The 72,089-nt window shown below is 43.9% G+C and overlaps 1 protein-coding gene across 2 annotated transcripts; it reads right to left on the bottom strand.

The window, feature by feature from the left end:
* Positions 1–38,704: 38,704 nt before the first annotated feature.
* COX7A2L (cytochrome c oxidase subunit 7A2 like) lies at positions 38,705–50,164 on the bottom strand. Of its 2 annotated transcripts, XM_083433158.1 has the most exons (4): positions 49,974–50,099; positions 44,011–44,143; positions 42,554–42,688; positions 38,705–39,638 (listed from the first exon to the last, which is right to left on the bottom strand). In XM_083433158.1, exons 2-4 carry the CDS (start codon positions 44,038–44,040, stop codon positions 39,495–39,497), a joined length of 309 nt encoding a protein of 102 aa, XP_083289284.1. In that variant the 5' UTR covers positions 44,041–44,143; positions 49,974–50,099; the 3' UTR covers positions 38,705–39,494. The 2 variants fall into 2 exon arrangements, with proteins under 2 accessions (XP_083289284.1, XP_083289283.1); XM_083433157.1 differs by lacking the exon at positions 44,011–44,143 and having other exon boundaries at positions 49,974–50,164.
* Positions 50,165–72,089: the final 21,925 nt, after the last annotated feature.

Here is a 72,089-nt window from a genome sequence, read left to right as displayed (position 1 = left end):
GATCCAGACTTTGCCATCCATGAGCAGAGGGGCTGCTTCTGTCAACAGAAGGCTTTTGATCCAACAGAAAGGTTCCACTGGTGGATTGGGGAAGGAGGCTTTTACTGATTCCTTTTGCCTTTGTGGCCCCCACTTCCACCTCCTGTACTGTTCCACAGGGTTCCCCAACCCTCTGGAGTAAAAGAGGATACAAGAGCCTATAGGGGATGGGAGAATGGCAAAAGTCACCCCCACCACCTTGCTGGTTGGACCAATAACTAGCTCTAACCTACTAATAATTTATTCCTTACTGTTATCATTAGTATTGTTTTTATTAAATTGCATTTATATCCTACCTTTCTTCCACCATGAAAAGCAAGGCAATGTCCCTTAGGATTTACAGACAGTCTCTCCTCAAGGCATCATCAACCCGATCCAAATCTGCTTAGTTTCACCAAGTTTGATGTATCCCATGGAGGCCAACATGCTGTCCTCCAGATGTTGTTTAGACTACAATTCCCATCATCCTGTACAACATTGGTCATGTTATTACTGTTATGATCTGCTTTGAACAGTGATAAGGACAAATAGAACCTATTCCAGAGGCAGGGTGGACTAGAGTAGAGATCATTGTTTAGTCATTTAGTCGTGTCCGACTCTTTGTGACCCCATGGACCAGAGCACGCCAGGCACTCCTGTTTTCCACTGCCTCCCGCAGTTTGGTCAAACCCATGCTAGTAGCTTCAAGAACACTGTCCAACCATCTCGTCCTCTGTCGTCCCCTTCTCCTTGTGCCCTCAATCTTTCCCAACACCAGGACTTTTCCAGGGAGTCTTCTCTTCTCATGAGGTGGCCAAAGTACTGGAGCCTCAGCTTCAGGAGCTGTCCTTCCAGTGAGCACTCAGGGCTGTTTTCCTTAAGAATGGAGAGGTTTGATCTTCTTGCAGTCCATGGGAGTCTCCTCCAGCACCATAATTCAAAAGCATCAATTATTCGGTGATCAGCCTTCTTTATGGTCCAGCTCTCACTTCCATACATCACTACTGTATGGAGATAGTAGATATGGAGTAGTAGATATGGAGTAGATATGGAGTGTATGGATAGTAGATATGGAGTAGAGATAGAGGAACTCTTTTTTATCAGTATACAATGTAATGGGCAAAATTGTGTATTGGATCATAATGCTGGTACATGAGTGCTGCCATCTGCATGCCACTTATTGAATTGCCCTCTTAGCACTGCAGTTCCCAACACCAGGCATAGCAGAGAGCTCTTTAGACATTGCCCACCGCCAATGGAAACAGACAGAAACAAAAGAGGTCTGAAGCTGTGGACAGGGGACAACAACCACATGCAATTTTTGCAAGAAGAGATGGAGGGAATTGATCCAAAAAGGAAAAAAAGTTAAGTACCAAACCAAAACCTTTCTTGGGCAGCCTGGTCACACCATCAGAGGTCAACAAGAGTTTCATGAGGAGAAAGCGGGTAACATTAAATACATTCTGTGCATGCTCCTACTAAGCAGCTAACTCAGTACTTGATGTAGCTTAACAGTGATCAATGAGAGTGATTGAGAGAGATGGGTTAATATGGAAGAATTTTTATGCATGCATCTGAAAGAGCAGCTTGATCAGCTGTTTTGGTTTCTGAAGCTCTAAAAGCAATCTGGAGATTGGAGATGTTTCCAGTAGATGAGATCTATTAATTATACTGCTCACACACGTAAATGGTCATTAGTCAGGAGAAAATGTTTCCGTCCCTGTAATTTACAGAGAATGGCCATCAAACAATGTGTCATCTGTTCATCCAAGGCCATGCTGGCAAGACAGAGCTGAGCTTGCAACCAACTAGGACTATATATTCCCCCCATGGAACCAGAGATTCCACAACCACTGGGGCAATGCATAAACCTATTTATTTATTTACCATATTTGTTTATTTAAAAGCATTTCGTATCCCAACCTGCCACACCTCAGAAAGCTGGCCAATAAAATCCGTGCAGCCGTGGTCACATACGCACATAAAAAGTCTTTTTCTGCTTCCTTGGGATTTCAATACCTAGAAAAGAGGATTCCAACTTTTAAACTAGGGTCCAGTTTTATGGGTCAGGAAAAGCTTGGGCAAAAGGATAAGTCTTCACAAGACATCTGAAGCAACTGTTGGTTGCTGCTCTACAGAATAGCAGCAGCAGCAACAACAACAGCAACAACTCAATGGGAGAGTATCTTCTTTCTTTGCAGAAGGTCCACAGCATCCTCAGGTAGGGTTGGGAATGCCACTTCCTGAAAGCCTGGAGACCCTGCAGCTAGTTGACAACACTGAGCCAGTTGGATCAATGGTCTGACTCAGTGTGCAGCAGCTTTCTGTGTTCCAGTGATGATGATAATGATGATGATGATGATGATGATGATGATTACCAAGCCTTGTGAAGAAAAGAAACCAAGCCTTATGAGGAACAGTTGAAGGAGCTGGCTATGTTTAGCCTGGAAAAAAAGGAGACTGAAAGGAGATATGATAACCATCTTCAAATATCTAAGCAGCTAAAGAACTCATAACCCACCTACTTTCAGAAGCCAGAAACACCATAACCAGGCACTGGAGAGACCTGTCAGGAGTAAGCATGGACCAATGGTACCAAATAATATGGGAAACAGCCTTACTAGAAAAATTAACCAATAAACTGAAACTGACACGGGGACAAACAGAAGAAGACACCTTTATGGCTCCCCTATATCACACACACAGCCCAACAAGACAATGACAAAAATCCACCAGCAGCATACAAATCAATATGGCTAACCTGATCCAAAACACCCACCCACCTCACTCACACATGAAAACAAAGACCACCACAGCCAATCACCAACAAACAATCACACCCTAGGCCAACCCTAACCTCTCTCACCACCAAAGGAACACAAGTGAATAGCAGAGAACCTGCACAAGCAACGCTGACACCAAACCACACACATAGTAAGTAAAATAGAAACATCGCCACCCGGCCCCACCCCCACTCATCTCTCCCTCTTCCACCTCTTTCCCCCTTTTCTTCTTAATTTCTCAACAAATGAAACTGATCTGTAAAAAATGTTACTTGGGAAAAGAGAGAGAGAGAGAGAGAGAGAGAGAGAGATTGCACATTCTTTTGTAAACCAAGAAAATCTTTAATAAAAATACATTTTATACACACACACAGTGGTACCTTGGGTTACATACACTTCAGGTTACAGAGGCTTCAGGTTACAGACTCCGCTAACCCAGAAATAGTACCTTGGGTTAAGACCTTTGCTTCAAGATGAGAACAGAAATCGTGCAGCGGCAGTGCGGTGGCAGCGGGAGGCCCCATTAGCTAAAGTAGTGCTTCAGGTTAAGGACAGTTTCAGGTTAAGAACGGACCTCCAGAATGAATTAAGTACTTAACCCGAGGTACCACTGTGTGTGTGTGTATGTATGTATGTATATGTATGTATATATATATATATATATATATATATATATGCAGCTGTCACGTGTAAGATGGAGCAAGCTTGTTTTATCCTGCTCTGAAAGGTAGGTCCTAAACCACTCACTGACTTCAACTTACAAGAAAGGAGATTCCAACTAAACATCAGGAAGAACTTTCTGACATTAAGAGCTGTTTGACAGTGGTGGTGGTGGGCTCTCCTTCCTTGGAGGTTCTTAAGCAGAGGTTGGAAGGCCATCTGTCACGGATGTTTTAGCTGAGATTCTTGCATTGCAGGGGGTTTGACTAGATGACCCTTGGGGTTCCTTTCGACTCTACAATTCTATGATTTTATGATGGTGATGGTGGTGATGATTAGATATGCGGTAACAAGAAAATTTAAAAAAGAGCAACCCAATAATTGCCATTTCTGGACAAAAGTGAGAAACGAGAGATGCTGTGAAGAGGCCAGAAAAGGTCTGCAGCTCTTGTCGTCTCCCACAGATCTGCCTACATCAGCTGCTATTTACTGTTCTGTCATTATCTTCTGTAATGGTTATGATGAAGCCATAGCAGCATATTCATAGCTCTTTGAAATAATCACCGGGCTCTTCGTCTTATGCAGCATGTGAGAAACATCAAGGTGGAATCCTGCAGAGTGACTGCAGGAGGGAACATTACAACAGGGATAAGAGAGAGCAAATCAGCTCAGCTTGCTTCAGGCTCAATGCACCCGAGGACAGGCTGGCATTGTTATGGGATTAAGTAAAATAGCACATCAGTTAGGGAATCTGACGGTTGCCAGGAATTGAGAAGCAGAAAGGCAATGCCAGATCTCCCTTGTTCACAGGGGACTGGGCACTAGACCACATTTAGAGAAGGCTGCTCTGAAATTTCGTGAAATTCAATTACATGTACAATTATAGTACATAAGAGCATAAGACGTGCCCTGCTGGATCTGGCCCATGTAGTCCAGGATCTTTTTCTCAAAGTGGCCAGCCTGGCGCCCACTGGAAGTCCAAAAGCAGGACCTGAGTGAAACAGCAAACTCTCCAGTTGTCATTCCAAGGAAATTATATTCACAGGCATATTGCCTCCAATGGTAGAGGCAGAAGATGACTAGTGGTCCGCAGTAGTGCAAAAGAAAAAACTAACCCCATTTAAACTGACCATTGTGGTAGTAAATTTAAATGTCCATTTCCCCCTTTCAAAATAAAGAAGAAGAGGAGGAGGAGGAGGAGGAGGAGGAGGAGGAGGAGGAGGAGGAGGAAGAAGAAGAAGAAGTAGAAGTTTGATTTGGTAGATTCGCCCTCCTTCCCTCTTTTTTCATCTCTGATGCTCCAGGTTCTTCCATCAGTGACTTAGTACCACTGACATGTGATATTATGTAGCCAATAAGGTTTCACCCTAGATATATTGTGACATTGCATGATGATGTAGAGCACCACTGATTTTCCTTCTGGATCTCATGCACATAATTTCAAATGAATGGAGACCTACAGAATAATTCTAAATATAGGAAGCTAGTGGAATTTATTAAATTAAGCCAGCATAGATTATCCCTACTTCAAATGCCATTCAGGAATGGGGCTACTGTAGACTGAGTACACCACCCTTTTTTGCGGGCGTATATTCTGCTGCTTAACATGGTTGAGCTAAGAGTCAGAATAAGGATCCTGCCTGATCCTATTCCTGTCAACCCCCTGGAATGCCTATTTTTCAGGGCCTACAGCAGTGTAAGATCTGCCGGTCTCAGTTCAGCCAGCTGAGTTGAGATGAGGGAATTATGCTGCCATATCGCCAGCTTGAGCCAGGATGTGGGGCTCACACTTGTGTAGTCTGGCTGCAATGGGAATCAGCTGACTGAGCCAGAGATTTGCTCGGTCCTAGCACACTTGACTTGGTGGGTCTTGGGTTTGGATGACTTCCTAAGGCCAGAGGAGAATAAGAAGAGCTATCTAACACAGCATTCTGTTCTCACAGTGGCCAACCAGAAGCCTGTGGAAAGCCCATAAGCAGGGCATGAGCACTAGAGCACTACCTCTGATACTGGAGACAATATATCACCATCATTACTTGTAGACAGCTTTATGAACTGAAAGCTTTATGAATTTGTCTAAACTCCTTTTAAAGTTGGTGGCCATCAGCCCATCAATGCACCTTGTAGGAGCCGATTCTGTGGTTTAACTATATGCTGTGTAAAAAGTCCTTTTTACTTGTCCTGAGAACCTCTAGGTTCACTGGAAAGTCCTTGCATCAACAGTAGTCTCCTGCACACATGGAGCTCCTGTAGCTTCAAGGAGCCTCTGCACTAGGCTGAATCCAAATAAGCAAATTCAATTGGAAGGGAAGTTTTATTTGGAAAACATTTTCATATGCATGCAAATCTTTTTGCATAGCTCAGAATCCAATTAGTGTAATAGGTACCACCAATATATTGAATTTTGGGTTGGGGGAGTGAAATAAGCATAAGATAAATGATAAAACTTCTTGCATGAAAGGCAGTGAGCATGAAAGGCAGTGTGGATGAGAGAGGTGAGGAGCAGGAAACTAATTTTCCATTGGCAAGCTGTTTTAGGAATCAGATCACACATTCCCATCATTTCCTAAGAAGAGTTGAATGAGCACCAGAATTGAAAAACAATACTTGAATAGAGATGAGATGAGATGGGGAAACCCTTCTTATAATTCCAAGCTCTTAATTACTGCAGTTTGACAATAATAGAGTTACAGTCCTGTAATCAATCACAGCCTGCAGCAGGAGATAAGAACTCTTCACTTAGTGAGATTGGAAAAGGGCACTATTAATTGGTGGAGCTTTCATTAGGAAAATGAACAGCCAGGCAAGGGGAGAGGAGCAAAAAGGATGCCAGGACCAATTTCTTTGATAACCAGCAATTGCATTAAATGTTCCCTTCTCTGAATGGCGTCAAGGCCAAGTGGACTGCCTGGTGTGTGGGCACTGAACAAAAGACACAACTCTTCTTCCCCCACTGAATTCTGTCAAATGAAATCATTTAGAGAACTTAAACTGCAATACAATAGGAACACACTGATACCCTTGAACACTCTTTACAGAAACAACATTCCAAAATAGTATTATGAGTTTGTGGGTGCCAGGGTTCGTGGCTGCAAGAACCCCATAATTCCTGGCTTTAGTAAGTGTTAGAATTTAATCAATGCTTGGAGAGTTAAACTGGAAGTCATGCTCTAAGTAGCTGGCCTCAGCTCCCTGTGCTCAAAGATTGCCTGAAAGATGAGCCATTAAGAGAGAACAAAGACAAGGAGGTGAGCCATCAACAAAGAAAAGAAACTGCCTGGGACCCCTGGGATCTCACACCACTTGGAGACTGGGGTGGCATGTAACACTGGGCTTACTATCAGGTGTGTGTGTGCGCTTAAAACTGCAGTTCTAACAGTTCTGGAACAACAAATCTATGATGTGACCACAGTTGGTCATCTCAACTGAAAAAGGAGTTGCAAGGCTTCAGCAAAGGACAACCAAGATAATCAAGGGGGTGGAGTGACTCTACTATGAGGAAAGGTTGCGAGGTTTGGGACTTTTTAGTTAGAGAAAAGATAAGTAAGAGGTGGCATAATGGAAATTTATAAAATTATGCATGGCATAGAGAAAGTGGAACCAAAATAAAAAAAATTCCATCCAGTAGCACCTTAGAGACCAACTAAGTTTGTTCTTGGTATGAGCTTTTGTGTGCATGCACACTTCTTCAGATACACTGAAACAGAAGTCACCAGACCCTCATATATAGTGAGAGGGTGGGGAGGGGTATTACTCAGAAGGGTGATGGGAATGGAGAGACCTGGTCTGAATAGAGACATTGGATTCTTATCTACCGCCATTATACATGATAAAGCTATTTTTGGCCATCTCATCCCTTGCTTTTTCCTGTAAGACCAACTGAAGTCATTAACAGTCGTCAACTGGTTTACCACACCTATCAGCCAATCACCTATTCCCACCACCCTTCTGAGTAATACCCCTCCCCACTGTTTCAGTGTATCTGAAGAAGTGTGCATGCACACGAAAGCTCATACCAATAACAAACTTAGTTGGTCTCTAAGGGGCTAAGGGACACGGGTGGCACTGTGGTCTAAACCACTGAGCCTCTAGGATTTGCTGATCAGAAGGTCGGCGGTTCGAATCCCTGCGACGGGGTGAGCTCCCATTGCTCGGTCCCTGCTCCTGCCAGCCTAACAGTTTGAAAGTGCACCAGTGCAAGTAGATAAATAGGTACCGCTCTGGCGGGAAGGTAAACAGCATTTCCGTGCGCTGGTCTGGTTCGCCAGAAGCGACTTAGTCATGCTGGCCACATAACCCGAAAGCTGTACGCCGGTTCCCTCAGCCAATAAAGTGAGATGAGTGCCGCAACCCCAGAGTTGGCCATGACTTGACCTAATGGTCATGGGTCCCTTTATCTTTACCTTTAAGGTGCTACTGGAAGGCATTTTTTTATTTTGGTTCGACAATGGCAGACCAACACTACTACCTACCTATATATAGAGAAAGTGGATAGAGAAAAGTTTGGTCCTTCCCTCATAACACTAGAACTTGTGGACATCCAATGAAACTGAATCCTGGAAGATTCAGGACAGATAAAGGCATGTACTTATTCATGTACCACATAGTTAAACTTTGGAGCTCAGGAGGCAGTGATGACCACCAACTTGGATGGCTTTAAAAGAGGAGGAGACAAATTCATGGATGGTAAGGCTATTGATGGCTACTGGTCATGATGGCTAAGCTCTGTCTCCATGGTTGGAGGCAGTAATGCTTCTGATTTCCACTTACATATAAAAATAAATATAAAAATACAGTGGTACCTTGGGTTAAGTACTTAATTCATTCCGGAGGTCCGTTCTTAACCTGAAACTGTTCTTAACCTGAAGCACCACTTTAGCTAATGGGGCCTCCCGCTGCCGCCACCGCATGAATTCTGTTCTCATCCTGAAGCAAAGTTCTTAACCTGAGGTACTATTTCTGGGTTAGCGGAGTCTGTAACCTGAAGCATATGTAACCTGAAGTGTATACAACCCGAGGTACCACTGTATGTCTTTTAAGAGAACCCCACTAAAATGTTCCTGAATGTTGTGAACTGCTCTGAGATCTACAGGTATAAGGCGGTATACAAATTTAATAATTAATAAATAAACATGCTGGTGGATTTTCATGATGCCTTGTTTTTTTAAAAAAAGTTGCAAACTGCTGTGGAAATGTGGAGAATTTAAGATCAGAAAAATGGGAAACTGAGAGAATCCATCCGTAGCCTTTCTGATATGATTGTTGAAAAGATTCTTGAGAAATATCTTTGGAGCATTTTTAGCACCTAGAAACTGCTTGAGATAATTGCTAAGTATCTATGATTTGTAGGCAGGCACATCATCAGCTTTGGATATCTTAAATTTATGCTGTTCTTCTTTGGTAAACCAATGTAGAGTTCCTGTCTGGAATGAAGAATATGTTTAATTACAGGAGTGCCTGGAAACATCAACACAACTGGAACTGCCCCGAAATAACCACTATAATCTCCATTTTTAAAGATGTTTATAGCTTATTTCTCTGCATGAAATACTTTAGAGTCTCTACTAAGAAAAAATGTTTGGAGTCTTAATATCTCTTGTGCCTCCCACCCCCATGCTCATCAAATATACCCCCGATATTACAGATTTGATGAGTCTAATTAAATTTAGTGCCTGAGAATATACAGAGAAATTGAGAAGGCTCTTAGGTAAAGATAGCAGCCAGGGATAGAGCAAGAAAGTATTGGTAATTCTGTTTTGTCATCTAAGCCAGAGGTGGGAAACCTATGGCCACCAACTTAAATTTATGTGGTCCCCATTACCCCCTGAATCATTACCCCCTCAATCTCATCAGCTCCTTCACTTCCTGTACATAGGAACATAGGAAGCTGCCCTATACTGAGTCAGATTATTGGTCCATCTTGCTCATTATTATCTGCTACACTGACTGGCAGTGACTTTCCAATGTTTCAGACAGGAGTCTCTTCCAGTCCTACCTGGAGATGGCAGTGATTGAACCTGAGACCTTCTGCATGCAAGGCAGATGATTTAACCACTAAGCTACAACCAAGACCTAGTACAGAAACCAAGGGCTTCCCAAGCCAAAGACTTCCAAACCACAGCTAGAACTAACTTCGGTGGGGTTTATGAGTAAAATTGCTTGTACTCCTTAGCTGCCTATGCTTTGTGATCGCAGCAGCAGGTGGCTCCTGGGTGGCAGTTACCATTTTCTTTTCCCAGAATTCCACTTTGGGGCAATATATTTGAGCAATGGGGGAGAAAACAGTGACAGACTAAAGAAGGACCTCTCACCAAGAGGTAAGCCCCCCTTGGAGAATCTCTAAATCACACCCCGATTTCACTGTCCATCCATGAGAAAGCCAAAATGCTGAATTTCAGCTAAGCATTCTGAGAGATGCCAAAACCAGAACTCTCAGAGATAGCAGTTCCCAAGTCATATATCATCAAGGGCACTATCCTCAGGCCTAGGCTTTATGCTTGGGAAGGGATAGCAAAGAGGCAACAGAGTTCTGGGCTGTCAATTCCTCAGCAAGAGCTTGCTGGAAGAGGGAGACAGCAAAGACAAAGAAAGTTAACACCAAGCCTCTATATGAGCAACTCCTCTGTTTCCTGGGATCTGTCCAGGGTCCTGAAGGGCATGTCTCTGAGCAGCCTCGTTTCTCAGTTCAGAAAAGTTCTTCTTTGGCGATTACTCGTAGCTGAGTAAGATTGTCTTCCATGAACACTTAACAGTGAGTCCGTAAGTGACTGTGGAGGCCAATTCTGGATCCACGCATCCTTCCACAGTTGGGACATAGGTTTCCGGGTAGGAGTTTATCATGGTGAGGGTTTGCCGAATGTCCCTTCCTCTTAGCATGTTTCTTCCTTTTGTCCTGAGTTCTTCAAAGTCTTCAAAGTCCATGACACCTTTGGTAAAGGAATGAATACCCAATCACAGCAATCTAATGCAGAACACTATCCAGCACTGCTTCTTCCTCCCTACTCCCCATAAGATGGCAGCTTAGGCAGCCTAGTCTTTACTACTAGGAACTGAGTATGGTGTGAGTGATCTGTCCTCATGCACTGAGTACATGCGCTGAGGATATGAAAGAAGGATTTATATCTAGATGTTAGGATAGAGATGATAAAGAAAACAAGAAAACAGGAAGACACAATGAGAGATAAAGGAGGTGCTGTGGGATTGGTGGAAGTCAATGTCTTGTTGTTGTTGTTTTAGTGTTTATAATATTAACTTGTAAGATATGGATTTGTTTTTTGTTTTTGTTGTTGTTGTTGTTGTTGCTTTCTTTAGTTTTCGAATGTTGATTTTTATGTGTTGTGTATTGTTATTTTTTGATATCTTTCGTGTTGGTGTTGTTGTTTGGAAAATGCTAATAATTTTTTTTTTAAAGAGTACATGCACTGAGTACATGGAAACTTGTTAGCCCACCCTTTGAAGACCCTGTACTTTACACACTGTTTGCCATTTCCAGAAATTTCTATAGTTAACATCAACTTGCCATAATGGCCAATGCAGTCTACATATCAGGATTCATGATTCCAATGCATAGAGAATCTTTATCCCTGTTGCTGAACTACAACAATGCTTCATCCCTGTCCATTGGCTATGCTTGCTAGGGCAGATGAGAGTTCAGCAATATTCCCCACTCCTCTTTGGTCCATTTCCAGTACTTCAGTCTTGTGCTACACTGACAATATAGAAATCAGCCTGACTTTTTGGTTGCTGTGGGGAAGCATGTTTAAAAAGAAGAAGCTAACTGGTTTTTATGTGCATTTTGGGAAGATCATTTTCATGTGGAATACACATATGTGAGTAATTCAATACCTCGCAGCACCTGCAAACTCCCCTGGCTGTGTAAACGTGGGGATTAAAATAACTGCATTTATTTGAAGGGAAGCTTGTGCATATCCTGCTGGAGCTGCCAAGTTAAACAAACCGAGATTTGGACTGATTTGGCTTCCTCCTAGAGCCATTAAAGGCACAGGTGGGAACCCTAGTGAGAAGCGAAGAAGGGAGTCCTGTTCTCCGGTCTGACTTTTGCTCATGATTTGCCAACATATGGAAATCCAAACAGTGCAAGGAGAAACAAATTTGTGAAGGGCTCACAGTCAAAGCCCTCTTAAAGAAATGGGACCTTGATTCCATAGATTTGCAGAGCTGATTATAGTAAGACAGGGTTGGACTCCCAAAACTATAGCAATATATACATACACAGAAGGACACGGTGGCTGGTTCTGCTCCTTGTCAGTGCACACTGCTCAGTCCCAAGGATTTCATATTGGGAAAAGCAATCGGCAATCTGTGCTGAGTTACTTACATAAGAACATAAAAATGGCTTCAGGATCAAGCCAAAATCTCATCCTGCTTCCTGTAACCAACCCAATGCCTATGAGATGCGCAGAAGCAGGAACTGAGGGCAGCAGCCCTCTCCCCACTGGAGCTTCCTGGCAACTGGTACTCAGAAGCAAACCGACAAAGGAGGGAGAACATGGCTATAATAGTTAGTAAGCAATGGTAGCCATCCAGATTGGTGACCATAATCTGATGAACCAGGTTCACGTCTCCACTCCTCCACATGCAGCTTGGGCTAGTCACACTTCTTTGAAGTTTCTCAGCCCCACTCACCTCACAGAATGTTTGTTGTGGGGGAGGAAGGGAAGGGAGAATGTCAGCCGCTTTGAGACTCCTTAGGGTAGTGATAAAGTGGGATATCAAATCCAAATGTCTTCTTCTTCTTCTTCCAACATTCAACGTCATCAGACAGCTGCTGGGTTCTGGTCTTAGGAAAGAAGTTGATCTGGCTGCTCTTCCTATTTAACCCAGAAAGTACACAATATACTTTTAGAACAATGGTGGCCCACCTTTTTGACATGCTTGTCACAAACCCCAAGTAGGGAATTGTGCAGCTCAAGCGGACATTGCAGTACACGTAGCCGTTACATTACAATGAACTAAAGGTAAATTTGCCAGGCTCCTGGATTACATTTTCAGTAGTATAGGTAAAAACATTTTTAGGTATACACACACTTTAGGAATATAAGTACAGTGGTACCCCGCAAGACGAATGCCTCGCAAGACGGAAAACCCGCTAGACGAAAGGGTTTTCCGTTTTTCGATGCGCTTCGCAGGACGAATTTCCCTATGGGCTTGCTTTGCAAGACGAAAATGTCTTGCGAGTCTTGAGATTTTTTTCCGCTCCCCACCCCCTTTTTCTAAGCCGCTAAACCGCTAATAGCCTTTTAGCAGCTAATCCGCTAATCCCATAAGCCTTTAATAGCCGCTAATAGCCGCTAAACCGCTAATAGCGCTAATCCGCTAAGCCGCTAATAGGGTTGCTTCGCAAGACGAAAAAACCGCTAGACGAAGAGACTCGCAGAACGAATTAATTTCGTCTTGCGAGGCACCACTGTACAAAAGTAAGATTCTGACTCCAGCTGTAGTTTCTTGAATAGATTTCCACAAGGGATTTGGGAGTGGTGCAGAGGGCAAAAGTCACAGGTTCATAGCGCCTGACTAGTCTTAGACATCTGGAAAATCTAGCTGTGTACAGGAGTGGTTTAACAATCAATCTCTCTTACCTGGGAACTCGGGGAACTGCAGCACTGTGAATGGAAAAGGGGTCTCCTAACAACTTTCAGCACTACAGGTCCCAGGATCCTTTGGTGAAAGACATGCCTATTTAAAGTGGTATGGTTATGCTTTAAATGTATGATGTTTTGACAGGACTGTAGCAGGAGGAAGAGAATGCAGGGATGGCCCAGAATGGCTTTTAAAAGGGTTAGACAAATCCATGGAGGAGAGGGCTATTGACAACTACTAGCCATGATGAACTATCTTGCTGGAAAGCCCAGGAGGGAAGAGTATTCTTATGCTTGGGTCCTGCTAGTAGGCTTCCCACAGGCATCTGGTTCATAGCTGTCAACTTTTCCCTTTTCTTGCAAGGAATCCTATTTGGAATAAGGGAATTTCCCTTTAAAAAAGGGAAACGTTGACAGCTATGATCTGGTTGGCCACTATGATGCTGGACTAGATGGCACCTGATCCAACAAGCTCAGATTTTTAACACACAGTTGCTTTCCCCCTTTTTACACACATGCCTTTTATGCTCCTATAATTGATCATTAGTTTCAATCACATCTCAGGCCTTTCAAATTAAGAATCTCAGGCCATGACCACAGAATGCCTCCTTTTGCAGAGAACAGAAGTGCCCTGGTCTGTTTGACTTGAAGCTCTGTTTAAAGACCTCTTCACTACAAACCTTTTCAACACTAGCTTTGCCCTCCCATGAAGAAATCTGCCATTTGATGTAAATGACCTTTCTGTTCTTACAAAAAAAAAGATAGAAGAGGCAACTGCACCCACCTAATCCCTTAGCTGACTGGCTACAGCCTGCTGTTATACAGTGACATGTTTGCGGTTTCGTTATACTTTCAATGAAATGATAGGCGACGCAGGGAGTCCATTAGCCTGTTACATTCCAGCTGAAGTTAATTACACTTTCTCAGCTTCAGAGGAAGATACACCAGGTCGGAGCCTTCTAATCTACCACTCACATCTCTGGCATAAAATACCCATTAGCTGTACTACATTTTTCCTCGTCTTCTGTTCCTTCCTGTACTCAATCACTGGCAGCTCTGCAGCCAAAATCCCTATCGGGCTTCTTTAGAGCACTGTTCTGCTCTCTAGTTGGTGCCTAAGCTGGCACTTAAAAGTGAATAGAAATTGTTCAGTGATACGTGCTTAACACCTTTATGCAACAGGAAATGGAGGCACGAAAAGGCATTAAGAATTTACAGTTGCTTGTGGGTACTGAGAGGCAGAAAGAATTTGAGTTTATTTTTTATTTTTTGAATAATATTTTATTAAGATTTTCACATAGAAAAAAGAAAAAGAAAAATACAAAAAGAAAAAGAAAACAAGTACAAACAATTCCATTTTCATATTACTTACATTCGCTTGTTTCCCAGACTTCCCCACACCTCCCCTCTCTGTATTCCAATTTGAATATTTAATCAGCAAATCCCTTCCCTCTGTCTTATCCTTGTCTTTATCTTAGTGTATTATATCTTAAATTCTTCATCTTTTTAACCTTCGAATTTTCCATACTCCTTCACCACATTATTACTAATAACCCTTTAACCTCCATCCAACATCATTCTAACATTCATTAATTTTATGATATTTCTGTAAATAGTCTTTAAATTTCTTCCAATCTTCCTCCACTGTCTCTTCTGAAAGAATTTGAGTTTAGAGCAGGGGTCAGCAAACTTTTTCAGCAGGGGGCCGGTCCACTGTCCCTCAGACCTTGTGGGGGGCTGGACTATATATGCTGAGTCCCGGACCATCCGCAATCTGGATTTAATAATAATAATAATAATAATAATTAATTTATATCCCACCCGCCCCAGCTGAAGCCGGGCTCAGAGCGGCTAACAACAGTAAAATGATACAATATTCTAAAATCATTTCATTATAAAATCAGTTCAAATCAAATTAATGGCAACCATTGGGCTAGAGTTCTGTGAGGATTGCCAAAGGAGGGGGTCAGGCTGTGCCATGGCCAAAGGCCTGGTGGAACAGCTCCGTCTTGCAGGCCCTGCGGAAAGATGTCAAGTCCCGCAGGGCCCTAGTCTCTTGTGACAGAGTGTTCCACCAGATCGGAGCCACAGCCAAAAAAGCCCTGGCTCTAGTTGAGGCCAGCCTAACCTGTCTGTGGCCTGGGACCTTCAAGATGTTTTTGTTTGCAGACCGTAAGTTCCTCTGTGGGACATACCAGGAGAGGTGGTACCGTAAGTATGAGGGTCCTAGGCCGTATAGGGCTTTAAAGGTTTAAACCAGCACCTTAAACCTGATCCTGTACTCCACCGGGAGCCAGTGCAGCTGGTATAGCACTGGGTGAATGTGATCCTGCAGCGAAGACCCAGTAAGGAGTCTCACCGCGGCATTCTGCACCCGCTGGAGTTTCTGGATCAGTCTCAAGGGCAGCCCCACATAGAGTGAGTTACAATAATCCAGTCTGGAGGTGACCGTCGCATGAATCACAGTGGCTAGGTCAGGGCGAGAGAGATAAGGAGCCAACTGCTTAGCTTGGCGGAGATGAAAAAATGCCGCCTTTGTTATAGCTGCAATCTGTACCTCCATGGAAAGGGAGGTGTCAAAGATTACACCCAAGCTCTTAACGGACGGTGCTGGCATTAATTGCGCCCCCGCAAGAGATGGGAGTTGGGAAGTTTAGAAGGTGATTGGGCCAGATCCGGCCCCTGGGCCTTAGTTTGCCTACGCATGGATTAGCAGGGGTGCCCAAACTTTTTTCAAAGAGGGCCAGATTTGATGAAGCGCACATGCGTGAGGGCCAACCAAAGTTATTTAGCTTTTTTTTAAGGATTGAAGTTGCTGAGCTTTTTTTAGGATTTTACCCCAGGAAATATACTGCCACAGGGGCCAGATTAAATCGGCGGGCAGGCCAGATTAGGCCCCCAAAATGGACTTTGGACATGCCTGGTTTAGAGGATCCCAGGAGCTCCTGAGTAGGGATTTGAACCCTGGGCTCCCAGGTCCTACTTCAACAGTCTAACTACTACGCCACATTGGCTCTCTATGAAGTTATCTGGGCACATGCATAATCTATCCTGCATAAACTGAAAAGGGGGTGGGTAGGTGGGTACAGACTGCAGGGGCAGGACACAGCTGGATGTATAGCCTCAAGTGTTGTAAGTATTCTGCTGGGTGGATGTCCTGAGAACCTAAGGTAAAGGTAAAGGTACCCCTGCCCGTACGGGCCAGTCTTGACAGACTCTAGGGTTGTGCGCCCATCTCACTTAAGAGGCCGGGGGCCAGCGCTGTCCGGAGACACTTCCAGGTCACGTGGCCAGCGTGACATCGCTGCTCTGGCGAGCCAGAGCCGCACACGGAAACGCCGTTTACCTTCCCGCTAGTAAGCGGTCCCTATTTATCTACTTGCACCCGAGAGTGCTTTCGAACTGCTAGGTTGGCAGGCGCTGGGACCGAACAACGGGAGCACACCCCGCCACGGGGATTCGAACCGCCGACCTCTTGATCGGCAAGCCCTAGGCGCTGAGGCTGTAACCCACGTCCCGTCGTCCTGAGAACCTACTAAGACTACTTAGTCCTGAGAACCTACTAAGACAAAAAATGACATTCTAATTAAAACTACGGTCTCTATGGGAAACAGAGAACTTTACAATTGGTCGCAGCCTGTGAACGTTCCATACAAATGCTGAGTGAGTGCTGATTCCAGAAGCTACTTTGTATTGGAAAAGGTTATTTAGCCATTTCCTAATTTTCTGCTGTGAGTCGGGGTTTTTGTTTTTGTTTTACTTCTCCTTTATCCCAATACAGAAGAACCGCCCTCTAGTGGAGAAGAAGACATTTGCATGGCTGGGTTTGCACAATTTCATTCCAAAGGTAATCCAAAGTCATGTGCACAATATTCTGTATTTATTTTATTTTAGAATATTCCTGCCCTGCCTCCCCCTTCCAAATTTACAACATTATGTATGTACAGGTCCTATTGAATGTGCAGCTCCAAGCAGTCACCCTATCAAAGGGTTTCGCCCTATTTTAGCTGCCCCTTTGCAAATGCCTTTTGTTTTGTCATCTACAGAGTATTTATTATTGCCCCTAAATGCCTCTTTGAAATAAAAAGCGCCCATACCTTATAGGAGGCCAAACCCTGTAGCTACTCCAAGCAAATCTAGAGGAGGAGTGAAAACATCTTGTCAACTATCCCTTTGTTATGGTGGCTTTGTGGCTCTTAGATTGAAGACTGATGCGTTAGCCTCTGTCTTAGTGAAGGCTGCAGGCATGATGAAGATTTGATCGCAAATCTGTACTTGATGACTTTGCCAGACATGTAGAAGTCACTCTTTCAGCCCTCCCCTTTGTCTTTCTAAAAGTATATTATATATGTTCCATAACTTTAAGTGAAATGAACCCATCTGTGCAAGTAGGCTATACTTCCCCCTGTCTGCTGTGCAAATTGCATTATTCCCTCCACCTCAGAGCTAGTTTTCAATCTTTAAGTGGTTCTGATCATTGCATATTTATACACTGATGCTTCAGGGCATATTAAACCAGTGTAGCTCAAGGAATTTACATTTGACATCTGCTAACTATTTGGTAAATAGCAGATGAGTCAACAACACATTTAAGCTTGAGAAGACTCTTGTTCATACATTATTAGCCGCGTCGTACACAGTGCTGCTCAGGAATTCCAAGAAACCATCAAATCAGTAGAGTTTGAAATTGGTGCTTAAAAATCCGTGGTTTTCCAAGGCACGGTCTGCCATCTTGATTCAAAATGGCATCCAATTGTACCCAAACATAGACAAAAACCTGCTCCTTGATCTTAGGAACTGCCATGTCAAATTTGCTTACAATATCTTAAAAGGGTGCATAGAGAACAGACAAAGGGACAAAGACAAATAACTTTCCAAAACATTTAGTAGGCTCTGAGCATCTACTTCCCCCAAAAATGGCAAATGTCCACAATCTAGAATATCACTAGATCCAGGACTCCTTTACATTGCAATGTGCAAAAGGGAAAGAACTGGGAGCGCCTGGACCAGTTTTCCATCCCATCAGTCATCCAGAGATGGGCAACCTGTAGCCCTACAAGATGCTGTTGGGCTCCAACTCCCATCAGTCCCAGTCAGGATGGCCTGTAGTCTAACAACACCTGGGAACCACAGTTTCCCCATCTCTGGGTGCTTCCACATTGTCACTATTTGGAAGTAGGATTCAATCCCCTACAGACAAACTCATCAATTATAGTTGATTGGAAGGACTTGTTCAACCTTTTTGAATTAAGGAAAGTGATGGCAAAATGCACTGATAGGAAGATGAAGGGTCTTTCTGAAAGCAACTAGTGACATAGCGAGGGTATAGATGTGGTCTGCCTTTCTTGCACCCAAACCTACACAGAAGGGAGGGTTTGCATCAATGCTGCTTCTGCTTCAGTTGGACTATCTGAGTTCATTTGGGGCCTGATCCTGCAAGCAAATTGTTCTAGTTTCCTCAAGACCCCACTAATTCTGGCAGCGGCAGCAAAAAGGAGGAAAAAGTTAAGTATACCCAGCACTGGGGTGGGCAGAGCCCTGCAGCCTGAAGGGATGCAAATTGCCCCCTCCTTCATCCTCAGTTCCTCATCTGATCTGCAAGGATCGCTCATTTGTGTTACCTGTGTGCATGTGTGTGCTCACATGCATGAGAATGTTGGGGTGGCCACATTCACCGTTGGCACGTGTTTCCTGGAAGATTAGCCAAAGGCAAATGTGGCCCTCAGGGTGCAAAGGTTTAAAGTTTAATGCAAATAATGGATCTACCACATTTTACGACTATTGGGAGCTGCTTTGAGAGGGTGCCATTGAAAGCCAAATGCAAAATTTCCCAAGCAACTAAAACGTCCTACTGATTTCAGTGGCACATCCATGCAAGTCTGTTTAGAGCTGCAGCCACCATGCCTAGCTGCAAAAACATTTCTGAGCATAAGAATATATTGCTTTAACCAGGTCTATGGGCTTACATTTTTGAACAAACCCTCAACCCTTCCGTTTTTGTTTTTTAAAAAATATCTCCATAGAACATCAGAAAGATTTAGGTTTAATATAGTGCTCTGCCTGTGTGATTGTTCACTACATGAAGAGCATATTTTAAAAGTTTACTGCCATTTTGCTAATGTTTAGTACAGGACTTTTTTTTTTAATGTAGGGCTGATTCAAAAATATTTACCTGTTGCCTGATGTCATACAATTTATTTTTCTGCCACTTCAGCCATATTTGCTTATTTTGTTTACAGGATGGAACAGCTGAAATCTACCATATTTTAAAAATCATGACTGGTGCGAAAGCAGTTAGTTATGGAGAACTGGGAACTTCGTGCACCTGGCAGATATGAGAGGCTGGGCATCTTTCGTTCAGCGCATACTGGGTCCCTAACCAATAGCTTTAAATGGATTCCCAAACAGGCGTGTCTGCAAGTCACCCGTAGGGAGAGAGAGCAAATTTGCCTTGATTGACAGAACCCCTGGAATGTGGCTTCTAAAATTAACCTTGAGCTGCTCCCGGTGCTGCACTTCACCCAAATCAGATTTTCCAAGGGCTGTTATCTTATCTGTGACTTAGGAAAAAGCCACATCTGTTGTGCCTGGAAGCAGAACACTGATGGTACTTCAAAATCTGAAATTGCCTGTGCATTTCTATGGATAAAAGGCTCTTGCTTAGAGTGCGAGGAAAACATCTGGTCAGTTTATTTTTAGCTCTGAGTCTCAAATCTTTGGGTAAAGCCAGCCAGAGAGCTGCCTACCTGGAGAACCATTTAATTATTTTGTTTCCAGGGGCATGTTGGACCTTTTTAGCACATTAGCATGGTGCCCCTGGAGGTGGACTCGAGAACAACTAAGCTTTTGGCACACATGTTGGTTTCTTTTTATAATAATCTGACCATTGCAGACAGTATTCACATGCTCCTATCTTCATTATCCATGAAGGTGAAAACTGCAGGGGGCAGTTCATTGCCATCCCCAAATGCCAGTGGGAAAATGCATACTACTTCTAATGACCGGACTTGCATTTTCCCCTCCCTTCCAAGACTTTAATTGCAAAACTTTCTTCCAAAACTCTGGCTTTAGGAAACTTCTGGAATGCTGGCTGTAATCCATGATGTATGTGGATTTGGAATCTTTCCCCTCTGCAAGTGCTTTAAGAATCAAATAACTCAGTTATTGCAAGGACGCACTCTTAAATATTCACGCAGTGAATGTTACTGGTGGTGGCTGTTGCCCATGGGAACTGCTAGGGTGAAAAGCAGGGAGCCAACAGCAGGGGGAGCTAGAGCCAATGACTGGCAGAGCCAACTAATTCCGGTTTTGTCTCCATCTTCCCACCTGACAGATTCTACAAGAGCAACACGGAGACTGTCTGCACATTCAGAGTACATTTGTCCCCTCCAAGAATTCTGGGCACTGTAGTTTGTGACAGGTTGCTGGGAATTATAACCCTGTGAGAAGTGAACTACAGTGCCTAAAATTAACTGAGGGGAAGAATGTGATTCCACTGTGGTTCATACTATGCACACAGGAAGAAGCTCAGAGGCAGTGACACCACCAGGGCTGGTTGTAATGAAGAAAGAAGGAAGGTGGAGCTGGCAGAAGGCAGACTGAGGTAGGCAGAGCAATGCCCCACTTGCCTTAATGGATTGGCCTCCACTGAACATAACACAGTGTGAAACTGGAGAGAAGTATGGTTTTGTCTCCATGGTTTTTACAAGAGAAATCTCAGAAGTTACATTTCTTGGGTGTGGAAGATCAGGAAAAGGTGAACTACGGACATTAAATCCAGAGCCGACCCTATCGTTAGGCAGAGTGAGGCTGCTGCTTCAGGTGGCATATAATGAGGGTGAGAGAAGCCACTTCTCCATTCCCAGTGTTGAGATTCAAGTGCTCGACATATTCACTTCTGTACATAGAATTACAGGGAGGTCACAATCTTGTTTGCCTCAGGCAGCAAAAAGTCTTGAGCTGGCCCTGATTAAACCAGTCTACACTTCTAAGGTAGAGAGCTCTGAAAGAGGCACTCACATGACAATCACCATCCATTTGCAGTGTTAGTGGATCAAAGGTGCTTTGGAAGCCTTGCTGACAATGAGCAGCCACCTGTTATAAAGTCTGTCCATATTTTTCATGATAGCAGCGCTGCACCTCTTAATGGATTTCAGACAGACCACCACATGCCTAAGGTTCAAGGTTCAATCCTTGACATTTCCCAATAATGTGGGAAACACTCTGGTCTGAAAAACTGGCAAGCTGCTGGCAGCCAATGTAGAAAACATTGAGCAAAATGGTCTGATCCCAATGGCTACTCATTTTGTGTCTGAATACTTTTTGCACTCATCCCTATGATGCCGGCTAAATAATGCCTTTTTTTTTAACCATAACACCAACACTAGATATCACTAAGTACCACAGTACTTATAGTAAGCTCTTTCTGTTACTTTTCAATCCTCTTATTAGGTGATGACCCTCAATATTTTTGATCTGACATGGAGAAAAGTAATCCTCCAATCTGTCCTGTATTTAAAATTAAACTGAGTCGCAAATGTTCAAAATGAACTCATGTAAATCTTGGGAGATAAAAGTCCTTTTGCAGAGCTTTACACAAGAAGATGGTTTTTGTCAGCTCCGGAGCTTTTCCTTTCTTGACTGGAGGGATCTTGCGCATCTTCAATAATACTATAATCTACTTGAATATCATAAGACTGAAAACAGTTCAGAGAAAGTACAAAGGGAGGGGTGTTTGCCTGCTGCTTGACTTCCCCCACTGCATCAGAAGTGACAGGTGTCTCTCAAGCACAACCGATGAGGTTTGAAGCCGGCAGCCTCTGCACAGGCATGAATATTTATAGTGGTGCCAGAAACATATAGCAATTCTACGCCTGGCATGGAATGAGGTGGTAGACTGTGTTGATAGAATTCTGGTGTGGTGGGCATCATGTTTTCTCTGGGTGGGAAAACTCCTGAATGTAATAAACAAGCATATCAGGAAGAAAGGTCCATTCTTCTTCCACTTGCATCCTGCCCATCATTAACTAGAGGTGTTTCTCTGCCATTAAAAACGTAAGCGCTCTGCTGAATCAGACCAAAGACCTCTCTAGTTCAGCCATTTCTCTCACGGTGGGCAAACAGATGGACATAGGAAACCCTCCAACATTGGAGATGGTCAACGCATTCTCACTCAGATTCTCAGATAGCAAACTTGTTCTCAAGAGATTGGATATTCATATAATCAGTGAACAAGAGGAGAGTATCAGCAGGCTTCGAGGAACTCCAAGGTTTCCAAAACTGCAAAAAAACAAAACAAAAAAACACCCTTTAGGAAAAACATTAAATGGTGGGTGTAGGGCTCAAACTGCCCACAGAGGACTGAGTATGTACAGTGGGTCCAGGAAGCTGGCTGACTGGCAGGGAGGAGGAATGGAATGGAATGTTTGGAAAGAAGGCATGGCTGGCTGGCTGGCTGGCTGGCTGTTTGAAATACTGAACAGGAAGAATCCACACTGCAACGTTTTGTTGCAGCCCCCCCTTTTTTTACTAGCATAGCCATCAAACAGAGAATAGCTTGGCAAAGTGGTCAGCCATCCCAATTTTCCTCCTCCCTGTAAATGCCCCACTTTGCAGGACAGCTGCCACTGCTGTTTTTTTTGGGGGGGGGGGTTGAGGGGGGGGAGAGACATTAAAATTTTCATGAGCAAACCAAGATATTGTACATCTTACAGCTCATAACACTGGCTTGCAAGGAGAAGAATCTTTAAAGGAAAATTCCCTTTGGATTTCTTTTTTAATTAACCAAGTACTTCTAATGATAATGAATTTGTTTTCCAAAAACAGAACAAAAACAAACCCTAACGCCTCAACCAACAAATGTTTGCCTTCTCCAAACTGAGCAACGGAGTCCCCAGAGTTTCACAAATCAATGAGCATTAATGTTACATAACCCCAAGAGAAGGCACCTCTCAGCTAAGACAGCGCACAGCTGCTTCTGTTTAATTAAAACATATAGGTCTGGGATGAGTTGCTTTGATTTTCTACTTCAGCATTTTTTCCTCCAGCTTTAAAACCATGTATCTATCAAAGTGTGAGAAAGAATGGAATGTTTGTCTTAATAAAAGGCATTTACCGGAGATGTTTCCGCAGCTTGTGGAGGAGAAGACAAATTGGGAACAGACTGTTGGTGATAGGTTTCTATCTTAGCTTTAGAAAACATTTGTAGAGGCTGCCAGTTATTTGCTTCCACACTGAGCCCTGTAGCTTAAGTGACATAAATGTCATGCCATGCCAAGTGTTTTGAATGTTACACACCTCCCAATTTCTTGAGGCCACATTATACTCCCATGGAAGTAGGGAAGGGGAAATGTGTCAATTTTGATTCCTCTCCATTTTTCATGTGTCCAATCTTCTGTTCCATTCTCCACATTTCCACACCAGTTTACAATTTTTGTTAAAGGCCTTGTGAAAATTCATCAGCGTTATACAGTGGTACCTCAAGTTACATATGCTTCAGGTTACAGACTCCGCTAACCCAGAAATAGTGCTTCAGGTTAAAAACTTTGCTTCAGGATGAGAACAGAAATCGGGCTCTGGCGGCACGGCAGCAGCAAGAGGCCCCATTACTAAAGTGGTGCTTCAGGTTAAGAACAGTTTCAGGTTAAGTATGGACCTCTGGAACAAATTAAGTACTTAACCTGAGGTACCACTGTAGTATGAATTTATCCTAAAAGACACATTTACTATGCATTTTCCCCAACATGCATGTCTTTGCAAAGCAATTTCCCCTAATAGAATGCATGTCAAATGTCATTTTCACCAATATATGCATTTGTAGGCACACTTTAGCCTAGTATATATATTTTTGTACACATTACACGGCTGGAGAATTGCCCTGCAAAATTCAGAGAAAAATTCACATTTCAAAGGACTGCTGTATTTCGGTTCAGAAATCACAGAAAGTTCAGTTTAAGTAAATGTGCCTCTAAATGCAAACTGAATTGAATTTATGCTCCATCCCTACATGAAGCTGCTTTTCAATGTAACCACGTGTGAGATGCCATGATGCAGTTCCATCTAGCTATGGCTCTGTATCATGTGAATGATAAGACCATGTTGCATGTTGGAATTCATAGCCCACGTGCAGCTTGGCAAGTGAGCAATCAGTGTCTTCGCTACAGGCTAGGGAGACAGAGCACAGAAGGAATCTGCCTAGAGATAAGAGGATCCGATAACAGCTCAGTGATTGGCTGAGGTCTCTCATATAGGCAGCATGACCTATGACACTCATTTAGGTTGCTAGTTAGTTTCATTGTGAGTGCTTGGAGAGTGAAGAAGTCGTGTCTGTATATAGTAACTTGTATATAGTTTGTGAGTTTACTGCCGTATATAATAAACTACAAAAATCAAGTTACTAGTCGTCAGTCTTTGTTCCTGGTCATCTTCCTGACTGAGCAGTCTCGAGCGTTGCCTAAGAAAAGCTGCAATATTCTGCTAAGCTGTGCAGCAGGCGAAAGCGCTTCAGAAGTTCACAGGCTTTAAAGTTTTAATGTGTCACACTGCCTGTCACACTGCAGAGGCCTTTTGGACACAGCTCTCTCTCTCTCTCCTGAAAGGGAGCCAATCTCATGGAACAGACCCATGTAATTTATTTACTAGCAGATACACAAAACCAAAAGTATATACTGCACCACCAATATTAAGGGTAAAATAATACCATGGCAGTCAACACTAAAATTACATTCGGGGGGTGAAATGCAAAGCACATCACAAATGAGTAGATCAGCTTAATATAACTCACATCAGGGAAAGTTTGGGAGAGCAGGTGGGTTTTAAGCAGGTGTCTAAATGCCAATATTGTTGATGCCTGCCTGATGTTTTTTTGGGAGGGCATTCCAAAAGGCTGGTGCCACCACACTAAATGTCCCAATTTTAGTGACAATTATCTTCAGGAGAAAGGATTGAAATGACCGGACAGGGATATGCAAGGTAAGGTGTTAGTGGAGGTAACCTGGTTCAGGGCTTTTTCTGCCCTAGAGGACACAATGATTGTGTTATTCACCTGCAGAACCCAGATAATAATAATAATAATAATATATTATTTATACCCCTCCCATCTGGCTGGGTCTCCCCAGCCACTCTGGGCGGCTTCCAACAAAATATTAAAGTACAATAGTCTGTCAAACATTAAAAGCTTCCCTAAACAGGGCAGCCTTCAGATGTCTTCTAAAAGTCTGATAGTTGTTGTTCTCTTTGACATCTGGTGAGAGGGTGTTCTACAGGGCAGGTGCCACTACCAAGAAGGCCCTCTGCCTATTTCCCTGTAACTTGGCTTCTCGCAGTGAGGGAACCACCAGAAGGCCCTTGGCGCTGGACCTCAGTGTCTGGGAATAACAATGGGGGTGGAGACGCTCCTTCAGGTATACTGGACCAAGGCCTTTTATTATATCATGTGTCCATATGGCTCCCGCATGGGCATTTCAAATAGACTGGCATAATCTTTCACAAACACAAAACTGCCTGCTTCACACTAAATAAAGTCTACGTGTTTCAGGAGACACAGATGTGGTGTCCCTCCAGTTCACAAACAGTGCGAGATCTAACCTGGTTACCTGCCATTTCTACAATGCTGGAAACATGTTAGAGGGTAACTGTGCCTCAATAACAAATCAACCTTTTCTCCATCCCCTCTCTGCTTATTAGTGTGCAGTTGACAATTATCCTTCGAGGTTATTTTAACATTCTGCGCAACAAAACAAAATAAAATGGGGAAAATGCTCATTATAGCCCCAGCTCTGATTGCTGCCTTTGTTCTGTGATGTCTTCCGCGGAGTGAAAAGCAGGTCATGCTGGTTTTGCCTCTGAAGTAACTGCATGTAAAAGCCAAAAAAACCCCACAAAACCCAGCATGAAGAAATACGCCTCTCACAATGGCACTTTGCAGTCTGAGCGATAAAGTAATGTGCAGCTTTGGGAGTGTAATTTTGCTAGCTTGAATCCCTCCAGCCCATAGGGTGTCTGACCAGTGGAGACAGAAGGGGTCTGGCTGTTGGTTGCATGATCTGAACAATTGCTGGAAAAGAAAGTGAAAGTCAATGCCCCTGTTCCCTATCCAGATTCCACCCCGGCATCATTTGCTTACTTCTTTATTTAAATATTTTAATTTTCTTTGTTTTGAGCATGTACGTGCAAGACCATGTTTCTGTGCACAACGCCCGACACATATAATAATAATAATAATAATAATAATAATAATAATAATAATAATAATAATAAATAATAATAATAATAATAATAATAATAAAAAATTTGTATTTATACCCCGCCCTTCCTGGTTCAGAAAACCGGACTCAGGGTGGCTAACAACAAATTTAAAACACTTAATTGAGGCAACAAAAACCAGCCTAAAATACAGTATAAAACATGAATAACAATAAATTCAGAATTCAAAAATCAATTTAGGGGGGAAATCCATCCAATAAACATTAGATGATCACCAGGGCTAGCTGGCTAAATTAGTCCTATTTGGGCCAGCGAGGAGACCAGGGGAGAATTAGCTGTGGGATTCCATGCAAAATTTGAACTCTAGAATAAAGGAAGTTGTCTCATACAGGGTCAGACTATTAGACTTAGGAGTTGTGGTGGCCATGTGTCCGAGTTTACAGAGGCCAGTTTTGCATTTTGAGGACCAGCTGCTTCAAGTCCAGTGCTTAGACCATACCCTTTAGGAATACCACTAAAGCACACTACTTCCCCCTAAGACCTGAGAACTGAAGTTTACCATCACAGAGCTATAATTGCCAGCACCCTTAACAAACTACAGTTCCCAGCTTTTGAGGGTGGAAGTCATGTGCATTAAATGCATGTACATTCAGGCTCCCAGTCTTTGCACCAACATGGCCTTTCTAATTCTCATGCCTTATTCAAACTCGGGCACATAGCTAACCTGACTCTTCACTAACCATGAGCTGCAGCCATCACCTTCCCTACACTTTTTTGTTTTTAAAGTAAAGCAATCAGACATCTATAAATGAAGTTAGAAAGCAAAACATGGAGGCAAGGCTTATTAGGCAGATACAGCGATGCTGCTGCTGCTAAGGATACTTAGCCTCTTATTCAGGGTTGCTAAGCAATCAGAAGGAAGGAATTTGAGGGGTTTCCTGTGTCTCCCCTCCTGAACAGATTCACTGTCCTCTAACAGGAGCAGCTAGCAGCAAGATGCACAGGTACAGTAACAAAGCAGAAGATGTCATGTGTCTTTAACTGCTGTGTGGCTGGAAGAAATTTTAAAAGTGTACACCTTTTCTTGTAGGGAAATGCAATAATGAGGAAAGTTTCACCTGTTGCCATTGGGGGATTCCCTTGTCCTGAATGGGGTAACTGTGCCCCTGAAGGACCAGGTGTGCAGCCTGGGAGTCATTTTGGACTCACAGCTGTCCATGGAGCCGCAGGTGAATTTTGTGTGAAGGGCAACTGTCTACCAGCTCCACCTGGTACGCAGGCTAAGACCCTACCTGCCCGCAGACTGTCTCGCCAGAATGGTGCATGCTCTAGTTATCTCCCACTTGGACTACTGCAATGCGCTCTACCTGGGGCTACCTTTGAAGGTGACCCAGAAACTGCAATTAATCCAGAATGCGGCAGCTAGACTGGTGACTGGGGGCGGCCACCAAGACCACATAACACCGGCCCTGAGAGATCTGCATTGGCTCCCAGTACATTTCCGAGCACAATTCAAAGTGGTGGTGCTGACCTTTAAAGCCCTAAATGGCCTCGGTCCAGTATACCTGAAGGAGCATCTCCACCCCCATCGTTCAGCCTGGACACTGAGATCCAGCGCTGAGGGCCTTCTGGCAGTTCCCTCATTGCAAGAAGTGAGGTTACAGGGAACCAGACAGAGGGCCTTCTCGGTAGTGGCGCCCACCCTGTGCAACACCCTTCAGATGTGAAGGAAATAAGCAGCTATCCTATCTTTAAAAGACATCTGAAGGCAGCCCTGTTTAGGGAAGTTTTTTAATATTTAATGCTGTACTGTTTTTAACACTTGATTGGGAGCCGCCCAGAATGGCTGGGGAGACTCAGCCAGATGGGTGGAGTATAAATAATAAATGATGATGATGATGATGATGGTGATGTCAGGCAATCATGTGTAGCCCCTGAATTACATTTGGACCCAGCACAGCAGCTGAATGCTGGAGGAAATTGCCGAAGATGAGCTAAAGAACTCCTTTAGATGAATGGAACTAGTTTGTTTTGTAAAAGGACAAACTTGAATTAGAACTAGTTACTTTATAAAATGAACCTTCCAAGCACTGGTTGGGGTTTAAAAGGAGCCCACCTCCATCTAGAGGGCCCAGGTTCTTCACTCCTGACATAAATAGAGTTTCAACATTCAATTAAAAACAACAGCAACATACCCGCAGTATTGTTGTGCCGTGTAAGATGAGGCTGAGGCAGTTCTGCATAAGGGCATCAAGAAATAATTTACAGCAATAGAACCAATCTGGGTATTTCATGGACAAGAAGGCGCTGTAGTTGCCTCCTCCCTAAAGGCTAAATGGAGGTGCATCATTAAAAATAAACATTAAGTGAATAGTTCCACAGTTGAACTATTTCCCAGTTAACACAGCAAGAGAATAATAACAGCACATATAATCACACATAGCTAGGCAAGAGTGGTTGGGGGGAAATCCACCATTACAAGTGAAGGAGACCAGGAGGCCTTGCATAGGAGAGGATCTCCCCCCATTTAATATTCTTGCTTCATGAGCAGAGAGGATATTTACTTGATTGACGATCCAAAGATTATACAGTTCAAAAAAGGAACAGATATTTGACATTTTGCAGAATGCCTTTGCAAGGGGTGAGCCTGCAGCTCAAAACGATTAATTCTGACAAGGATCAGGGAGTGAGAGAGCTGGAAAATGTTCGTGTGGAAATTGGCTGTGTCATCACAGAGTTTCTCCCCACGTCTAAAAGCAGTTTAGATCATTTTATAACTGCGTTCTGCATATGGAAGCCAAAGAGCGTGTTAGGAGACGGTCAGTGGGAGGGAGCAGAACAATTTTACAGCTGCAGAAAGCAATGGAGAATGTGAGTAAATGAAGCCACACCCATACGATACATTTAAAGCAGTCCCCTTCATCCCAAAACATGGGAACTATGGTTTACCTCTCATGGAGCTACAAGTCCCAGCACGATATACGATATACGATACGATATGCGATATACGATATACAATATCTTTATTGTCATTGTCCCTTGCGGAACAATGAAATTGAAAAACTACATAAAACTACCACAAAACTACATAAAACTACCACAAAACTACATAAAACTACCACAAAACTACATAAAACATTCAAAAACCCCTAAAAAACTCTAAAACCCCATTTTAAAATACACTATACTACAGAGACCCCTTATGCTGCGTTTAGAACCAGAATTGCATTAGCGTAGAAACTGTTTCTCAGGTGGCTAGTCCTGGCCTTTATAACCCTATACCTTCTTCCAGAAGGCAGAAGCTGAAAGAGATCATTTCCGGGGTGCGCACTATCATGTGCTATCTCTGCTGCTTTCTTATGGCACCTGGCAGCATAGATTTGATCTAAGGTGGGAAGAGTGCACCCAATAATTCTCTCTGCAGTCTTTACAACCCTGGATAGCATTGTTTTTTCCCTGGCCATGCAGCTCCCAAACCACACGCACAGACCATAAGTTAGTACTTATGATAGTACCCGCAGTTCCTAGGATTATTTTGGGAAAAACCATGTGCTTCAAATGTATGGTGTGAATGTTATCTCCCTCGACATGCCTTTATGACAGGGGTGGGAGATCTGTGGCCCTTGAGACATTGTTGGACTCCAACTCCCATCAGCCCCAGCCAGCATGACCAGGAATGATGACCAGTGTTTATACTGGGACCTCGGAGATCAGATCCCAGCCTTGATTCTCCCTGATGGCCAGTCACAATCTCTCCACCTAACCTCCCCCGCAAGGTTGTTGTGAGGATGAAATGGGGAAGGGGGTGATATAAATGTAATAATTCATAAACAAATTATGGGAACTGCAGTCCAACAACACCCAGATGGCCAGAGCTTCCCCAGGTCCAACATGGGATATCTGTACAGTGGTACCTCGGGTTACAGATGCTTCAGGTTACAGACGCTTCAAGTTACAGACTCCGTTAACCCAGAAATAGTACCTCAGGTTAAGAACTTTGCTTCAGGATGAGAACAGAAATGGTGTGGCAGCGGCGCAGCAGCAGTGGAGACCCCATTAGCTAAAGTGGTACCTCAGGTTAAGAACAATTTCAGGTTAAGAACAGACCTCCAGAATGAATTAAGTTCTTAACCTGAGTTACCACTGTAGTTACAAAACTATAAAGGCAACCATGCTCTCCCCAGTCCAACAAGAGAGGTATTTGAATATCGATGCAGACTTCCCCACACACCGCAGATATGGGCATACCTGCACATCTCCATCCCGAGGTTCTGTGAGCTGGTGAGCTGGATGCACCTTTGAACACCAATGTACTTACCTTGCGCATCACTTTTAATTATTTCGTTTTTCACATATTGCTTTGTGCATTATGGATACTTTTCCATCCACTTTGTAATTGCGATGGATTCATTTGCTTTTATAATTGTAGGTTCAGTTGCTGTAACTCACTCTTAAGATGAAGGGTGGGTAAGAAATCTAATAAAACAAATCCATTTTATTACTATTCTTCTCTAGTTGCTTTGAGGTGCTTGGGGAAGCATTCTCAGCGATACCTCTGAACAGGTGGGGAAGGACAGTCACTCAGTGGTAGAGAGCATCTGCTTTGAATGTATGAGGTCCCAGGTACAACCCCCATCATCTCCAAGTAGGGTTGGGAACAAATGCTGCTCAAAACTCTGCCAGTCAGTTTAGAGAATACTGCAGTAGATGGACCAATGATCTGACTCTGCGGAAGACAGCTTTCTATGTTCTCACTTCCTGTTTCATATCCTGCCTCTTAGCCAGTCTTAAAACTTCCTTTTCACAGAGCAATTACAGCATCAAGAGAATCTCTATAGCTTCTTCTAGTCACCAACCTCCCTTTACATGCAGATCTTTTTAGATACAACCCCACAACCCAAAAAACCTCTCAGAACATTAATTTTCTGTGACCAAGACAGGAAATTATGTATTTGATTGAAAGTGGGCGTCCTTTTGCTGCTGCCAGTCAGTTGATGGAATTTGATGGGAGAGATGCAACTTCCCTCGCTAGACATTACGTCCATCTGGGAGTATTCAGCTTAATTACACAGAACATTTAAATGTTCCTACTTCCCTCATTTTCTCAGAGACGGTTGATATAAGGTTGACACGAAGTTTTAAAATAGACAATGGCTCATATCTTAAAGATGAGCTGAAAGGCTTGTCTTCTTCCCAGCAAACCTCTTCCCTTCCCCTCTCCTGGTTGTATCTCCCCCTCCTCTATTTTTAGATAGCAAACTCCATGGAAAAGAGACCTGTCTTTTCAATTATGTAAACCACAATGCATATTAATGGGCCTGGATAAATAAGTAAGACTAAAACTCTAATTCACGTAGCGGGGAAGACAACAATTGCTCTTGCAACGTTTCTCAGAACAGGTTGATAACTTGGAGACCAGAATATTTTTGAAGTGGGTACTTTTCCTTATTTTGTGATGCAGCACTCCAGCTAAATAATCTGTATAAAATTGTACCTGTTAGAGGGAAGTGTACATAAAGATGCATGTGTCAGTGAAAATAGCATACAGAGATGCATGATATTGCTCGCAAAAATATTAGATAGTATTAGACAAATTGTGTAAAAGTTCCCATTAGGGAACGCTGACAAAATTTTGTTTGCAAGGAAACTGTAAACTGATACAGAAATATGGTGAACGGAACATAAGATTGGACAAATGCTTGTTTCATTTGCTCTGTCGCACTGTGCCTTAAGGAGAAGCTGTCTGGGATTCTCTGAACTTAACTCACAAATCTATTTCCTAGTCAGCATGTAGCAGTTTCTTTCCACTTAGCAGGTATTCCTTTCGGGTGGGGCATAAATCACTGGATTTTCTATGCCTCACTATTCTAAATTCATCTCCAATTTGAACAACCATTCCCCCATCTATAATTAGGCAAAGTACAACCTTTCCATTCTTAAGGAAATCAGCCCTGAGTGCTCACTGGAAGGACAGATCCTGAAGCTGAGGCTCCAATACTTTGGCCATTTCATGAGAAGAGAAGACTCCCTGGAAAAGACCCTGATGCTGGGAAAGGTGGAGGGTGCAAGAAGAAGGAAACGACAGAGGACGAGATGGTTGGACAGTGTTCTCGAAGCTACCAACATGAGTTTGACCAAACTGTGGGAGGCAGTGGAAGACAGGAGTGCCTGGCATCCATGGGGTCACAAAGAGTCGGACACGACTAAACGACTAAACAACAACAACAGGAAAGTCTTAAAACTTTCTCCTTTGGCCACATTATTTTTCATTAATTGGCTCCCTTCATGTCGGCACCGTTATTGATTTCATGGGTTTTGCCACCAAACTCTCTGACCTCTCTGAGCAAACCACTAAACCTAGCTGTGCCTCCAGTTCCCTCCTGTTAACATGCTGCTAATGGTGTTCTGTTAAAAGCAAGTAGCTGCATGAATTGGAAACTATAACACAACCAAAGTAGCTGCAGAAATCTGGACTTTGACTACCGGTTGTAACTGTTCGTGAACAAAGGTGAGCAGTTCTTCACGAATATGCCCGAATTGGCTCAGACCTCAGCCGAATGTGCTATACATGAATCCAGCAAGAGCACTCGGTGGTTCTTAAGCCCAGAGAGTCATTCATTCTACTGGCTGGATAAGAAACCTAGAATAAACCATCAAGAACTGGAAATGGCTGAAATGGAAGAATAGATCTATTGCAAATATGAAGGGTGCCTCCCAATGGGGAGGTGAATATTGCAAATAGGTTATTGAGTTATTGCAAATGGGCTTTTGGCAACGGTTTTGATTTGGTTTATAATTACCAGATTCTGCCCTTGGAAAGGAAAAATCCAGATTAAGCAGAGAGAAAATACAGGTTGGCATTTTGAGCCCACACTATCTGGGAGTACATTAAAGCAATGTTCAACTATGGGAATACATTCACCATTAACACATATAGAACTTGGAGTACATTCAGATGGGGGGGGCATTGTGTTGGTTTTCATTATTATAATGCTAGTGCTTCTGTCCCACTGCCTAATGTTCTTTCCACACTGCAGTACCTGTTCAGTTATGGAACTGTGGCTTTCTGACATATATACCAGCAGGTCACACTAAATTTCATTCATGCCAATGGACATAGTGTAACAGAACAACAAATGTTATTGAAAAACGCCACTACTCCTCCACCCTTTTCACAAAGGCATGTTTCTGCTCCCCCATGAAAACAGCAGAATAGAACTGTCCCCAAATTCCATCACTTCACTCCCACAATTTTCCATGTAAGGGGGCTGCAAAGAGATTTTTCCTGGAATCAAAGAACACAGAAATGAGTGGTAAACATGCCCTGTATTCCATTAGTAGCTTTTACAATGGGTGAATGCTGAACTATAATGTGGAAATTAACAATTAATGTTGGGGAAATGGAATAAACTGCTGTGTGGATGCAGCCATGCTGTTCCAACTGTTTCACATAATAATATATAATTCTGCCTACAAGTAAAGTGGACAGACTGGAGGAACAAATGGATCAAGAGAGAAGGCCCAAACGTGTCCCTGCAGCCTGAGAGGAACTCAAGACTCAACTCTGTGAGGTAGTTTAGGCTGAAAGACAGTGACTGGCCCAAGGTCACACAGTGAGTTTCACAGCTAGTCTCCCAAGTCCTAATCCACTTAATATCCCTCTACCTTATTCCACATTCTGGAAAAAAGATGTAGAAGTGATTAAGCTGGGGGAGGGAAAATAATCTTTCCCCATAGGGGTAGAAATTTGTGGAGGTCCCTTGTTAACAGTCCTGGGTGACACCTTTAACCAATTTAGGCTGCAGTCCTGTACATACTTAGGGAGCAATCCCCATGGAATTCAGTGGGTCTTACTTCTGAGTAACGTACAGCTTCTTGGGCATTAACCCACACAAACAATTGTGACAAGAGGGACCCCTTCTGAACCAAAGTAGGGCACTTTTCAGTTTAGTTGGTGCTATTTCTAGAACAGCAACACTTAAATTGCCCACCATAGCTTTGCAAGGGAGAAGAATGGGGAGAAAACCAAAGCAACTTGGCCACGCCCCTTTCACCTTTCATTGGCCACGCCCTCGTGACCTCCGAGCTGTCCAACCAGGTCTAGTGGACACGAGTCACCACTGGTGCCATCTTCTTTTTCAATTGCATTTTCTCCTTATGTCCTACTTCTCCATTCCAGGCACAGTTTGCGTTTCACATAGCCTTCGGGTATTCATCAAACTTATTTCTTTCTCTCCCTGTCTTTTGAACTACAAACTATTCACATCAACGTATCTGCTGGTGTCAATGTAATTTGTGTTAAATTAACATCAGGTATTTCTGAAATTCAAATGAAGCTCTTTCAGCCAGGCTTAAAAATTCAATAAGAAATGCATCACGTGCTGACTGAAGCAGAAATCACGGGTCACCAACAACGGAAAGCGAGACTCGTCTCCCCTGCATCTGAAAATTCATTACACATGCTAGAACAGGAAGAGGTCAAGGAATTAAAACTTTCTAATTTGCTTTAATAGTTAGACGTGGCAGTATGCTTTTTTTTATATATGGGGGAGGGAGTTTCTTCTTTAACAGTTTAATAATGGTAGCTCTGAAAACCTGAGAGGTTTATTAATACATCAGGCAGGCTCTGATGTTCTAGTGCTTTATAGGAACCAATCAAATGGGAACAACTGCGATCACTTCAAAAGTTTGGTGTCATATTATTTGAAAATGGGCCTCTGTATCTTTGACACGCTGTCCTTTTAGGCAGCTGCTACCAATTCAAAATTACCTTTATTTCTGGTGCTCTTGCCATAGGCGGCTTTATGCAGTAGGCTGACTCCTAAAGGAAGACTAACAGTTGTGGTGTGAAGCCGGATGCTTCTGCAGTCAAGCGTTTGAGGGAACTCTTCCCTCTCCTTCAACCCACAGACTGAGACTTGTGGAACAGAAAGCCCTTGATTCAGTTCCTGGTCTCCCCACCTGGAGAAATAAGCATTAGTCCTGGGGAGGCCTACTGAGATAATGTGAACAGGCTTTGAGCATTCCAAAACGGAGACTTGGGCCCAGGCTACCTAAAGGACCATTGCCTCCTATGTCACCATGTCCACTCCCTAAAATCTGTGTGTTTTGACTGTGGCAGAAGCTCAATTATTTGGGGCGCATGAGATAAGCTTCTTGGTAGCATGACCCATACTGGAGAACTTCCTTCCAGAGGAGGCCCATTTAACTCCCTCATCACTTATCCTTCACTGCTAAATTTATTATTAATTTATTCATCACCACCATCATCATTATCATCTAGTTAAGTTTCAGATTGCATAGTTTGGTTTTAATGATAGACCCTGATAGTTTAGTTTAGGGGTAGCCAATGTGGTGCCTTCCAGATGTTTTTGGGCTCCCATCATCCCTGACCAAGGGTCATCCTGACTGAGGCTGAATCCAGCATCTGAAGACATTGTCCACATTGACTAGCCATGATTTAGCTTGCTTTAATCTTCTGCTATTGTTTATTACTTGGCTGGTTGTGTGTGTGTGTGTGTGTGTGTGTGTGTGTGTGTCATGTTTTTAAATAATGCAAGCTGCTCTGAGCACCATCGTTAGAAAATTCCAGGGTAGTAGGGTTTTATTTTTACATACTACTTTGAACTAATCTTTGACTACATATTCTTACTAAATTTTTATGGTACAGCAGTAAAGAATTAGCACCTGGGTCACTCTGCTTCAACTTTTCTTTGCAGGAAAGAAAAAGTAGCATCAATACATTTCTAACTGCTGCAGTAAGCAGGTATGAGTCAAAGAAAACACAGAGCAACAGTTCTCATGAATACTTAACAACATTTTACTATCATGACATTGTGGAGCAGTAATTTCCTTTAAGGAAGTACCATCTCCCTGTTAAACTAAATGTTCAGCTTCCCAACAGAGCACACAACTGGGGCATTGGCACTAAATGTGGAAATTAATTGATGCCAGAGCGAGCTTTAAAATATTTAAAACCAGCATGCAACCGTAGGACAAAATAGCATTCGGGAGTTCAAATGTGGAGGGTTGCCGTTAAGGTTATTGTTTTTTTAGCCTTTCAAATTATATAGTCTACTTACCGCACTGGCGAGGCACAGCAAATACTACATCAAGGCACTAGTCATGAGCAAGTGTAGACTTTTGCAGTTGTTTCTCCATCCCTTGTCTCCGTCGTCTCCAAAATACTCCCTGCCTTACACAGCTGTGTTACGTAGACGAGGTGGGAAAGTCCTGGGAGAGCACTGCCAATAGCTGCTATTACAAAAATAGTTGGGGTTTGGGTTGCATCCATGCACTGGAGTGGGAGGGGGGATGCCCTCCCCCTTTCCGCCAGTGTTACAGCTTCTTGAGCACCTGATCATTTGCAGAGCTCTATGTATTTTGCAAGCTGATCCCTTCAGCCAGGGAATTCAACAGACATTTGTCCTAGGAAACTACAGTGGTGCCCCGCAAGACAAATGCCTCGCAAGACGGAAAACCCGCAAGACGAAAGGGTTTTCCGTCTGCAGAGGCGCTTCGCAAGACGAATTTCCCTATGGGCTTGCTTCGCAAGACGAAAATTGACGAAAATTTTTGAGGGTTTTTTTCGCTCCAAAACCCCTTTTTCTGAAGCGCTAAGCTGCTAAAAGCCTTTTAGCAGCAAAACCGCTAATCCCTTAAGCCTTAAAAAGCCGTTTTTAGCCCTTAAACTGCCAATAGCGCTAATAGCGCTAATCCGCTAATGGGCTTGCTTCAGAAGACGAAAAAACCGCAAGACGAAAAGACTCGCGGAACGGATTCTTTTCGTCTTGCGAGGCACCACTGTACTACGCATAGGATGATAAGCCATGCCGATCTTAATAAACTGGACATTACAATTATATAGAGTAAGCGCTGGGCTTTGGGAAGAAGGGAGGGCTCTGAAAGGATCCTAGAGTCCTCCTCCTCCTCCTTCCCAAAGCCTAGTTAGCACTTGCTCAACTTTGAAAAGGAGACGGGAGGAGCCTGGGACCCTGACAGAGTCTCATGCCTTCTTCCCAAAACCCAGCATCTCCTTTAACCAGCTTTTGGGAAGGTGGTGTTGTGCTGAGGGGGGACCTCAATAATAATAATAATAAATAAATAAATAAATAAATAAAATAAAATAAAAAAATAAAAAAATAAAAAAATAAAAAAAAAATATTTATACCCTCCCCATCTGGCTGGGCTTCCCCAGCCATCTGGGCTGCTTCCAACAAAATATTAAATTACAGTAATGCATCAAACATTAAAAGCTTCCCTAAACAGGGCTGCCTTCAGATGTCTTCTAAAAAAGTCTGGTAGTTGTTGTTCTCTTTGGTGGGACGTTGTTCCACAGGGCGGGTGCCACTACCAAGAAGCCCCTCTGCATGGTTCCTGTAACTTGGCTTCTCACAGTGAGTGAACCACCAGAAGGCCCTCAGCACTGGACCTCAGTGTCCGGGTAGAACAATGGGGATGGACACGCTCCTTCAAGTATACAGGACCGAGGCCCTTTAGGGCTTTAAAGGTCAGCACCAACACTTTGAATTGTGTTCATATCATACTGCAATCATGCTACAGAAATAAATTTCAAAGCTAACTAAAGGGGTCCTGTGAGCACAAAGTGGTAGGTGGGTCTGAGACTTTTGTACATTAGTTGAGGTACCAGATTAAAACCTCATTGAGAGAGCCAGTGTGGTGTAGTGGTTAAGAGCGGTGGACTCGTAATCTGGTGAACCAGGTTCGCGCCTCCGCTCTACATGCAGCTGCTGGGTGACCTTGGGCCAATCACACTTCTTTGAAGCCTCTCAGCCCCACTCACCTCACAGAGTGTTTGCTGTGGTGGAGGAGGGGAAAGGAGAATGTTAGCCGCTTTGAGACGCCTTAGGGTAGTGATAAAGTGGGATAGCAAATACAAATCCAAACTCTTCATTGTCTCATAACTAGGTAATAGGAACAAGAAAGACCATGGATCTCTGCAACCAATCAAAGCAGGCAGTACTGGGTTGGAAGGATCAGTGATCTGAATCCATATAAGGCAGATTCATTTGTACCTCTCTGACCTCATTTTGTATGATCATACTACTGTTGAGGCAAAGTGTTCACGGAATTACCCAGTGCCAAAGAATTACCCAGCATTATGCTGTACCATTAATCTCTCCCATCACTTTCCAGATAGGTAACCTTGCCTCCTTCCAATAAGGGGACATGCGGCAATCGGTGCCATTTGCAGAAACCCAAGTAGCAGTGAACCCAGAGAAGCTAGTTCTAAAAACAAAACTCTTGGGGGTATAAGAGAGTGGAGTGTGTCCAATTTTAATCCAGAAGATAGGTGCGCTTCGCTCAGTCATAAATTTGTGTTTGTTATGTTCAAAGTAGTTCACTGGTTTTGTGCCACTGCTGAAACAAAAAACAACAGTAAATCTTATTCCATATTACCCATAAAGGAGACACATCAGATAAAAGTGCAGCATTTGTACTGCTGTATTTATTCCAAGGTTAAAACAAATAGAATTTTATTTTAGAGAGATGGGGGAGTGGGAGGGGGGAACCGTGGTGGAGTCAAGTGTTTCTACACAGAACCTGTCTTTGAACGCAACACTCCGCTTCCAAGAGATGGCTCACAGAAATGGAATAAAGTTTACAGATCATCAGAAGAAAATGTCAGGAGCTAATCAAAACAACATAGCCCTGCTGAAACAACTCCACAGAAATCACAGTCAGGCTCGAAACATAATTTGAGAAGGGGCCTAAATGGTAGATTCCAGTGAGAATTATCAAGCCAAATCATTTCAGGTTGCCATTTTGAATCAGCCTAGTAGTTCAGTCCATAATCTTTTCTTCTGCAAGTCAAATGCACTTTCAACAAGATTTCCAAATGCCCTTGTCCCTAAAACAAGGTCATCAATCAACGTAACAACTTCATTTCTAGTTTGCACTGTCAACTTAGCCTGCCCTACTGTCACAAATGCCTGATGCATGACCCCTCTTATTTTCAAGTCAAGGGTGTGAAGACTAATCTGCAAAACTACACAGGGAATAATGGCTTTCTTCTCAACTTCTGGTATTAATTTTGCTCTTCTTCTTGTAAGCGTTAGAAGGTCACCATTTCCCGAACTTTTCTTAAACCCCAAATCGAATCTCTAGAATTTGCAACATACAATCACATGATTGAAGTGAAACGGCAGAAGGTTAAGTGCAAGTCTTCCTTCCTGTGGACAGTCATTAGTCTCTATTAATCAGGGATCATTCATTTCATCTTTTTTGGGTTGGCTGCCATGTAGAGCGCTATCAGACAGTAGATGGTCCCTCCTATTGTTAGTGCCATCGTGGTCCGGTAAAGAAGCTGATCAGGAAGGCCCCGTTTCAGGTGCACTGGCAAACCATCGGGCTTCTGTTGATAAAATATATACATAAGAATTAATAAAAGCATGTACATTACCATCCCCCAAGCTAAAGTCTATTTGTACAAAATGTGAATGAAAGCTAAACCAAGATAGCAGATAGCAGCGAGCACAGACTATGGCTTTGGTGACCTGCGTAAGTTCCTGACCTTTCTCATGAAAGCAATGAGAGATTACTCAAAGCAAATATGCACATTTGTATTATTTATACAGGTTCTCGATAATTAAGTGCAGCCCACCCAACTCCATCCAGTTTAAGGGCAGAATACACCCACACACAGCCCAGCAAATGTGTTCCACGAGAACTTCTAAAGCCCTGGGAACCTTTAGCAGAGGTCCATGCACGTTAACTACGTATATTAGCCTGTGCCACAGGGCAGGTACATGCAGCTCAGTTGTGGCAGGTGGAGGGAAACAGATCTGACTATGGGCTGTGCTCAATATTTAACCAGCTGCATATGCAGGTCCTTCCTCTCCTTTCTTAACACTTGGTCCTCCTGTCTTGACATCAGAGAGGGACCACAGCTCAGCCACAGAGCAAACAGCTGCAGGCAGGAAACCTGCAGGCAGTAACTGGCATCTCTAGCCAAAAGGATCAAGTAACGGATGATGGGAAAAACCTCTGCCTGAAACCCTGGAAAGCCTCTGCCCACTGCAGAAGGTGATGCTGGAACAGATGGACGCAGAGTCTGAGTTATTAAATGGCAACTTCTTAGGTTTCTGACACTGTGACATTTCATGTTTCCTGTCATTGGTAGCCTATCAGGGAGCACAGCGTTGTGAAATCACAAGGAAGTTCACCACATCCAGACTTTAGGGGAGGGGAAAGGGAAACTAAGGGAGGGACTCAATGTCACGCTACTACAAACATTCCATGTGAGCAAACATATCAGATTGCCAGATGGAATGATCCCCCTCTCCCCAAGGATTGTTCTAGGGATTCTCCCAACCTCCACCTAGAACCAATTTTGGGGGCGCACAGAGGGAGGAGATGGGTAAAATAAAAGCCACATAGCACAAACAGAAGCCCGCACATAGGGCTTGCACTGATGAGGATCGTTACATGACTCCCACATCACATCTGCACTATTCACTTACACACAGTATAAAAGAATACGGCACAGTATTCCTTTAAGTGGCTAATCACACAAGATGCTTCCTGGCAAAGCACTGCTAACTTGCAAGTCGTGAGGTTTCAAGGGAAAAGGAAATAACACCAATTAAGAGCGGGAGTGTTTTCCGAATAAAAACAGAATGCGAGAAAAAGTGAGCTTCTTAAAGATCTGTTATTCTATCAGAACAAGGGAGTTTTGCATATTCCATGCAAGGTGCTCCAGCGGTTTACACTGATCTCAACTGCTAAACCGACTGCATTTATTAGTAGTTGCATAACGTTAATAGCAATGTTTAACTGTTGGGTTTTAACCTGACTATGTAACTGCCCATGGGCAAGACTGACCTGAATATGGCAAGCATCTGCAACAGACTGAAGAAGGAAAAAAAGATTAGTGCTGAGTTTATTCGTATCAGCAGATGTTGTCCAAAATGCTGCTGTTATAGAAGTGGAACACGTAACTTGCAAGCAGAACTCTGCATGTACAGTGCTCTTTCTTAAAAGTAGAAACTGGAATTTGGTCCAGAATTCTGAGAACTGCTACCATAGATGCATGAGTAGTGCAGAGAGAAATATATTGTGCAGCAACATACTGACATTGCCAAGAGAGGACTCAAAAGCAAAAAATGGTCTGCCAAGTTTTGGGGGATGATTCTTAAATGTTCTCAACAGCTCCTTTTCTCCATATTCTCCACAGTTATTACTACTCGTGTACAAGCCTGTGTGCCCCCTTCAGATCTCCATGTCTTTTCCCAGGTTCCAGTCTTTGCCCTCTCAGAGAGTAATTCAACGTTGCACCAAGGTGGCTGTTCTGTCGCAGCAAGCATTTTGGCCTGCGGGATAGAACGATCTCCACTCTCCTCCTCCCATATGCTGTTCTGGGGTCTCTCCCAAGCCAGTTTTTGGGGGGAGGCATGCAAAGGAGAAGAGAAGGAGCCAAAGCCCCAATACACAAGCGGAAGCCCTCACTCAGGGCTTCCACAGACAGAAATCATTAGTTGAATCCCACACTTGGTCTTTGTCCCTGCCAAAGACCTTCCATTTCATTGAAACTTCAACCTTGTAAGAATAATCAACCAAAGGACAAACAGGATAATTTTCAGATAAGGCATGGTTGAAGATTGGGCAGGGGGAAAGAGAACAGGAGAGGGAGAGAGAGAGGTGAGGAGGAGGCAAAAATCAAGCAGAGTGCACCTAGCGCTGAACTTACATTTAGCCTGCTGTAAAATTTGTTTTTACGGGTGGCGGGTTTTAAGGGACGCGGGTGGCACTGTGGGTTAAAGCCTCAGTGCCTAGGGCTTGCCGATCGAAAGGTCGGCGGTTCGAATCCCCGCGGCAGGGTGCGCTCCTGCTGTTCGGTCCCAGCGCCTGCCAACCTAGCAGTTCGAAAGCACTCTCAGGTGCAAGTAGATAAATAGGGACCGCTTACTAGCGGGAAGGTAAACGGCGTTTCTGTGTGCGGCTCTGGCTCGCCAGAGCAGCGATGTCACGCTGGCCACGTGACCCGGAAGTGTCTTCGGACAGCGCTGGCCCTTGGCCTCTTTGAGTGAGATGGGTGCACAACCCTAGAGTCTGTCAAGACTGGCCCATAGGGGCAGGGGTACATTTACCTTTACCTTTAAAATTTGTTTCAAGTTCTTTTTAAAATACTGTTGACCTCTAATGTAAACATAGAAACAAAGATATTAGCAGCATTTTATCAACACTTCTGCAAGCCTCAAGCATTCAGCATCCCCAGCGATCAGACACAAATTCAACTAAGATTATTGACTGAATATTGTTTCTTCCCACCTGAAAAAACTTCTGCAGCTCCGGTACCCGGTTTTTACCAAGATACTCGATGGTGGGCGGTCCTTCTGAGGCAATTTTAGTTGGCGTTGCAAATATTAGAGTTGGCGATTCTGTAGATACAACTGGCTTCAATCCCTGCATAAAATGAGATGATTAAAACTTTGTTTGCAGTGAGCACAGTTATCAGATACATTATCAGCTATATAAACAAGTGACCAGACAGTAAGAGACTACAAAGCAAGAGCGTCTCTGGCTTAACCTTGAACACTGTACTCCACAGGACCATCCATGTTAAATGCAAGAAGAGACATTTAGAGAATTACGGTCAAGTGCACATCTACAGTCTGGAAGTTTGCCTGCAAATGGCAAGTCATGTGCCTGCTATCAAGGGAAAGGGGAGAAAACAAAATCTCCTCCATCAGCTCAGTTGGGTTCAAGTACCACTGACGTCTCTGCCCTCAGAATTAAATGGTAAGAACCTGAATTTGCCTGTTCCGTCCCTCCCTCCCTTGATAATTCTTTTGAACTGCATTAACTGTAGGCTGTTGCAGCATGGACCTGTGTATTTCAGAAATATATTCCATTTTGCAACCATTACAATGGTGGCCAATTTATTTCTGGGACCAAGTGCTGGATTTTACCTTTAAGCATCTCTTCCAAGGTCTGGTAGGAACCCATATAGCTCAGAGACAGCCTTTCCCACACAAGCTTCCCTGTTTATATTCTGCAGAGTGGGGGTAGTCGACTGTGTGCCCCATATCACATGAGGGGAGGACACGTGGGATAGGAGACTGCCCCACACTTGTGGAAGAACTGTGACAAAATGGTCTGCAGCTCTAATGTTTTGCAGCAATCCAGGGAAGAGGCAAAACCTTCCTCTGCTGCAAGACGTTTAAGTGGGCATTTCTGCTTGTAAAATACTACCGCCATAGGATGCACAGTTTAGTGACTTTATGGGACTTTGGTTTTATTGCTATTGCATTAGTGGACGCTTTGTTAGAAGCATCTTCACGCATTGAAAAGGCAAGTTATAAATGTTTTAAATCAATAAATTGCCCTTTCTGCTTCACAATAGAAGCTGAATCAAGTCTTTTCTTAAAATTTTCCAAATGAAGTCACCAGCACATATTGAAAAAGAATCTGTCAAGAAGCCAACCCAAAGCAGCGAGAAAACAAAATTAGACTGGCAAAGTCTGCCTCTTCCAGATGCAGAAGCAAATGTTTCTCGACCAAGGGTAGCCAATGAGGTGCTCTCTACTAGCCATGGGGGCTATGTTCTCCCTCCACTGTTGGGAGGCAATGTGCCTCTGAATATCAGTTACTGGAATCACAAGTAAGGGAGAGTGCTATTGCACTCAGGTCCTGCTTGCAGGCTTTCCCTGGGCATCTGGCAGGACAATGCAAGAACAGCATGATGGAGTAGATGGGCCTTCAGCTTGATCCAGCAGGGCTCTTACATTCCAACTCTCATCAGCCCCAGACAGCATGTGGAGAGATCATGGCTCAAATCTCCAGCAAACCATGAAGCTTAGTGAGTGACTTTGGGCCAGCCACACTCTCTCCTGCCATAACCTAGCTCAGAGGTAATCGCTACCAGAGAGAAATGACAAATCGAGCTGTTAGACTATGCTGGAATGGCTAAACTCAGAGACCAAGAAGAAAAGAAATTCAAAAAAGAATGGGGAAAGTTTATAATTTATTTAGGAGACCACTGTGAGCAGATGAAAACATTAGCAGGATTTCAATCCTACTTGTAATGTAACAAATACTACGGACAATATGGATAGATACAAACCGTAATTATGAAATGATATGCAGTCGGAAACGTTAACAATAGGACCCATGGGGGAAGTCTCGGGATTCAGAGTTATCTCATTCTATGGATATGTATTTGGTATTGTAACTAATTTACATTTGTAAAACCAAATTAAAAATAAATAAATAACCTAGCTCAGAGGGCTGTTGTCAGATGGAGTTGGGTGAAGCAATGCATGCTGCCCAGAGCTTTTTCCAGAAAGAGTAATGTATAAATGAAATAAAATTTGGTAAATGACCCAAATCATCTTCTTTGGGAAGCAGGCCTCTGGCTAGGAATGGGCTCGTAACTATTTTAATTCACTTGAGAAAACAACAAACAAACTACTCTCAAATTAATGGCAAAAAATATATGCTATTGGAGATGTATTGCTTTCTCAAAACAACAACATTCCAACACGAAGACCTCAGGCCAGCCTTCCTCATGGTGTCTACCAATGTCCATGTATAGGGAAGGGCAAACAGCCATTGCTTACTGCTTCTGTACACATTTTCTGGGTTCTTACAACAAGAAGAAACGAGGCAGCAACAAGTGAGGAAGAGCAAAAGTTGGGTAGCTTCACAGTAGGGAACACTGCAAAGCTGGAGGGTGGCTGAATGCTACTCTTGTCCCACTGTCCTTCCCAGTATAACCCCTTGCAGTCAGTCCCACTATGTTAGAACATAAGGAATAACATAAGATGAGTCCTGCTGGATCAGGCAAGTGGCTCACCTAGTCTAGCATCCTGTTCCCATGGGGCGCCAACTAGATACTAACCGGGAAGTCCACAAACAAGACCTAAGTGCAGCAGTATTGACCCCTCTTGTGATTCCTTGCAACTGGTATTTAGAGGCATACTGCCTCTAACAATGGAGCCATCATGGATAAGAGCCATTGTTCAATCAGGCTTAGTTTCAGGTTGTGAGTGTATAGGATTGCAGCCTCAGTCTAGTCAGCTGAACAGATGTGGGAGCTGACCCCTCAATACCAACAGAAATAGGAGTTACATTCATAACAAGTCATTCGTTTAGTCTTTCTTCCCCTTGAGTTTTGAATGCATTCGTGAACATTCGTTTAAAAAGAAAGTCAATTAAGAGATGAGCGTGCCACCTTCACAATGCAGTGTTTGTTCATTTAGGCATTCAAGCATTGCTGATGAAGAACCAAAATGCAGCTAATTCTGGAATGCTTTACTTCTTACATGCAGGCATTTAACAGAGCTACACTCAAGTAAAAAAGGCTGTGCGGCACAGCCAACAATTACCTACATACAGATTCCCTACTTTATTATTCCAGACAGTGAGTGTGAACACAATATGCTTGACATTAAATTTGCATTTTAACAAGGCTAATAAGTACATGATTGAAATGAATGTCTACTAATTAGTTTTTGTTTGTTCATCTATCAAGCTGTCTGCCAATCACATACATTTTCGGAAAATAATGTTCACTTGTCAGGTTAACTTCAGGTAATACTATTTATATTTGCTTTTAAAAAAACATGCAGTAGGGAACTCACTCAGCTCTATGGAATGCATCAGAAATCTATCCAAAGACAGACCCCACTGCTATTCTGCATATCTGTGAATGTATTCATAAAATACAAAAAAAAAACTGTATTGAGAAATATAGCCTATACTAAGCTACAGCTGAGGGACACGGGTGGCGCTGTAGGTAAAAGCCTCAGTGCCCAGGACTTGCCGATCGAAAGGTCGGCAGTTCGAATCCCCGCAGCGGGGTGCGCTCCCATTGTTCGGGCCCAGCGCCTGCCAACCTAGCAGTTCGAAAGCACCCTCGGGCGCAAGTAGATAAATAGGGACTGCTTACTGGCGGGAAGGTAAACGGCGTTTCCGTGTGCTGCGCTGGCTCGCCAGATGCAGCTTTGTCACGCTGGCCACGTGACCCGGAAGTGTCTCCGGACAGCGCCGGCCCTCGGCCTCTTAAGTGAGATGGGCGCACAACCCTAGAGTCTGTCAAGACTGGCCCGTACGGGCAGGGGTACCTTTACCTTTACCTTAAGCTACAGCTGAGAGGTATCTTTCCGATATGCACACAGTGTGATCCCCATCTGGCCATTTTGAAATATGCCATGGTATCAAGGAATGACCATAAATATTCTGTTTGGTGAAGAGGAACAGAACATTGATGAACAATGATGTTTCTACAAGGGAAGTTAGCAGCCATTTTGGATGGGAGAAAACCCATGGCTTAGCAAAAGGGATGTGCTGTGTTGGCAGCAATAGGTAGGGAGAGTGCAGAGGATATAGGGCAAGAAAGAGGACAAGTAAGAAGTGAGTCCAGGAGATAAGAGTAACTAGAAGGCTGGGATACCCAAGAAACAAGATATTTAATGTAAGAGGAGCACAATCACTGTCGGTGGAAAGGAAAGAAAGGAGAAAGGGTAACAGAGGCACGCGGACTGACAGCGAGGAGAAGAGAGAAAGGGAGCTGTATAGAGGTTAGTGTACTGTAGTCTCTAGGCAATCAAGGGGGCTGAATGTCACTTTGTAATATGAACTATTCGTCTAAAATATTTCAGGCTGCATTAATTAATTGATGGGTTAAAGTATTTACAGGCCGCCCCCATACAAAAGAATGAATAAATTGTGTTGTCAACACATAAAACATCATAAAAGGAACACCAAAAAAAAAATCATAAAAACGACTGGCTCATCTAATAAGTTTGAACAGCAGAACAGGCCTGTCGGCATAAAAAAGACCCAGGAGATGCCTGAAATGCCGACACTAAATGCCATACTATTAGTTGAAGCTACTCAGGCTTCTGAGACACAGGCATTAAACAACAGCGCTCTGCAACATGTTTTCTAAATGTATGAAGCAGTGAGCCCCATTTTATTTTAAAAGATAAAGTTGTAAAACAAAAAGCAAGTTAAATCAATTATTAGAAAAGTGGACAAAAGACAAATAAAAATGCCTGCTGAATCGACTAGTGCATCAGCCTTTAGGGGGAAACAGCAGAGGTAAGTGGCTTCTCATATCTAAAGGCAGGTTGTTCCAAAGCAAAGGAACCACCCAAGAAAGAGCCACGTGTCCCCCTGTCATTCTTCCAGCCTCTCCCTGTGAGGGTAGGCAGAGAAGAGCCTGACTGTGTGACTGCAGCAAGTTCACTGTCTGATTTCTGGTAGAGCAGGTTCCTTAGGAATCCAGGACCCAGGCCATAAAAGGCTGTATAGGTCAAAAACAGCCCAGGCAAACATCAGTGGACACTGCAATTTAAATTGAGGCTATAAATTGCTTGATGCATTCCCCAACCTCCCTGCCCCTTGCATTTAAAGTACTGTACTGTACTTGACTTCCTCCCAAGAATCCTGAGAAATACTATAGAATCATAGAACAGTAGAGTTGGAAGACACCCCAAGGTCATATAATCCAACTTCCTGTAATGCATGAATCTCAACAACAGCACCCACGACAGGCGGCCATCCAACCTCTGCTTAAAAGTCTCCCATAGTTCACTAAAGGGTGCTGGGAACTGCAGCTCTGTGGAGAGTAAACTACAGCTTCTACAATTATTCAGAGCTGTCCAGGTGGTGCAAACGTGCTTCCAAAGGTGTGGTGCGGATGCAACCTCTGCTTTTGTTGCAATGGGTCATGCCCCCCGCCCCAACTAATTTCTCCCAATTTTTATTGCTCACTGTTCGTTTCATTTACCATATACTGCATTCTCTGTACAGGGAAGCCTTTTAATGTGTAATGTTTTATTATGATTTTATGTATCTTGGAAGCCGCACAGGGTGGCTGGGGCAACCCAGTCACATGGGCAGAGTACAAAGAACAACAACAACCACTATTATATTTCAAATACTCTGCTACAACGCTTATTGACAACAGCTGTTATACATATTTCAAATACTCTGCTGTGATGCTTATTGACGACAACTATATCTCAAATACTCTCTGCCGCAACGCTTATTGACAACAACTATTGTATTTCAAATACTCTGCTGCAACGCTTATTGACAACTACTATTATATTTCAAATACTCTGCTGCAAAGCTTATTGACAGCAACTATTATAAATACTCTGCTACGCTTATTGCCGACAACTACTATATTTCAAATACTCTCCCCAGGGAAGTTTGCCTGGCACCTTCATTATGCACCTGTAGGCGCCAGGCAAAAATGTTCCTCTTTAACCAGGCATTTGGTTGATCCGATATAAAACCTATGCCCTTTAAAAATGTGTGTGGGTTTTGGAGGGGGTATTGAGTTGCTGTTTTTATTTTTATTAGGTATTTTGTGGTTTTATATCTTGATTTTATTCTATGAACCACCCTGAGACCTCCAGGTATAGGGCAGTATAGAAATTCAATAAATTATCTTTCAAATCAGAACCAGTGAAGGCGGTGAAGGTCCTGTGTGAGTGTCTGGAGGCGGTTGGAGGATGGTTGGCAGCTAGCAGATTGAGGCTGAATCCTGACAAGACAGAAGTACTGTTTTGGGGGGACAGGAGGCGGGCAGGTGTGGAGGACTCCCTGGTCCTGAATGGGGTAACTGTGCCCCTGAAGGACCAGGTGCACAGCCTGGGAGTCATTCTGGACTCACAGCTGTCCATGGAGGTGCAGGTCAATTCTGTGTCCAGGGCAGCTGTTTACCAGCTCCATCTGGTATGCAGGCTGAGACCCTATCTGCCTGCAGACTGTCTCGCCAGAGTGGTGCATGCTCTAGTTATCTCTCGCTTGGACTACTGCAATGCGCTCTATGTGAGGCTACCTTTGAAGGTGACCCGGAAAGTACAACTAATCCAGAATGTGGCAGCTAGACTAGTGACTGGAAGCAGCCGCCGAGACCAGCCTTGAAAGACCTACACTGGCTCCCAGTACATTTCCGAGCACAAGTCAAAGAGTTGGTGCTGACCTTTAAAGCCCTAAATGGCCTCAGTCCAATATACCTGACGGAGCGTATCCAGCCCCATTGTTCTGCCCGGACACTGAGGTCCAGCGCTGAGGGCCTTCTGGCAGTTCCCTCACTGCAAGAAGGGAGGTTACAGGGAACCAGGCAGAGGGCCTTCTCAGTAGTGGCACCCGCCCTGTGGAACTCCCTCCCACCAGATGTCAAAGAGAAAAACAACTACCAGACTTTTAGAAGACATCTGAAGGCGGTCGTGTTTAGGGAAGCTTTTAATGTTTAACTATTGTATTTTAATATTCTATTGGAAGCCGCCAGAGTGGCTGGGGAGACCCAGCCAATGGGCAGGGTATAAATAAATTATTATTTATTTATTTATTTATTTATTTTTGACACCAACCATATTATATTTCAAATATTCTCTGCTGCAACGCTTCCTTGCAAGCCGCCCCAGGGAACACCTGGTGGGCAGCCACAGAAGCACGTGGAATACATGAAGCCTGCTTCTCCATTCCGCCTTCCCCGCTCCTCAATGAATAATAATAATAATAATAATAATAACAATAATAATTTATTATGTATACCCCGCCCATCTGGCTGGGCTTCCTCACTGTGGAGGGTTAGAGAGAGTTCTCTCTTTAGGTCATTGCGAGAACTGGACCTCATGGGGCCCCGTAGGGAAGTCTCTCCTCTACGTGAAGCGCAGCTGTGAAGGTCAAGCTCCCGGCGGCCCGAGAGCGCGGCTGCCTCCGTTACCTGCGGGGCGTAGGCGGCGGAAGCGCCGGCCCCCACCAGCCTCTGCGTGAAGCCGCTGAACTTGTAATACATCCCGGCACCCGGGGACGGCTGCCTCGCTCCGCCACGCGCGCAGCTCCGCTTCCCCAGCCTTACGAGCCGGCAGCTGCCCGCAGTGCTGCCCGCCGAGAGGAAGGGGTAGGCGAGAAAGGACCTCCTGTGCGACCGGGTCGTTCTTGGACCTCTTCCCCGAGAGGGGTGTCCTGAGCGAGTGCCTGAGGAAGTCGGTCCGAACGACGAAAGCGCGAGCGCCATTGAAGACCCTAAGGCGACCCTGTCCTGGAGTGGATATTTTACTATTTTCGCGCTGTGGGTTCGTTTGGCCGGCTTCGGAAGGAAGTAGCTTTCTAATCGGGCAGTGAGATAGACAACCTCAAAGCCTAGCTCGGTGTACTTCTTGGTCTTCACTGCCAAAGAGATGGGAAAGGGGTAGAGCTGCACTGCAGTTATCCGGAGGCGAAACTTCCTGGTTCCTTTCTGTAGTTTCCCCATCCACGCACCCTTTCCTCCCCTGGGACAAGAGTGACAGTGGAAGAAACCCGCCATCTGAGCAGCAGAACTCGAAAGGCAGAGTTTAAGTATTCCAGGCGGAAATATTCTGCACAATTTCCTGAAAGCGAGCCCCAACTGGCAGGCAGTTCTGAGTTAATAAAATATATCCGTAATAAATTCAGATGTCATCTCAAAGCAGTAAATGCAGGTTAGTGTTTTTCTTTTTAAGTTTTCACCTTAAGACCTGGTGCAAAAATACCAGACCTTCCAGATGTTACTGGACTCCAAATCCCATCATCCCAGACCATTGGCCATGCTGACTGCAGCAGATGGGAGCTGGAGTCCAGTAACACCTGGAGGGCAACAGGCTCCTCGTTCTTTCTCCTTTTGCTTTAGTGTGGATGTGCTGATGCCCAACTGTGCATCTGTTCTAAAATGCTGGTCTCTTCCATTGCTTCCTAGGAGCATAAGAATATACTTAAGACTCTACCAAAAAATACATAGCAATCATGCAGTCTTCTTCATATTTCTGTATATCATGATGGGATCCACATCCCTCCTAAGAACATAAAACGAAACTGCTGAATCAAGGCAACAGGTTACTGTATACATAACACAAGAGCCCTGCGGGATCAGTCTAGCCCAGCTTCTAGCCGTGCCTACCGTTTGAAGAGTGTGATCTACCTTTTGGAGAGTACCAAAAATTGCAGCTAAAATCAACCCGGAAGCTGGAGTCGAAGTGTAATTCTACCCTTTTAAAAAATGAAGTCTGTATGTTTATAGGTTGTTGGTGTTTTTTTAAAAAAAGAAAGCCAAGAGCCCAAAATCGACCAATCCGCGGTAGGGAGGAGCGTCACGTGTAGGACAGTCGCCGAGCAACCGTTGTTAGGGAGAGAAGCCTTTGATGCTCCTGCATCCAAGAGAAAGACGGTCAAGAGCTGGAGGAAGGTGATGTGCGAGAGGATGGCAGGCTGAAGAGGAGAGAGGCGGAGCAACAACAACAAATAGCCAGTGCTTGGAAACTTAGCTTTTCCAGTTCCAGTTCATAATTTAAAAACTCACACTTAATAGTTTTGCTTTGTTTAATTTGTTTCATAAAAAATATATATGTCTTGATTGTAAAAAGAAGAAGCCTCAAAGCAGTTTACAAAAGAAAAACAATAAAAATCCAACAAAATTCACAGCCATTCTTTAAAACATACAAAATATATATCCTCTCCTAGCATCTGTATATACACTGTACATACACTGGGCTCCCGGAAAACTCTGAAGTGGAGCAATTTGGTTTGGGACACTGGGTAGCTTTGGATCTGGAGGTGCTGCAGCCAAAAAGGAAAGAAAAAACAACAACTGCCACATGCACCTTCCACCTTGGCTGGCATAAGGAGCAATGTTTGGGATGTGCTCATTGCTTTGTTCCTCTGGATTATTCTGGCTGTTTATAAAGTGCCATAAGACTCTCTTGCCTCGTCAAGCATGACATTTTAGGTAACACCTTATGGCATAAGTGTTAAAAAGTCACACCACTGTACTTTTAATCAGCCTGCAAAGTTTTAATCAGCTTGCAAAGACAAAAATGTGTGGTAAAGAGCACACTTCGTACTGACAGATTAGCCCTCAAATGGCCCGAGGAAACCAACATCACAAACGATGATGCTATGTCATTAACATAACCAGGATTTTGAAAACTCTACAAGTTGAAATGAAACCATATGTTTAAAACAGCAGTTCATATGGTGGAGAGGAAATTAGCAAGAGTTATTTAAAGCAGGAACCGGAAGGACTCTGCTTGCAAAGTGGCATCTTGATAAATCATCAGCTCGAGTGGGTAATGACAGAATTAACACCTCATTCCTAAACATTTAGCATTCACCACATCAGTCTGAAGTATTCTTGCCATGTTATACTACAATATGGCAGAATACCAGAGGTTGTTAACATTGCATTGACACAATTGTATAGGCAGTGAATTCTAACTTTTTATTTGTTGTTCAATGGGCTGTTGGGGATGGGGATAAATTTAAGAATGCAACAGAATTGTATTCAGTCTATATAATAGAATACTAGACATAGTTAGAAGCATTGCCCTATGTATAGATACTCCAATTACTTTCAAGGGGCTTTACTCCCTAAGAAGTGTCCAGACGGTTCCGCCAGTTAGCTATCTCCAGTTCCCCCATGGCAGGGTATCTATCCAGATGTCCTTTTTATTGCACATTCATGATGATTTGTGCTCATGATGCTATTGGGGCAGTCACACACAATCCTTCTATCAAGGCTGTTTGTACCTACAAAAGATTTGGAGTGTTCACATTGCCCCATTTCTGATCTGTACATATTGTTGCATTTCATTCCAGTCTCCAAGCAGTGCGAGGTTCTAGGCGCTTACCCAGAGCTTGTGTTTCCTTTTGGAAATGAGGCACAAAGGAGACTGTAGTGTCTTTATGATACATGGTTTATTTACATATATATACAAACAGCCTACAATGGGGGGGGGGGGTTCACAGCATTGAAGAGGGTCTTTTGCTTCTCCCATAGGCATGGCCTTGGATTACAGCAGAAGTCAGCCATAACACACACACACAGGCTTTCTAGCCTACAGCTTTTCTTCCAACTTCTAGCTCATATAACTCCTAAACCCTGACTTTTGTTCTTCACACTATCTGTGAGTTGAGGGAGAGGCCTCACCCATTTTTAATCTGGCACAGAGCCCCCTTTCCTTTGTTCTCAGGCGATCAAATGAACACAGGAAGCTGGTCCGGCTTGATTTTAAACACTTGCTGGATGCAGGGATTAAAGTGACTGGCACCCAGTTTAATACTCCAAGCCTTGATTAAATTCGAACCCTTACTGGATCCTGCTCTCTGTCACCCCCAAACTCATAACAATCTAATGTTGAAATCAAGGGTTAGGGAGACATCAGGGAAACGGAATAAACTGCCGCGTGAATGCAGCCTTTGTTTATTTTGTGATGCTTCTCCAGTGCCACTACATGATTGCTATAGTGCAACAAAAGCGAGACAAAAATAAACCAGATCACCTGTGGTATTAAAAGTTGCAGGTTTTCAGCATGAAGAAAGTTAGTCCACATCCCCTTTCTAACCCAGCAATTCCAAAGCCGTCACTCTCTCTAGGTTGGTTAATGTTAATTGCAGGTAAGGCACAAGAAAACATGCCATTCATCCCTTTGCTCTGGCTTCCTGGGATCTGCAAAGCCTCATTAGAGCCAGGGAAAGTAGCAAATGGGCTTGAGAGAGTGATGAAAAGTTCAAGGAGCAAGCAGCGTGATGTGAGGAGCAGACTGATGGTGCTTCCCCCTGAGGGTACAGAGAAATGCAAACTGGAGCCCCTGATTTGCATCCACCAATAACCTTGCCTCATAAATATATGAATAAGTAAACACACAAGAGACATTTCCCGGGGCCGATCTAAATGCAAACTACTCTTTGTTCTTTTGGGTGTACCATTGAGGCATGTTCGGGAGGAATAGGTGAGAGATGGTTCTGTGTTCGCTCTCATTAGGCAAAAATGACATTGAAACAGCAGCAGTAGCAGCCTTCCAGGGCTCTGTGGCTTGTTCTTTCAGAAGAGCTTCATGTTCAGATTGTTTTTTAATGAAAGAAAAAGTACAGAATTCCTCTCCTCTCACACACAAACACACAGTCTGCACAGCTGACAGCTCAAACGCCTTTGTATTTTCTTGCAGGGAATAATTTCTCAGTGCACCAAAACTTGCCTCACAGGATCTTTTGTGCAGGACAGATGTCTGCTCCTTGAGCCCTGTGAATGTACCCAAGATGCAGTTCCATTCCCTCAGTCACAGAGAACAACTGAGTGGGTAGATTTTGAATATGAAAATTGCTTTGTGTGTTCATGGCTTGTTTATGCAGCAATCATTGGTAAAGAGCTTGAAATTGAAAGATGGGGTAGGAGGGCAGGAAAGAACCCACCTACCTGTGTTTGCTATTAATATGCGCAGCAAACCAATGGGGAGACACTGCTAACCTCGCTTCTGAAGGCTAAAGGAAGACTTTAGCAGCAAGGTGACACAATGAGTACAGTGGTACCTCAGGTTAAGTATTTAATTCATTCCGGAGGTCTGTTCTGAAACTGTTCTTAACCTGAAGCACCACTTTAGCTAATGGGGCCTCCTGCTGCTGCCACGCCGCCGGAGCATGATTTCTGTTCTCATCCTGAAGCAAAGTTCTTAACCTGAAGCACTATTTCTGGATTAGCGGAGTCTGTAACCTGAAGCGTATGTAACCTGAAGCGTATGTAACCTGAGGTACCACTTTGAAACCTTGTGAAAATTCCTTAAAAAGTGAGTTGTGTTGCTGGCATCCATCTGTCTCAAGTGACAATGGATTGCGCCTCCGGGAGTGTAGTCAAACCGCCACATTAGCAGCACTGAAGTGATCTCCCAGGGCGCAAGCCTGGGCAGTGTGTATGGAGGTCCTAGGCTACTCAGACGGCAAGACACACACACACACTGCCTCACTGATGTGGTCCAAAGGAAAGCAGAGCAATGTGTTTGGCATCAGCTTGGCTGCAGGAATTGCCAGAAGGAAGCATACAACTGTCTTAGGTACTGCAGTCTGGATTTGTGTAGGCTTTACTCCTTAGCCTTTTCTTCCCCCAAATATATCCCGCAAGGCAGCCAAGGTTTAGTACAGTGGTACCTCTGGTTGTGAATGGGATCCGTTCCAGAGCCCTGTTCGCAACATGAGAAGAATGCAAACCAGTGTCTGCGCGGGTGGTGATTCCCTGCTTCTGCACATGTGCATGACGTCATTTTGTGCATGAGCGACAAAACCCGGAAGTACAGTGGTGCCTTGCACCGAATGCCTTGCAAGACGGAAAACCCGCTAGATGAAAGGGTTTTCTGTTTTGGAGGTGCTTCGCAGGACGAATTTCTCTATGGGCTTGCTTCGCAAGACGAAAATGTCTTGCGATTCCCGGGGTGGTTTTCTCGCTCCCCACCCCCTTTTTCTAAGGCACTAAGATGCTAATAGCCTTTTAGCAGCTAATCCGCTAATCCCTTAAACCTTTAATAGCCGCTAATAGCCGCTAAACCGCTAATAGCGCTAATCCGCTAATCCGCTAATGGGCTTGCTTCGCAAGACGAAAAAACCGCTATACGAAGAGACTCACGGAACGGATTCTTTTCGTCTTGCGAGGCACCACTGTAACCCTTTCCAGTACTTCCGGGTCACCGTGGGACGTATCCTGAAAGAACGTAACATGAAGCGGACGTAAGAAGAGGTATGACTGTACCAGATTTTTCCTTCTCCTAGATCAGGCATCCCCAAACCCCAAACTTGGCCCTCCAGATGTTTTGGGACTACAATTCTTCTCACACTGGTCCTGTGAGCTAGGGATAATGGGAGTTGTAGTCCCAAAACATCTGGAGGGCCAAGTTTGGGGATGCCTGTCCTAGATGGACTACCTTCCCAGGTTCATAACCACCATACGCCCCTCGCTTCCCTCTACAGCACGAGCAGAAACCACCTCCTTGACCCACTATTGGTCTCACCCAGAACCTGTCTTCACATGCAGAGGAAGTCCCTAATTCACCAAAGGTTCGAGACCCATCAGCTACCCTCCTCTGGATTAGCTTGCCAATCTTAGCTGTTTTCTGGTGCGTGGCTGCTGTCACATGCTGACAGCTTCTAGGAACCACAAATGAGAGCTGAGTACAGGACAGGGACCAAACATGGACAAAATAGCCCAGAAGGAGCATGACATGTCTCCCACCAGAGGTATTGTTCCATCCTTAACAACTCATACCTCCTCTTCCCAAATGAGTGTTTTTCTGGCATTTTAGGGCAAATTTGGTTTGTAGGTTGCTTGGCACCTGCTGTGATGGAAAAGCAAACTGAGAAGCAGTGATCTTCCTTGGGGTCGTGGGTTCGAGTCCCACGCTGGGCAAAAGATTCCTGCACTGCTGGAGGTGGAAAAGATGGCCCTTGTGGCCCTTTATGATTCTACGATTCACCGTCTTTCATACTCCATTTTCCAATATTCAGTTCTTTCCATCTCAGGCTTCACCAATAGGATTTTGTGTAGGAATCACCTTAACTGACTGGCAGAAGCACGTGCAGTGTTCCATTGTTTTCCTTCACAACAACAGAGTAACCACATGCTCAGCTTTTGTGTTCATTGTTTCTGGACAGGCTTGAACCTAGCACCTTTCATTTTCAAATAAATCACTGGCTGAAATAAATCCATTTGTGTTTATTTTTAATCAGATTTGCGCTCCTCTAAGCAGTGCAAACCAGCATACAGGGAGCCCTCTCACGTTTATCATCGTAAAAATCCCAAGAGTTAGGTTAAGCTGGGAATTAGTGACTAGCTCAAGGCCAGCCTGGGAAATTCATCCTCAGCTGAGGAAATGAAATGCACACATTCAGAGGAAATAACACACTGTGCTCCCACAAATATTTTCTTACCCAGGGATTGTTGTTAATCATTTCCTTCTACAGATTTCAATTGTAAAGAATTATGCAAAGAGGAAATATAAATTTATATTCACAATAAAATTACACAAGGTTAAATGCACACATCTCTGTAATCAACTGCCCACCTGATGTTTACTTTAGAGAGAAACTAGCAGGGAATGTGTTTTGGCAGGCTTTGCACTCCAAGACAGAAACATGAAAAGAAACCCTAGAATATGGGTGAGACCCTTTTTGTTGGTTATGGGGAAATAAAACGGACAGGAGAGCCATAGCTCAGCAGTAGTGCACATGCAAAAGACATGTTGTTGTTGTTGTTGTTGTTGTTGTTTAGTCATTTAGTCGTGTCCGACTCTTCGTGACCCCATGGACCAGAGCACGCCAGGCACTCCTGTCTTCCACTGCCTCCTGCAGTTTGGTCAAACTCATGCTGGTAGCTTCTCATGAGGTGGCCAAAGTATTGGAGCCTCAGCTTCATGATCTATTGTTTATTTATTATTTAAATTTGTATGTCACCATCCCATATACGGTAGATGTGCTCAAAGCAGCTCACAACAGCACCACCAAAATGCAAATCGATACATAATTCCAGTAGCAATCAGATACTAAATCACTTCAAAATATAACATGACAATCCAGTTTGATTATATGAACATTGTAACATTTTATAGCTTGGTTAGAGCGTGGTGCTGATAATGCCAAGGTTGCAGGTTTGATCCTATATGGTGGCAGCTGCATATTCCTGCATTTCAGGGGATTGGACTAGAATGATCCTCAGGGTCCTTTCCAACTCTACAATTCAGTAATAAAACACACTATCAAACACCTAGGTCATGTGCTCAATAACAGAATCGCTAGGTGTGCTTTTTTATAATAAGAATACAAAGCTGAAAATGAACTGCAGCTAAAATATTATGTTCATTTTTCACATGGTCTAGTCCTTCCCCTGACCACCCCCCTAATATTCTTAAGAGGGTCTCTTCTCCAGTCTTCGGAGAGTAGCTGGAAATGGGGAGGCAGATGGAAGAATGAGGAAACCCCGACAAAAGAACAGTGGCAAGAGAAATTGGCAGAATTGGCTAAACTGACATATAAACTGCGAGATAAGGACAACTGTGACTTCAAAGAAGAATGGGGACTTTTTACAAACTACTTACAAAGACAACAAAATGAATTGGACTCCTTGGCAGGTTTTGAATAAACATACACAAATTTATTGATTGTTAACAGAATAGACAGATAATATAAGGATTTATACAATTTTACAGTATGCAGAGAATAATATGTGTTGAGAAATCAAAGAGAGGAGCTGAGGGATGTATTGGGGGGGAGGGCAGGTTTGATGGGGAGGTGGGGGGGAGGGGGAAAATAATGAATATTATATGTTTTGATATTTTGTTATGTTGAAATTTTTTAATAAAATCTTTTTAAAAAGCCCCCGCCCCCAAAAAAGGAAATGGGGAGGCATAAAAAGGTCCTCCTTTCCTTCCACTCTTCAGGTGTGTGTTTTTTTTTTAAATAATTTATTTACAACATAAATCCACAACAACTCATACATACAAACAAACAAACCAACCCACCACCATTGACAATTAAAACATATCAAAATTAAACTCCTATCCACATACACAAAGAAAACATAACATAAAAATAAAAGACTTCCTTTATCCTGTAAATGGCCTCCCTAATTACTTCTTGTATACTTTTTCTTTTATATGTGACTATTACAATTTTTCCTAATTGTGACTTATAAAACCACAAAATCTCCTGTAGAAATTAGTCGAAACAAGTCCAGGTGTATATTTTGGGGCACTGTTTGGTAAAGTATTCTCTGCATTTCTCCCATTCTCTTTGAAATTCTTGTCTAGGTTGTCCCCTAATTGTCTGTTGATCTGGCCAATTCAGTCTAATCTAATAATTTATCCTGCCATTCCTTTTTTGTTGGCACTACGGTAATTCTTTTTTCCAATTTCTGGCAATTAAGGTCCTCGCCGTGCCTGTGGCATAAACGAATATTTTCCGATCCTCTTTTGCTATACCTGTGTCTGTTGCTATACCTGTGTCTGTTATTCCTAATAGGAAAGCTTCTGTATTCCACTCTTTTTTTTAATATGAAATTTTAGGTGCAGTAATGCGCCCAGAGCTCAGAAACTGCTCATGCTAATGAAATTCCCTGTAGCAAAATGCCCCTAGAGCAATGGGAGTTTCGAAAACTGGCATGTGCCCCATGCTGCTGAATGCTGCTAGCTTGCCTGGCCACCTGTGAGGGAGTTAGATCATTCTAGGGTCAGGAGAGCAGAGTGGTCCTGAATGTATGGTGGTGGCCTATTCTTGCATAGCTGTCAAGTGCCCCTTATTTGAAGGGACAGTCCCTTATTCCAGCGGCATGTCCCGCTGCTGTCCCTTATTGATGGATGTCCCTTAAATGTCCCTTAAATGATGTCCCCTTGAATTTCAAAGGAAGCAGCTCCTCTCCCTCCCTCCCTGCTGGCCAGGGAGGAGGGAGGCTCCAACTGTGCTGCTTGGCTGTGTTGCTCACCCAATAAGAAGTCTAAGAACGACCTGGGGGGGTGGAGCTTGCATGCCTTGTGTTAATGCAAGCTGAGGGGTTTTTTGAATGCTGGACACCATTTTGTTGCACGTGCTGCTGCAAACTTTGCAGTGCAAAGCCAGGCCGGGGAGCCGTCTTAAGTTGAGGCTGCATAGGCCTTGTGGTGCATGTGATTCAGATTCTATTCAGTTAAACCTCTGGTTACAAAATTGGTTGGACAGTGTTCTCGAAGCTACAAGCATGAGTTTGACCAGACTGCAGGAGGACAGGAAGACTGGAGTGCCTGGAACAGGTGAGGCTGCTGGTCCCTTATTTCCAAGGCTGCTGGTCCCTTATTTTCAAATCTGTAAGTTGACAGCTATGTTCTTGTTGTAGATTGTCTTGTCACAACCCCATCAAGTTAGTTGTCACCTGCAAGTCGTCCACCTATCTAGTGCTTGCCTATGAAAATAGTCTCCAAGGAAGCATGACTGTGACTAATACAGTGGTATCTCGGGTTCCATACCCTTCAGCTTACATACGCTTCAGGTTACAGACTCTGCTAACACAGAAATATTACCTCAGGTTAAGAACTTTGCTTCAGGATGAGAACAGAAATCGTGGTCCGGCAGCGCGGCAGCAGCAAGAGGCCCCATTAGCTAAAGTGGTGCTTCAGGTTAAGAACAGTTTCAGGTTAAGTACGGACCTCTGGAACAAATTAAGTACTTAACCTGAGGTACCACTGTAATAATAATAATAATAATAATAATAATAATAATAATAATAATAATAATTTATTATTTATACCCCGCCCATCTGGCTCAGTTTCCCCAGTCACCCTGGGCGGCTTCCAACAGAATATTAAAATACAATAAACATTGAAAGCTTCCCTAAACAGGGCTGCCTTCAGATGTCTTCTAAAAGTCTGGTAGTTGTTGTTCTCTTTGACATCTGGTGGGAGGGCGTTCCACAGGGCGGGTGCCACTACCAAGAAGGCTCTCTGCCTGGTTCCCTGTAGCTTTGCTTCTCACAGTGAGGGAACTGCCAGAAGGCCCTCAGCGCTGGATCTCAGTGTCCAGGCAGAATGATGGAGGTGGAGACGCTCTTTCAGGTATACTGGACCGAGACCATTTAGGGCTTTAAAGGTCAACACCAACAATACTGGTACCAACAACAGTACATTCAGACTGCCTTCTGAATGTACCAACAATGTTTGCTTATCTACTTAAAGCATTTTTACCCTGCTCTATAGCTGAAATAGCTCTCAAGGCTGCTTTAAGAAGTCTGTGGTCTGACAAGCCCTACCCTTAGGTTTTGCAATCCACAAGGTAGGACACACAAGGAAACGGGGCTAGGGAAGAAGCAGGAAAAGGAAAGCTCCTCACCAGTTCTTAAAATGGCACTGGGAGGAATTTCTGGCCTGTGGGCCAAACATTTTGGAGGAAGGCATGCTCACCTGCTCTACAACGGGCATCATACAGGGCATCAGGTGTGGGACAGGGAAGGGCTTCATGCAAGATCCATATTGTTCCTTCACTGATATGAGGCATGCTCCCAACCACCAATCAGCTCAAGGGCCACAGGAGCCCACCTTGCTCAAGGTGGGGAAAGAGGTTTTCAAGTGTGAGTGAGGCTGAGAGACTTCAGAGAAGTGTGACTAGCCCAAGGTCACCCAGCAGCTGCATGTGGAGGAGCGGGGAAGTGAACCCGGTTCACCAGACTATGAGTCCACCGCTCTTAACCACTAAACCACACTGGCATCCCAGTAGATAAGCAAATATTGTTGGTACATTCAGGAGGCAGTCACAGTCACCTCCAACATCATCATAATATTTGGCTGAGACATGGGTAGCCCTGCTTGCCTGTCTAAGTGGACCTATGAGGTGGAGCCAGATAAAGATCTGGTCACTAGAGCCAGAAAGCTTCCCACTCCTGTCTTAACGTAGCAGTTCTCAACTTTGGTGACCAGCTGGGATGGAAATGGTCCAGGCAGCTGGTGTCTCAGTAGACCTGATAGAATAAGCCTGCTTCTCTTCCCTGTTCTGCAACCTGAAGATATGACTGCTGCTAAGTGACAGTTTGGGGGGAAGCCCAAGTCTTTTTCTGCTGCAGTCTTGTGATTTATTTTTATTTTTTTGCTCCAAGCTGCCTGAAGAGCTATGATTTCTTTTCTAGGCACTCGCCAAACATTTGTGTCTGGTATGAAAGCCTGAAAAGGGCGGCTGGGGGTGGGTAGGTGGGAGGAATGGGACTATAAATCCCCTTCATATCCATTTGTACATTCAGAACCTTTTCGTCTGTTTGTCTTTTATTCAAGGTACTTTTTTCAAATTGTAGGTGCTCATTCCATCCCATTTGCTTATGCCCATAGCAACACCCCCGTTAGACATAATGCAGAAGCATTATCATTCTTCTCAAGAACGGCAAAGTGCTGAGAAGCAAGAGAGAGCCAGGGATCCAACATGTTTTAAGGGAGGAAATATTGTGCCAGCGTTTTGCTTTGGGCGAATCCAGAACTTTTTCAAATTAGCTAAGATGAATCTGGGGAGGAAAATTAATGAAAGAAGGTGATCCTTTCATTTCATTAGTCTGTGTTCTAACAATCCAATAAAAGTCTGTTGAATAATAAAAAATACGCTTTCAGAAATTTCATTTTTCCGTAATTACATTGGCAAGGAATAAATAGTCTGTAATTGCACTGGATGAGTTATAAATTATAGCAAGTTTGTAGCAGAAAGTACTTGTGAAGTTCCACTTGTCTTTCTATACAGTGGTGCCCATGTGTGTTCAAGGAAGTGTCTACTGGTTCAATTAAAATTTGGTTGTTGTTTAGTCGTTTCTGATGCTTCTGGTTGTCTACTGGTTCAATTAAAATTTGGTTGTTGTTTAGTCATTTCTGATGCTTCGTGACCTCGTGCAAAAATGGAAGGGAAAGATAACATGTCCATGAATGCACACACTGACCATCCATCCCAACACCAAAACCTCCTTGGGGAGGGAGACATTGATCCAACTAAAAACTGGGAAACACAGGCACACAAGTAATCTATATATCTTCCTATATACATAAAAATGTAAGGTGTCATCATGCAGCAGTTCATATGGCCATCAGTACACGGTGACAACACCTCCAGTGTGACTAGAGAATGGCAGGCAGGCAAGCAAGTAGTGTGGGTGGCAGGAGACCCAGACAAGCTAGTTAACCAAGAGGGGGAGACACTTCAAAGAGCAATTTGACAAACAATATTGTAGGCATTATTGTACATAATAATATCTACATCATATTGTGATGAAGAGCAGGCTTAAAATGAATAAAATTAAACAGAAATGGCAGGGAATCCACATACCCTCAGAAAACTCCTATGCATGATTACAAATTACTTGTGCCCACCAGCAGAACCCCAGTGAGGAAGTATCACAAAGCAGCTGCTGTAGAGGGCATTACATTAACATAAAATGGCTGCTGTTATGTACTGAGTTGAATAGGATTCAGAATGCAGCAGTCTGATTGGTCCTAGAACAATAGGATTCAGAATGCAGCAGTCTGATTGCTCCTAGAACAATAGGGTCCAGAATGCAGCAATCTGATTGGTCCACAGAAGCCACCCAATCCAGCTCCAGGTGGAAGTGAATTCACAACCTGATTGGCCTACAGGTAAATCCTGGAATTAGCCAATCGCGTGGGGCCAATTGTGTAAATAATGTATATAAAGCAGATGTTCTGGGGGAACTTCCATTCCTCCTCACCACTATGAGCTGAATAAAGAGCATGAAATCCACTCTTGACTCCGAGTATATTTCAGTTGCCACATCTGAAGGAAGAGGAAAAGAGACAAGACCACAAAACAGCCGAAGCATTCACTCACCCACCCTCAATCATTGCTGGGAAAGACCCTGCCAGGCGAACTCAGAGAGATCTTTGTACATTTCCATTTGCGGAAAGGAACTGGGGGTGGATGTGCAGTCCTGGCATCCAATGAAATGTGGCCACGTTGAAGGGGAGACATTCAATGAAGAAGCAACTGAACCAGTGCAATGAGGAACAGAGCAGGAAAGCAAACAGTCTTTCTCATGCATTCTGGTTTCTTGAGGGGATTTTGCTGGCATCGTAGGACGGACTGGTGGTCACCATGTTGGTGACCCCTGCTGTAAGGTCCAGAAGTCCACTGTAAGTATCGTCATACCACACAGAATAATACAACTGCGTGAAAAGGAAAGGTTTATATTTTTCAGGAACTAGAAAATGTTTTGCAGGCAAGGGAAGCAAGCCAGAGGAAATTGGCTCCAAGCAAATTAAGGCTCCAAAACATTGCAGATGACCTTTGTGTTTAGAAGTCACGCACAAGTGTGCTTTCAGTATAACATCCTTTCACAGCCGTGTTCAAAGTACCTTAGAATAGAATATAGAAATAAAAGAGAAGGCAACACTTGAAACTGCATAAGGAAGATTTGAAAATGCTACTCGTCAGAAAGCTGGATATATCCAACCTGTTCAAGCAGGGATTGTCAAGAGAAGGAAAAGAAAGTCTCAAATGCTACAGAGATGGAAGCGTTCTGCCTGAGCGCCTCAATAGTTCAGAAGGAAGAACAAAATTAATCCATTGCTGCCACATGCATTTATACCTCAGAACTCATAAATTACCCACAACCTCGAGCTTGTATTTCCTCCTTCTCCAGATGGAAATTACATTTCTTGAATATAGATTTCCACATCAACTCTGGGCACTCATTAGAGCTCGAAGGCTGCAGTGCCCTTCTTGCGTTGATACATGCACACAGTTGCACACACTTTCGGCCTGACAAATCCCCAATTCGTCTAGCTAAGCCTTTTGAACCATTGATTGATCGAGTCCATTCGGGTGGATTGAGTGAGCCTTTACATGTGTCAGGGAACTTTTGAGACCCAATTGATTCTGATGCCTTGATGGAATGCAGATGATGTGAAAGCAGGACTTCCTAGGAAAGTCATACCTGCTCAGGCCTGAGACGAGGAAAAATGAGTTTGAGAAATTATTGAGATGTATGAAGACTTATGGACGTGGCAGGAATGTCTGAGGAGCAGCACTGTGCGTTAGGGGAAGGGTTGTAGCTTTGCATGTAGAAATCCCATGCTTGGGTTAGGAACAGACATGCCTGTCTGTTGCACAGGAGGAGAGAGCTAGGTTGGCAGGCAGTATGGACCAGGACCCAAGGAGGCAGAAGTGGGATGAGGAAAACCCTTACACAGGACTTAGAGCAGCAATAAAACTGGGTATATGCTTTGTTCGTTGAATGGAGTTTACCAAGAAAGGCTGAATGTGTCATATTGATCCAAAGCAAGCAGCCATAATATCATAGCCTGAAGGTCTCTAATTAGAGCAGAACTCAAGAAGTAATAACACCAGAATGTTCCCCATTGTTTATGGGTGATGCAAGACTATTAGGAAACTTGAAAGAACGTCTCGGCGATGTTAGGAACAGCTCCCCACACATACAGACCCTCCCTGCCAATGAGACCAGGGCTTTCCTGCGAGCGAAGCTTGTTGGCCTTTTTCCTAATTTACTTCTGCCTGAAGCTCTAGCAGCTTTATTCTATAATTTAGCATCTCTCAGAAAGGCACAGAGGAAAGAAATACATTAAAAGACTTGAACTTCCATCGCGTAGTGTAACTTTTGTGCCGCCGGGCAAATGCCACAGTAGGATGTATCGACAGAAGTATTAAGGCGCAAGATAAAATTGTTTTGCTCCGTCCAAGGCCCAGCAAGACTGTTCCGTCCTGTTCTGTAGCATTCATACGTCCACTAAAGCAGAGGTGAACTAGAAAGGATTGAGGGGGGAGGTATAAATATGACAAAAAGCCTCCATCTTGTGAGGCTGTGTTTGTGTGAGAGAGAGCAAGAGCAAGAGCAAGAGCAAGAGCAAGAGGCAGAAACAGACAGACAGACAGACAGACACACACACACACACAGAGAGAGGGGGGGTACAGTTGATTATGTAAAGGCAGCACTCCTCTTATTTTATTATGTCCAATCCTGGCATCGTATGAAATGTGGGCATACTTAAAGCCCTAAACGGCCTTGGGCCAGTATACCTGAAAGAGCGTCTCCACCTCCATCGTTCTGCCCGGACACTGAGGTCCAGCACCGAGGGCCTTCTGGTGGTTCCCTCACTGCGAGAAGCCAAGTTACAGGGAACCAGACAGAGGGCCTTCTCGGTAGTGGCACCCACCCTGTGGAACACCCTCCCATCAGATGTCAAAGAAAAAAATAACTACCAAACTTTTAGAAGACATCTGACGGCAGCCCTGTTTAGGGAGGCTTTTAATGTTTAATAGGTTACTGTATTTTAGTGTTTTGTTGGAAGCCACCCAGATGGACGGGGTATAAATAATAAATTATTATTATTATTATTATTATTATTATTATTATTATTATTATGGATGTTATTCAATGCAGGGGGGGCCAAGCAGGAACTGAGCAGAAAGAACAAGTAGTCTCTCACCTATTGTGGATTTTTTAAGGGATAATTATTGAAGTGTTGCTTAGCATACTGGCACCCATGAGTAATTGTGCATAAGCAGGACTCAATGTAGTCTTCAGCAGATCACTCCCTCTCCTCTCCCATGAGTCCCCTAAATCAGTTACATGGGTTCTGTCAACCCTCAGGAACAGACTCGGCGATGGTGTGGGGCACATGCAGGAGGATGGGGTAGGGGGTCACATTGTGCTAGTGCTAATCCTTACGCCACCATAATTGTTTGGTTGAAAGCGGGCCTTTTTCAACATAAGAACTGCCGCAGGATCAAATCCATGAATGAGTTCAAATGGGATTCAAGTAGATGGCTGGGCACTCTGGGAGTAAACCCAAAGTCCATGTAATGTCAGTCTGCAGTTATCTGAGGTATGTTTGTCTTGCATTATAATATAATGTCTCCCTGTAGGTTTGCTTATAAATGTCATGTGCCATTTCCCTGGTTCAAAGTGATGTACTGATAATGTCCAGATGATCCTAGCCTTTTTTTTGAAGAAGAAGAAGAAAATATAGGTTATTTTCTCCAAAACTCCTGAATGCAATGTACGATGTACAAAATTGCTCAAAACAATATACAAATCCCCTATCAACATTTGGAGGGGGAAGCAGGGGACACACTTCTGTACATTCTCTTTATCAAATGTGTTATATCCCACATTTAAGAACATAAGATAATTATCTGATGGATTCAAAATATAATTATTATTTTTTTTTGGGGGGGGGGGAATTGTCCAGTAGCACCTTAGAGACCAACTAAGTTTGTTCTGGGTATAAGCTTTCTGAAGTATAAGTTCTATGAAGAAGCGTTCATGCATATGAAAGCTTATACCCAGAACAAACTTAGTTGGTCTCACAACTACCTACCTGTATCTGATGGATGTGAGGGCGATTTGGCTGCAACATCTGCCGCTCCATTGATCCCCAGGGTTGATTTGGCTTCCTTGCTCACTGCTCCATGTGCGTCCCTTCCGAAGTTGCGCATTCGGTGGAAGAGGAAGAGCATCCCAGATAGAAGGAGTATACCGTTCTTCGGTCAAGGATAATGATCAATAATACATTTTATGGTGTCCAAAAATCACATTAAGGAAACATTACACAGAACTGCAGAAGAAAGAAAGTTAGAATAGAACTCAAAGCTTGGGCAGCAGAAGCAGCAAAAATTTGGGCAGTCCCTACTTGAAGAAGAGGAGGAGGAGTTTGGATTTGATATCCCACTTTATCACTACCCTGAGGAGTCTCAAAGCGGCTCACAATCTCCTTTCCCTTCCTCCCCCACAACAAACACTCTGTGAAGTGAGTGGGGCTGAGAGACTTCAGAGAAGTGTGACTGGCCCAAAGTCACCCAGCAGCTGCATGTGGAGGAGCGGGGACGCGAACCCGGTTCCCCAGATTACGAGACTACCGCTCTTAACCACCACAGCACACTGAATACTTGAAGTATTCAATCTGTCCTCTGCTCTGTTTCTTTCACTTAAGCGTTGACTGCTGCTTTCTTACTGAAGGCAAACATCTAGAAGGGCTATAAATGTAAGCAGGAGTTACAGGGAGGCTGATAGTGGAGAAATCTTCTGTGATGACTGTGCCCTTAAAATTGAAGGTCCTCTAAAAACTGACAGAAGAACCTGCTGGATCAGGTCAACAGTCCAGCTAGTCCAGCATCCTGTTCTCACATTGGCCAACCAGATGCCTATGGGAACCCTGCAAGCAGGACCCAGAGCACAAGAACCCTCTCCTCTGCTGTGGCCTCCACAACTGGTAGAGCTCCCAGCATTTGGTGGTCCACCAAGCCAAGTACAGTCATGCTGGCCCATCAAAGGCTAACAAAATGCACCCAAAAACCTCCAGCTGGTTCTACCTGTCTGGAACGGCAAAACCAGGAGGGTCCTCAAGCACCTGGCAGGCAGCAATACATGGCTGGTGGGCTGTGAATGGCTGCTTGATTTCTCACAAGCTGTACAAGCCTGATGCAGGCAGATTACACTGTCCTAATCATGTCTCATTTAGTATTTCTAGTTAATCATTCAAAGGATTTATTATTATTATTTAACTGCTGAATAAAATATTGAGGGGTTTGGGATTTCAACCCACTTCTTTTCCGAGCTCCAGAGTTGGTCTGTGCGCCATTATCCATCTGACATCATTCACTTGCAATCCTTTTTATTATTATTATTTGATAGCCTATCAAACATAGCATGAAAGTTTAAAGAGATAACGTCGCGATGCATCCATTATGCCTGTTTTGGAAATTGTTCCTGAAGTGCAGATGCGTGATCATAGGGAATGCGAACTCTCCATCAGTAGCAATAATTGGCAGGGTCGAGATGTGTTTCTGTGGTCTGGAAATAGCCTTTGTCAACCTGGTACCTTCTGGAGGTTTAAGACTCAAATTCCTTTCAGCTGCAGCCAGTTTTTCCAGTGCTCAGAGATGATGGCAGCTGGACTTCAACAATAGCTGGAGGGTAATAGGCTGCGCAAGGCTGTTTCAGGGCAACCCAGATAAGCAAGAGACCCAGATACAAACAGAAACTGCACAACCAAGCACCATGCACACAGTCACATTCATATTTTTATTTCAGGTTTGTATGTATTGCTCTATGACAACTCCATTCTTCCCCAGTTGTAAAATATGTCTGGTTCTAGCTGTGAAAATGTCTGTGTAAAAATAGCTGTGTGGAGTTCATGAGTTATTACTTCAGTGGCTTCCAGATCAAATTCCCTTGCAACATTTCATTTTGGCAATTCGGGTCTGCAAGCTCACCATGGGACACAAAGCCGCAAGCAGCATCTAAAGATAATGACTTTTTTCCCCTTCCTCCCCTTGGCTTTATTTTCACTGAGGTTGTAGACCTCTGTCCACACTGGACTGTTTCAGACAAGGTGTAGGACTCAGTTACATTAGTAACGAAACAGCGATTTGAATGTGCTGTGAACATGCAGCAACAGATGGCGCCAGAGAACAGGAAATTTTAAAACGCGGTTTTCCATAAAGATTTTTTTTCTTTTGTTAAAACAATCTAATTTCTGAGATTTATAGTGTTCTTTCCTGTGTTTAGATCCACCCATAGTCTCATACAATAAGACAATTTCTCTGTATGCAAAGCCCCCTCTGTATAGAGCCAGAGGTCAGGGAGTAGGATTCTAACTTAAATGTCTATCTATTATGCTACTTTTCCACTTGCAGGATTTGGGGGCTCTGTTTTTCTCTTGCATTTTAATTTGGGGGGAAAGTGGGTAAGAGGAAACATGATAGACATGTACAAAACAAAGCATGTCATGGGGAAAGTGGGTAGAGAAAAGTTTTTCTCGCTCACAGCACTAGAATGCTAGAGGAAAGGATGCAGCATTTGCGACCTCTTAGTTTAAAGGTAAGAAGTGACTTGGCGGAAGTTTATAAAACTAGGCATGCCATGGAGGAAAGGGATAGAGAGTTTTTCTGTCTCTCTCAAGGCCCTAGAACTTGTGGACATCCAATGAATTAAATGAAGACTAGGTAAATTCATGGAGGAGAGGGCTATTGGTGGCTTCTAGCCATGATGACTATGTTCTGCCTCCACAGTTGGAGGCTGCAGTGATTCTGAATACCAGTTGCTAGAAACCACAGGAAGGGAGAGTGCTCTTGTGCTAATAATAATAATAATAATAATAATAATAATAATAATAATAATAAATTTATTACTTATACCCCGCCCATCTGGCTGGGCCTCCCCTGCCACGCTGGGCAGCTCCCAACAGAATATTAAAAACATAATAAAACATCAAACATTAAAAACTTCCCTAAACAGAGCTGCCTTCAGATGTCTTCTAAAAGTCAGATAGTTGTTTATTTCCTTGCATTGGAGGGGGAAGAGAAGTGCGGGGGGAGCGCACCGCCCCCAGCAGCGCAATCCTGGTGGTGTATCATAGCGGCTGCCCCACCTGCCCGCACTAGGCACCACACCCCCTCAGGCAGCACACCACACCCCCAGGACATGCGCCACGCCCCTGGGATGTGCGCCAGCCCTGCCCCTGCCTGCTCTCCGCCCCCCTGGTGCTGGAGCATGAAGCTCCACCACTGTTGCCTTGACATCTGATGGGAGGGCATTCCAAAGGGCAGGCGCCACCGCTGAAAAGGCCTGGTTCCCTGTAGCTTCACTTCTTTCAGTGTGGGAACAGCCAAAAGGCCCTTGGCGCTGGACATCAGTCTCCGGGCTGGACAATGGCGGTGGAGACACTCCTTCAGGTATACTGGGCCGAGGCCATTTAGGGCTTTAAAGGTCAGCACCAACACTCATATGTTGCTCGCAGGCAAAGACTGTTTTTGGTGTTGTACAAGTGGCCATCCTTAAAGCACTCTGTCTATCCTGCAAGCCCCCACCTGAAATCCAGACAGACAACTTAGGGGTGGAATTGGGTGAGAGGACAAAATTTGGTGCCCCAAAATAGATCTTCTCAATTATGGCCCTTCTCAGTTTTGTGCTCCTCAGCTCAGCACCCTGTGCAGGAGAACCGGCTGCACCGCTCTAAATCCAGTGCTGAGAGAACCATCCCCTCAGCAAGAAGTAGACCTGCTGTTTAAAGCCTGGCTGCCTTACTGATTAACATGGATCATTTGAGGACACAGCCTTTGACCTTTGCAGCCATGCTGCTAGGCCAAAATAAAATCCAGCTCATTCCTAGCCTGGTTGGGGCTTTTGGAGGTTAAAAGAATTAAATATTTTTTTCCCAGTAAAGGGGATGCCTAACAAATATCAGCAGAGAATACATCTGTTACATAAAGAGGATTAGGATCAGTGCAAGAGTTTACATTCAGAACAGGAGTGGCCTTTGAAATGTAGTATGAAGACGCATTTAGGAAAGTGCTGTCTGTTTTGACTGACACAGCCTCTCTGGGCTCCTGAGTAGACTTACTTCCATCCTGCTGGATGAGTAGTGAGGTTATATTTTGCATCTGCGTCTCCACAGGTGAAATCAAACTGCTGCATTAGCAGTGCCAAAGTGACCTTCCTGGAGCGTAAGCCTGGGCACTGTGTATGGCTGCCCAGATGACAAGACCACCCCCTTGGCCTCATTGATGTGGTCCAAAGGAGAGCAGAGCAATATGTTGGGCACCAGTTTGGCTGCAGAAGTTGCCAGGAGGAGGCATACAAGACGCCATCCAGCCGTCTTAGGGACTCCACTCCAGATTTGTGTAGGGTTTACTCCTTAGCCTTTTCTTCTCCTGAAGATATCCCATAAGGCAGCGGGAGCTGAGGATCAGTTTTTTCCTTCTCAATGGGCTACCTTCCATGTTGATGAGCCCCATCTGCCACTCACTTCCCTCTACAGCACATGCAGAAACTGCCTTATTGACCCTTGGACCCACTACAGTCATACCTCTTGTTATGTTTGCTTCAGGTTAAATCTTTTCAGGTTGCATCCTGCGGCGACCCGGAAGTACCGGAAAGGGTTACTTCTGGGTTTCACTGCTCACACATGCACAGACGCTCAAAATGACGTCACGTGCATGCACAGAAGCAGCGAATTGCGACCTGCGCACGTGGGTTGCGTTCTGCTGATGTTGCAAACGGGGCTCTGGAACGGATCCCATTCGCAACCAGAGGTACCACTCAATCAGCCCAACTTTGCATGCTGGGCAAGTCCCTAATTCACGGAGGGTTTGAGACCCAACAGCTATCCTCACCTGATTTAGCGCCGGCCAGGCAAACCCTTTCCTGGGGTGTGGCCACCGTCGCATGTTGACAGCTTCTAGGAGAGCTGAGTGCAAGCTGAGCACCAAAGGTGGGCAAACAACCCCAGAAGCAGCACATGTCTCTCATTATAGGTACTATTCCTCCCCTAACACTCCATATACCCTAGGGGGATATATATCTAAAGCAGTGAAGGGAACTCTTTACTTGCTCACAGGTTGTCTCTGGTGAAATTCCCCTGAAGGTTTTTGGGTTGTATACAGCTGTTTTATCGACTGGCTTCATAAGCAAAATTAAATCAAACTACGGTTTAGTGCAAATGATCAAACATGCTTCAGGAGAGACCAGCTGCTTTGCTTAGCGTTACTTGCAAAATGAACCAATGTCTTGTTGCATTGGGTTTTCATTGTTGAACAGCTGCTG

The sequence above is a fragment of the Podarcis tiliguerta genome (genome assembly GCF_965153285.1).
Source record: "Podarcis tiliguerta genome assembly, chromosome: 3".
In the NCBI taxonomy this organism is placed as follows: domain Eukaryota; kingdom Metazoa; phylum Chordata; class Lepidosauria; order Squamata; family Lacertidae; genus Podarcis; species Podarcis tiliguerta.
The sequence above is the reverse complement of the archived record's forward strand: the minus strand, read 5'-3'. Positions and strand labels throughout refer to the sequence as shown.

Coding starts and splice junctions, on each gene's coding strand:
- COX7A2L (XM_083433157.1), bottom strand. CDS start 50,045: ATGTATTACAAGTTCAGCGGCTTCACGCAGAGGCTGGTGGGGGCCGGC. Junction 42,689..49,973: donor CCGCCGCCTACGCCCCGCAG/GTAACGGAGGCA, acceptor CATTTTATGCAG/GGATTGAAGCCAGTTGTATC. Junction 39,639..42,553: donor AGCTGCAGAAGTTTTTTCAG/GTGGGAAGAAAC, acceptor TTTTATCAACAG/AAGCCCGATGGTTTGCCAGT.